Below are 72,089 nucleotides of genomic sequence, written 5' to 3' on the forward strand. Positions count from 1 at the left end.
AGAAAATGACATGAGAATGAGAAGATAAGCCACAGAGTAGGAGAAAATATTAGCAAGGATACATCTGATAAAGGAATATTATCCAAAATATGCAAAGAACTCTCTAAACTCAACAATAAGAAGACAAATAACTTGACTTAAAAAATAGGCCAAAGATATGAACAGAAACCTCACCAAAGAAGATATACAAATGGCAGATAAGCATATGAAAAGATAATTCATATCACATGTCATCAGGAAAATACAAATTAAATCAACAGTGAGATACCACTATACACCTATTAGAACATCAAAATCTGGAACATTGACAACAACAAATCCTGGGAAACATGTGGAGCAAGGAGAGCTTTCATTCTTTGCTGGTGGGAATGCAAGGTGGTATAGATACTTCGGAGACAGTTTGATGTTTTCTTACAAAACTAAAATATTCTTACCATGTGATTCTGCAAACACTTTCCTTGGCATTTATCCAAGAGAGTTAAAAACTTATGTCCACGCAAAACCTGCACAGATGTTTATTGCAGCTTTATTCATAATTACCAAAACTTGAAAGCAGCCAAGGTGTTTTTCAGTATGTAAACGGATAAATGAACTCTGGTACATACATATGATGGAATATTATTCAGTGTTAAAAAGAAATGAGCTGTCGAGTTATGAAAAGACATGGGGAAACCTTAAATGCATATTACTAAGTGAAAGAAGCCAATCTGAAAAGGCTACATAGTGTATGATTCCAAATACATGACCTTCTAGAAAAGGTTAGTAGGTGCAGTAGGGTGAATAGGTGGATAACACAGGATTTTTAGGGCAGTGAAAAAACTCTGTATGATATCATAATTGTACATTCATTTAACTCATAGAATGCACAACACCAAGAATGAATCCTAAGATAAACTATGCACTTTGGATGATTATGATGTGTCAATGTAGGTTCTTCTATTATAATAAATGTACTACTCTGATGGAGGATTTTGATAATGGGAAAGGCTATTCATGTGCGGGAATAGGGGAAAGGTGGGAAATCTCTGTATCTTAATCTCAATTTTCTTGTGAACCCAAACTGCTCTCAAAAAATAAATTCTATAAAAAAATCAATTAAAATTAGAATATCTGGATAGTCTAACAAATATATGCCAAACAGCTATTAATAAATTCCCACCAAAATGTACAGTACAGATAACTAAAGAAAATAATTTAACTTTTGAATAATGTGCACTGTAGATAGCATAATAATTTCCAAGCAATATAAGAATTTACATATTAATTTTCCCAATCTGTTTGAAGAAGATAACATAGCTCTAATAATAAAATACACAGAGAACCATTTACAGAGCATAAGGTGTTTTTCCCAAGGCTTTGCTCCTCTTTTAGGGAGTGAACTTCTTTATTTGGTTCCATTTTCACTGCATCATCATGGAATTCCTTAAAAGTTCTATTTTGACTGCTCCATGCCTTAGGTTTTAGTATTCATGGTTACTTTTCCTTATTTTTATATTTCTCAGCTTATCTTAGAATTTTGGTAGGAAATAAAAGAATGCCGTTAAGCTTCCATTATTTGTTTATAGACACTTCCTCGTTAAATGATAGAATTAGGGAAAACTGATTAAGTCATTGAGATTATAAAGAAGGTAGGAAGCAGTAATCACTTTCTTTCTCTGGCATCTGCTTAGTTCCCATTTCAATATTTGGTATTGCTGTGTCCTAATTTAGCTTCAAATTTTCTACTTAGAGGACCTTACTAACTTTTTGGATGAACTATTTTATTTTGAAGTGGCCCCAATCATAAGAGAGAAAGGAAAGAAAAAATGTGTGCATATTGGGCAATTAGCCTTTATATTTACAGGGTTATTTTATTTATTTTGGGGTAGAAGTGAGTATGATTGGGGTGTTGGGGTTTGGGCCTGAGTTTGCAGCCTGTTAAAAACCATACATTGCTATCAGACTATATTTTTTCATGATGTGCTTTTACACGTATTAATTTGAAGGCAGGGCACTGTGCCAGAAGGGAAGTGTGCTTTTGGCTCCACGTCAAAGCAGATCTGAAGAAATCTAAGGAGAAGGCAAAGAAATGAATATGACCTGAGTATATCAGCTGGCTATAAAGAAATGCTATTAAAGACTTTTTTTTAAAAAAAACTAACTACATAATTATATTGATGTAGCAAAATTCTTATTTCTGACTTTGATTCAGTTGATGGCAGAGAGGTCACCTTAGAAATGTTATTCGTATATTCTCACTGTAATGAGAGAATGTTAACATTATTTGTGACAGTATTAGTAAAGAATATTAATGTTATTAATGTTCTGTATCTTGTTAAATTGTAAGAAATTTCTACTTAAAATAAAAAATTGAAGACAAGCTATTCATTATGCAAATTAGCAGTAACAATAATGCTTCATATATATTCATGAATAGTAACCACTCAATTGTGGTCCAATTTTCCTCTCAGTCAGCTTTTCATCCCGACATTTTGTTTTAAAATGGTGCAACGTGGTTTTCTTTTAATTTTCACTTGCATGAACAAGTTCAAAGCAACCGGTCTATAATTATCCATTCACAAACAATAGCTAATTGATTTTTGTAATTTTCTACTCTATCATCTACCTGCATAGAAAATTAAGCACACATCAAGAAGTTATGTACTCACTTTTGGTGTAGTGTACGCTTCATTTTATCTTTGGAAATGTTGATTACAATGTTCATTTAAGAGTTGGACTCTAAGAGTTTGTTTGCATCTAAACTAAGGTGCTTATAAAGAAGAAATAAATTAATGATATATAGCCCCATATCTTGAGGTAAAGAAAAATGTTTGTCACTGTAAATACTAAATTGTTAAAATATATAGTGTTGTTAAAGGACAAAATATTACATGTTGATTTTTATAGAGCATATCTGTCAATTCTTAGTTTACAATATTTAAAAATAAAGAGATCAAGTAAGCATTTCCCTGGAATAATTGACAAAGCTACAAAAAAAGTGCTATTGAGGCTGGAAAGGGAAGAGTTTCCAAATAATTGAGATATTAATTCTTGGCAATTGAAATATGATAGGGTTTTGTGCTCTCAGGTGCACCGAGGTTGTTTAATATAGCAGCCACTAGCCACATGTGGTTATTTAAACCTTAATTAAATTAAAATAAAATAAATAAATACGGTCCCTCAGTTACTCTAGCCACATTTTAAGGGTTCAATAGCCTCATGTGGCTAGTGGGTATGCTACTAGTAAGTATAGGAAACATTCCAGCATCTTAGAAGTTCTACTGGACAGACCTGAGGTAGACCACAAATAGAGATGTCCAATGGTTGGGAATGTAGATTTGAAAGTGAGGAGTGGGATTCTGTATAGAATTCTTGATATTATGGTCACTATAGAAAAGTGAGATTTGGAGCTGTTGAGTTTAAACAAATGGACAGCCAGTTATTTCTCCCGCAAAAATGGGTTTATTTGGGATCAACAAAGAATTGCAATTCAGGATATGCAACCATGGAGAGCCACGTGCAAGTCCTGAGCAACAAGGGAAGGAGAAACTATTTATAGTGGGGAAGAGGAAGTTTGGAGGGCTATTTTAAGCAAAGAGTCCATTGAAGGAGACTGAGAGTTGTAAGATAGCGGCTTTCCATTGGCCGAATTGCGACAGTCTCTCATTGACTGAGCCGTTGCTCGTCAAGAAGAGGAAATCTTTCTTCTGTTGGGTTCTGCAATTATCACGGGGTGTGAGAGCTCCTCATTCTTGCCACCCAACTCCATTTTAAATGAGGTTTCTCGTTATTAATTTTCACAAAGCCATGAAATAGATAAGATTGCTAAGAAAGCTAAGGTGCAACCCTTTCAGAATATCAACTGCTAAGGGAAGAGGCAGGAAGATTGGACAATCAAACAGAGAATGTTTACTTAGAGAGGAAGATTCAACCTTGATGATGTCATCAGGGTCTTGACTAACTCAACCAGCACTTTCAGTATCATTCTGGAATTACGCATCTCCAAAAATTTGTGCACTGTGCAATCTCACACTGTAGAGCAGAGATATTCCTCAAAGTAGCCAAGTTTAAAAATATTGTCCTTTCAAAGACTATCACTACTCATAATTTTAGAAAATTTGCCTCTCTCTTTTGCCTTTATGATCTGCAGCAAGCTGAGTTCCAAGTATACCAGAGTGTCTTCCTTTTGACATAAATGAGAAACGTGTGGCAAATCTTTCTTTTGGGCAATTTTGAGCAAGTTTTCTATCTCTGAAAGAGGGAGTTTTAATTAAAAATGCAAATCAGTATTTTAAAATGAAATCTACTTCATAGTATCATTTGCTATTCCAAAGGTCCTATAAACTGAGTTAACATCTGTACCAGTGGATCATTCTGTTCTGCAGTTTGTCTCAAGATATTTACGCCTTTTCTCACCTCCCCCAGGCTGTGGGACAGTCATCTCCTCACATTGCTTGAGGATGCCGCATTAGAAGTCCCTGTCTCAGTGATTCTGGATATTGTCAGACTTTTAAAATTGTATATATCTTAGAGATGTGAAGTGAGATCTTATTTTAATTTGCATTTCTCTGAATATTAGAAAGTTTGAGCATCTTTTCACATGATTTTGGCCATTTGACAGTGGCTCAACATGAGGTTGACATAGGGGAAGCCATATTGTAGAAAAGAAGCCATAGTGCAGCCTAGGTGGATTTGCTCCAGGTTGCACGTAGTCTAGATAACTAATAGCCACGCTTTAGGAAACATGCATGCTTTATAGATTTATAGCCCCTGCTTGCGTATATACCTCCCAGCTGTGATAAGATGATAATCTGTTAAGTTCCCTAAGAATGTAATGACCCCCTCATGGAGATTCTATGCTGGTATCCATCGTCAACAATAGCCGAAACATCCTGTGTGGTGAATCCCAGTCTCTAACACCAGATGGTCAACATCCCTAACTCCTTCTCCTGTAACCCACTGGCCTATATAATTGCTTCAAGATTCTGCACCCCTCCTTAAAATGGTTCTTCGGGACACTAGCTTGCCATCTTCTGATCAGCTAGTTCATTGCTTAATAAAAGAGCTTTCTCTACCACCATCTTGCCTCTTAATGGATTGGCTTTTGTCTTGCAGCAAGCAGATTGTGCCTTTGGGCAGTAACACATTCAGTTTATTTTTCTGTGAATTGGCTTGTTTCTCTTGTTTTCTTCTCCTTATTTTCAATAAAACTGCATATATTTATTTATTTAACTTCTTAATATGCTCCCTTGATTGTTTATTCATATTTTTAAAAGATTCTTTTTCCATGGCTTGTCTTTTAGCTTTCCTCATGGTGTATTTCTATGAACAGAAATTTTGCATTTTAATGTAGTCAATTTTATTAAACTTTAATTTCATGGTTTATGTGTTTTGTACCTGTATCCTACCCTACCTAAGGCTAAGGACATGTTCTCTGACATTTTCTCCTAAAAGATGTAAACCATTGTTTTTACTTATATATTTGTGCTAAATTGAGTTTATATTTTTTTTAGGAGCTAATTTTTTTACAGTATGAACAACTAGTTTCTCAAAACCAATTATGGAAGAGTTCGTCATTTTAGTATTATTCTGTAGAGCCACATGTGTCATATATCAAGTTTTCATATGGGTGATTCTGTGTGGGTCTTCTTGCTTTGTTTCCTTAGTTTCTTTATCCCTGTGCCAATACCACATTGTCTTAATTACTGGTGCTTGATATTAGATCTTGATATTTGATGGGAAAAATACTTCTGTTATTCTTCTTCAAAATTTTGATTTTTTACCAACCCAGGAAGCTGGTTAACTTATTTCTCAGCTCGACGACCTCTGTTACTTACTATCACTTTCAATACTTTAGCTATCTTTGTAGTAGGTATTATGCATCAAACCATGAATTTTACTATGCAGACTTTCCCTTGTGAAGAGTTTGAGTGCCTCCGTTTTGGTCTTGTTCCTGTGTTTCGTCCATTCAACTATGGTGATAGGAGTGGTTATATTGAACAAATATGGTGCTTCCACTGTTTGCTTAGAAATAGAAAAGTGAAGAAGGTTGGTAATTATCAGAAAGGAATGAATCACTGAAAGCTGTGCAGACATCCCAAATGTGTCTTCAACACATCTCTACTTCTGATATCATTGCAACTATAGTTTCAATAGTTTCTTCTTGATAGTTAGGGTCAATCAGTCCAGTCAACACCATGATCCACTTTCCAGAACCAGGTGGCAATATAAGTTTCCAAGACTTTAAAAACATTATTATGTTCCCTGATTTAAGTTTCCTATCCCTAAACATTCACATACTACGTTACCATAGTTCAGAATCATAGGGATCAGAACTAACCATTTTAAAAGTCGATCGTTTGTTGCAACTGTAGGAGGCATCAGCTCTAGCTCCACTTCTTGATTTGTTGGCTTATTTTAATGTGTTAACAAGAGGAGGAACAGTCTTCTTTGTCATGGACCATACTGTGTCTTTTAATTCAGTTCTTATCTTCATATATTGGTATCTCCCAGCTCTTACGGCAGGCATTCTGCTTTAATGTAAAGTCTTCACTCTCAGTGGATAGAGTGCATGATAGTGAGTCCTATGGCTCCTTCTAAGCTTTCCTTTTTTTTTTTTTTCAGTCTAAGATGTATTCCTGTGTCAGAAACAATGATGTGAGAAATACTCTGATGTAGTATAAAACATTTAGTTAGTACATTCTTATAGATTGAATGTTTGTGTTCCCCTAAATTTCATATGTTGAAATCTAATTCCCAATGTGATTGTATTTGGAGGTGGGCCCCTTGCGAGTTGATTAGGTCATGAGAGCAGAGCCCCCATGAATGGAATTAGTGCCCTGATAAAAGAGACCCCAGAGATTTCCTTGCCCCTTCTATCATGAGAAGACACAACAAGAAGATGACCATCTATGAACCAGGACTGAATCTGCCAGCCCCTTGATCTCGGATTTTCCAGCCTCCAAAACTGTGAGAAATAAATTTTTGTTGTTTACAAGCCATTCAATCTATGGAACTTTGTTATAGCAGCCTGAACAGACTAAGACACACATGAGTAGCATGCCTCTATGATCAGCTCCTACATGACAAGCTGGCTTGAAAGAAATATGGAAGAATATTAATGACTGTCGGTTGCATTTGTTACTAAACAGAACATTTGGTTGATGTGGTAACCAAGTTGCATTTGGCTGTAATATTGTATCCATATACAGTCTCTCTTCATGCTTCTTTGTTTATTGCACAAGTAAATGGCAGACTTTCTGAGGATAGAGGAAAAACAAAACTTTACATTGACTAGTTATAAAGGACAACACTTTCCTTAGTTTATATAAAACAAACTAGTGTCTACTTCTCTTTATCAACCACTTTGTTGTCATATTTTCCCTAAAATATATTTTAAATACAGGGGTTCTTCAAGGCTTAGTTAGAGCCCATCTTCTTTTTTTATCAATTTTTATGACATTTTCTACGTCTACTGGATTCATAAGTGTACTTAAGTCCAATCTCTCCACTCAGTTTCAAAGGATGAACATAGATCTTGATTTGGCTAGGAAAGTTCTATCCTCTCCGATTTAGCATTCATTTTTTTGCCTTATTTTGGAGAGTAGTCCATTTATTACAATGCATTATTAATTATAGTGCAATTAGAGTAAGCTACATTTATTTCATAGGGCTTTGCAATTTCAGTTTCTTGCCTTGTCTCATCTATGAGTGTGCAATAGCTGCCCAAGGAAAGAGTTTAGGACAATTGCCCCTGAGCTAAGATCTGTGCCAATTGTCCTCTACTTTTTCATACATGAGATACCTCCATAGCATGGTTTGATGAGCAGTGTGTAGGTCCATGCACAGGGTCCAAAACTGTGAACCCCAGGCCATGGAAGTGGAGCACCCGCACTTAACCGCTACACCACTGTGCCAGCCCCCTTAGTTTCCAATTTTATGCTGACATCCTCCATCAGTTCATAGATTATATTTATATCCTGAAAATATTTTAATAGTTGTTTTAAAGTCAGTGTCTTATAATTCCAATGTCTTTCATATCTGACTCTGTTTCAGTTGACTAATTTTTATCATAGTTGCATGTCATATTTTTCTGCTTTTAATTTGGGTATTGAGGTGCTATATTGTTCAGTTTCTGGATTTTGCTTTCTTTCTTTAAAGAGTGGTGAAGTTTGTTCTTGGAGGCACATACATTTCTGGCAGATCAGCTTGATTGCTGAGGCTTAGCTGCTTCATGTTAGGCATTGTGATGGGGATATCAGCTAGATCTTAATTTAAGGCTAAAGATGAACTACTCCTCAGATCACACATTTCTGGAATCTCAACTTAAAGCCCAGGTATTCATTAAGATATTCATTTCTGGAGGTTGGACCTCCAAAACCTCCTAACATTGTGTGGTCCCCAGAATCTTCATTAATTTCTCACCTCTTTATAGCCATACAAAGTTTTGCACAGTATTGCCAAGCACAAGTTTTAGCTTATTATTTGCCAAATACTCAAGAGGATGAATATACAAATTTGGGAGGTCTTTCTCTGAGTAGTTAGCTGTTATTCTCCTTTTAAAATTCCATCTGTCTCAACAATTCTGAACTCTGATCTGTCCAGTGAGGTTGTTCCCCTTTCGCCCCTACTTCCTTATTCCACAATTTGAAAAATGCCCCAGGACAGAAGGATTAGATGAATACGAAGCTCACTTCACATGTTTTCCTTCTGTCAAGGATCAAAGCTCCATGTGTTTCTTGTGCAGTGCCTGAAAGAGTGGCTTAGTATATTTTTTCCGGTTTAATACTGCTTATAGTGAATGCGTAAGGTACCTCTTTCTTAATCATGGCCAACAACAGAAATAATCTGATGAATATTTGGTTTCAGACTTTTTTTCAGTTTTTCATCTCCTTCTTATTTAAAGTTTCCATATCTTTTCTAAAGTTCTCATTTTCTTACCCACTGAATCCATCTTTGCCTGGAGACCTTTAACATACTTGTTATCATTTTTTTACAGTCCTTCTCTAATGTTTACAATTTTTGTGTCATCTCTGAATTGCTCCTAATGATTAAGTTTTTTTCTTGATTATAGGCCACATTTTTATTCTTAATTGCATGTCTAATATTTTTGTTTTTAATCTTATACTGGCCATTTTATATACTACCTTGTAAAGCTTCTGGATTCTGTTTTCTTTTTTTTTAAGAATGTCAAGTTTCTCTCTAGCAAGCCAATCACCTCAATCCTGTGGAAGCTGGTTTTAGGTTTTGTTAGGGCACATTTAATTGTGTTTCTTCTTTAATTCTAAGACGTGAACTTTAGTCCTGAACTTCGTCCTTATTACTAAAAAAGTGGCTTGTCTGGGGATTTATTGTAAAGCCCTATTGCAAATCTCCTCTAGATTGATATGATATAAATTTTAAACATTTTATCCCTGGCACTAGATATTTATTAGAATATTTTGGTCTTCCATATGTTGCTTTCTGCTGGGCTTCTTGTAGTCTCATCTCACGGATGCAGAGCTGAAAAGTGAGCTAAGGCAGTCAGCATTCGAAAGCAGAATTAAACCTTCTCCTTTTGCGGCTTTGTTTTTCCCCTGATTTCATCCCTCTGGCAGCGCTGAATTCTGACCACAGCTCTGCATCCCAGTCAGACTGCTGCTTGCCTTCCTTTTCTGGTATGCTGCACAGACTATGTATGGGGTGCTTTCAGAGGAGGTAATGTTTAAACGTAGATATCACACAGTGCACATCCCTGCTCTCAGTATCCTATCAAGAACTTTAATATAATATCTACTCTTGAAAAAAGTGTGTTTGTTATTTTTCAATTATTTTAAAATTGCAGGGTTTGGAACGTGCACTATTCTGTTTTATATCCTCAGTGTCTAGTATAGAGCTTGGCTAGAGAAGACAAGTGATATTTATTGAATGGTTTAACTAATGAAATATTTATGCCACATAACAACAATAACAAAACACTGTGTTACCATGGGCTAGCCTTCTATATCTGAAGGAGTCCATTTTTTACTGAGACTAAAATATTCATAATCACAATCCAGGGGAGACTTCACTGTTTTAAGTAATTAGTAGTAAGAATCTTGGTTAAAGTTTGAATATGAGAAAAGGAAGACAAAATACAATATCTTTAATAGATATTTTATTTGGATAATTCATGCAAGTATGTGCTAAGATGTACCAGATACTATTGTAATTATTGCTTGTGGTAAAATTTTGGTAAAATACAACTGTTAGCTCCATTTCCATAGAGCTGGTCCTGTGCCTATTTCCCTAAAAAGAGATGAATAAGTAAAGAAATTCCTCACTGAGTTTCCTGTTTTACATTTCAAGAAGCTCAACCTAACTCTACGCGTGCAGTTTTTCTTAGGACGATGCATGATGTCATTGATTAGGATCAAAATTTCTTACTACAGTCATTTTTCACTCCTACTGCCTTCAGATTTTACTTAAATCACTTTGTTTAGAATTTGGGTGTTTACTCAAAATTCACAGTCTATCCCATTGTGTAATGTCATACACAGATATAATTAGAAATGTTATTATGTATATATACATGCATACATGTACATAAACATATATACATACATATATGGAAATATATGCTATGCTAATTGTGGATGTACACTATGTGTCAGTTACACATGCCTATATACGTGCAAACACACATATTCCCAAAAGGTCATCTTATTTTTCTTATTTTCAAGTTCTCACAATATTAGAGTGAACAAATGACACTGTTAATCTTTCTTTAAGAAAATATTCTACTAATAAATTAGTCAAGTGAATTAAGAGGGAACACAACATATTTAAAGAAATAGGTGTTGAGAATATAGTTGTAAAATTGTGATGATGGTCACTCATTCATTTGTTCACACATTATTGGTGGTAAAGTATTAAGTATCAGGTACTGCATTGCTTGGCAGAATTCTCATGAAATTTTTTTCAGACACTACATTCCTTGATTTAGTATTAAAATTTTAAAATGATAATTCAGTATTTAATTTTATGGATGCCAGTTTTTATATTTTCACTTACAGGAGGTAAATTGTTGTCCTTTGAAATTCTGTGCAATGCATAGCATGGTTTTGGAATAATATGTATAAGCTCTAGTTATATATATTCAAATATTTTCTTATTCTCTCTTCCCTCTCCTTGATTAGATCTTATGTCTAGAAAATATTTCGGCCTCCATTAGTAGAGAGGGAGAATGTCAAGTACACAGATTATGAGTCTAATATTCAGGAAAGAGTTTTAGCTAAAGATATAAAATTGGGAGTCCTCAGCTCTAGGGGATATTCAAAGTCATGCGGTTGAATTAAATGTCCAAGAGAGTCAGTTAGATAAAGAAGAGCTTATGATCAGTGACTGGGTCTATGGCCTCTTCTACATTAAGTATTTGGAAAAACAGAAGATAGATCAGGAGCAGCCAGTGAAACAAGAGAAAAGAACCACAAGGATTAAATAAAGATAGTATATGGAAATCTGATGATAGGTCATGCAAAAGGAGAGTCAAATGTCGATCATTGCAATTTGAAACATGGATATCATCAGTGCTCTTAGTAAATTTGGAAAAGTCATGGAAGAAAAAGCCTCATTGGAATAGGTTTAAGGGAAAATGAGAAACTAGCCCCAGTGAATACAGACAGCTCTTCTGGTTTCACTGCCAAGTGGAGAAAAGAAATTAGATGAAAGCTGTTGGGAAAGTGAGGTTAAACAAAGGCTTCTTTTTTTAAGAAGATAGAAATAATGGCCAGCTGTTGGGAATGATCCATTAGTGAGATAATAAATGTTAATAAGCACTACAACTTTGCTATGGGAATTGAATAAGAGTACAAATGAGTGTAGATGTATATCAGGAGTGATTATGATATGAATATATTATTGGAAGAGCATGTAACTACCACAATAATATATGATAATTACAGGATTATAGAAAATACATAATGGCGTATGATATTGTCTTAGTCTGTTTGGGTGGCTATATTAAAATATCATAGACTAAGTGGTTTATAAACTGCAGAAACTTATTTCTCATGGTTCTAGAGGCTGGAAAGTCCAATATCAAGGCATCAAGGTGCTGACAGATTCCGTTTCTGGTGAGAACATGATTCTTGCTTCACAGACTGCAGTCTTTTCTCTGTAATCTCACGTAGAAAAAGCTGGTGAGGGATCTCTGTGGAGTCTCTTTCTTAAAAAAAATTATTTTATTAAGGTCATGTTGGTTTGTGACATTGTGAAATTTCAGGTGTACATTATTGTATATCAGTTTCTGTATAGACTGCATTATGATCAGCACAGTCTAGTTTTTATCTGTCACCATACATATGTGCATCTTTACCCCTTTTGCCAACCCTCCTACCCCCTTCCCCTGTGGTAACCACTAATTTGTTCTCTTTATCCACGTGTTTACTTATCTTTGACATATGAGTGAAATCATACTGTTCATCTTTCTCTGTCTGGCTTATTTCACTTAACATGTGGAGTCTCTTTTATAAGGGCACTAATCCTATTCATGAACTCTGCCTGCAAACATCATCATTCTGGGGATTAGGTTTCAAAATATGAATTTTGGGGGACACAAGCATTCAGTCTCTAGCAGATATATAATGGTAATATACAATTTAATGGTACATAATACATTATACAATGCCATAAAATTATAATGATGATAATAATAAGATGATGCTCTGGAAGTGATCAGTCAGTGTGCTGTTGACTAGCTGAATTTTTTTTCTTTGCTTCTGTCCCTTTACAGTGATGATATCACATGGTGGATTGTGAGGTTCTGTTGCTCTCCCACTTGACTGAAACAAGGATGCTGACAACCTACAGAGTAGCGCCATTAAAAGTGGTACAAGGCTGCTCCTTTGTCATAATTTTACAATCCTTTTCAGGAACTCTACTAATACATGGAGCTATAGATACACTGGATTTTATTTAAGAAAGCAAATAGCCACAACATAGAAAAAATATTTCCTGTAATTCTAGCTTCCCTTTCTCCCATTGTGGTTGATCTTTGTCAAAAATACCAAATTTAGAAACACCTTTTTTCAGTACCAAATACATTAAGACCTTCAAATTGTTCTATCTCCTCCCCCTCCTCCACCAAATTATTTTAACGCCAAAATTCAAAATCATCAGAGATGTATCTGAAGATTTTATGGTTCCTGTTTATCTGTATGTATATTACAGAATTACTTTTTTTAAAGAAAAATCATACTGTTTTCAAATTTGTTCTTAGCCAAAGTTTTGAAATAAAATTTGGAAAGCTAAAGTCTAGTTCAAAATATATGCTAATTAATTGAATGTATATACAAGTAATCATATGAATCTATTATTGAACCATATATTTTGTAGCATATTGAAGGCTCTTAACAATCTCATGCTTATTTAGTAAATATACTGGAAACTGGTGGTTTTAGAAAGGAATCTAAAAATCGCTTTTCTAGTATGTTACGCTAGTATGAAAATGGCATTTTCTGGCACCATAAAGTTACGTTATAATTTTATTATCTTGTCTGTAAGTTGAACAAGTTTGTACTATCAAGCTAAATGTTAAGAGATGAAATAAAAGAAAAATATCTATGGGTTTTGAAGAAGATTGTAGTGGTTGAAACTCCTATTTTTCAATTTTTTTAGTTTTTGTTTTTACAATCATGGTGACAGAAGGTCAAAAAAGTGGCTAGGCATGTGGGGCAAATTTCAAATTAATTCGTATAAACTCCACTTGGATCAATTAGTAGAATGCTTGTATTTATACACTTAGATTGAAGATTGAACTTTTACACTGACCCAGAGGCAGTCAGCCACTATTTTCAATCAAAGCAATTGCACTTCACTAAGTAGAACAGGCCACTTTCATAGCAAAATCTATTTAACTCTGATGGTTTTAGCATAGTTTAAGGTTATGCATCAAATATAATAATATTTTAAAAGAATCATTATGTAAAATAACTTTATAAGTCTGAAATTATTCAGTATTGCACACATGTTCTGGGTAATTCCATTATCCTCCTAATTAACATCTAGTCTTAATTTAATTGGTGTGTTTTCTTCTTGTTACACTTCATTTGTTATTTTTAAAAATATATATTTACTGGGAACACACAATATGCCAGACTGTACTAAGCACTCATGGAAATTAGCATTCAGTAAGACAATAAAAAATAATAAAGTATGCAAGAAATGAATACATAATTGCCAATTGTGAACAGTACTAGAAAAGAAAACCATAAACAGTCTCTTCAAGAACAAAGAGCTTATCCTGATTACAAAACTTAAAGAGGGCAGGTTAAAAGTTGGGGAAGGTAGAAGACAGAAAAATCTGGGACTTCTAGGCCATGGCAAGTTTGTGAATTTTATCCTGAGTGATTGGATATAATTGAAGGGTTTGAAGTTTGAGGCAGCACTGCATTGGTGAAATCTGAAGGCACTGAATATGACTACAGAATCCACTAAACCCAAATCCAGCTCAACTGCTTACGAGTTTCATTAAATGTATAGTAATATCGTACTGGGACAGGAAGAGGTGTGCTCATTTCAGGGCAAGAAATCATTTCAAGGCAAGAGAACAATCTCAGTTTCCAGTGACCAGAAATCATTAGAAAATTATGAGACACTAAAGAAGCAGCAAAACCAATGGATTGATGAAAGAAGAAAGAGTCCCCTGAGGCAAGTCCAGATACAGTCCAGATAGATGAAAACTATCCAAAAAGGACTGTAAACTATGAGCAATATCTTCAAGGTTCTGAAGGAAAAGGTGGGCAACATGGGACAATAAAAGAAAGAGATTTAACTCACAAGCAAGTAGTGGAGATAAAATGAAATAAAAGAAATATTCAAAATAATCCAAAGGAGGGCAAGTAAAGAAGAAAAATCAAAGAACACATGGGAGAAATAGAAAATACCAAGATGTTTATACCCAACCATATCCGTCATTGCACTAAGCATAAGTGGTCTATATACTCCACTTAAAAAGCAGAAATTGTTAGATTGAATTAAAAAATAACACCAAATTGGGAGCTGACCCAGTGGTGCAGTAGTTAAGTTCACATGCTCTGCTTCGGTGGCCCAGGGTTCACTGGTTCAGATCCTGGGTGTGGACCTATGTACCACTTATCAAGCCATGCTGTGGCAGGTGTACCAGATATAAAGTAGAAGACGTGGATGTTAGTTCAGCGCCAATCTTCCTCAGCAAAATAAAGAGGAGGTTTGGTGGCAGATGTTAGCTCAGGGCTAATCTTCCTAAAAAACAAAAAAGACCAAACTGACAAAACACAGATAAGTTGGAGGTAAAGAAATAGACAAACAAGAAAAGAAGGCTTTTCTTGTTTTTCTTAAGAAAAGAAGGCTGGAGTGCCTATATTAATTTCAGATAAAGGGACTTCAGAGCTATGAGTCAATTCAGCAGGAAGACATGACAACCTTAAATGAGTACACATCTAACAACAGAGCTTCAAGATTCATGAAGCAAAACCTGACTGAACTGAAATGATAAATAAAACAAAAAACCCAAAACTTTAGTTGGAAATCTCAACACTCTTCTCTGAGTAAGTGATAGAAGAAGTGGAGAAAAAATTAGCAAGGTTATAGAAGAACAACATTAGCTGTCAATTTGACCCAATTGAAATTCATAGAGTACTCTACTCATAAAGGGCAGAATCAATCATTTTTTTTGTCTTAGGATATTCCTTATTTCAATTTAGAGGACCTCTTTTTCTGATTATGAAATTAATATATGCTTATTGTAGGAAATTGGGGAAATACAAGAAATATATAAAGAAAAACACTTTTAAACCCTTAGTTCATTTCTTAGGAATAACTACCACTTTTATTTTGATATAAATTCTGTTAGAGAAATAAATATTCAATCACACTTGTTAAAGATGGTAAGGCAGACTTTATTTAGGACCATTGTGATAGGTTAAGAACCACTGCAATGGATTTTAGAATCGGGGAGAGAGGTTCGGGTCAACTCTGAATATAGCACAGGCCCTTGGGAATTTACAGCCAAGGAGCAGGGTGGGGTCCGTAGGTGGAAAATTACTAAGAGAAAACATCAGGGGTAAAAGGGATTTTGGCTAAATTGGCTTAACAAGATTCTTGGCTGAACACAGGCCAGGGTTATCAGAAATCCCCTGGAGATGGTGGAGGATAAGGAACCTGATTAGATATCTATGGTGATCAGATATTGATGGTAGGCAGTTCTGGTTAAATTTACTTAGCAGGATTCTTGCTAAAACCAGATTTACTAGGAAGTGCACAGATGGGTCTACGAGAAGTTTCGAGAACCCAACTACAATTTGGTCAAATAATTTTTGTTAATACTTTTAGATAAGATATTAATAAGTACACATATATCTGTCGTTAATAAAAAATTAAAATTTTATAGCATATATAATATTTACCCACTTAAGTGTTTTTTACACTATGCAAATATATAGATGTATGTATTCAGTGTGAGCAACATAATTTATTTTGCTAGCTCTCTCCATTTGGACTTATAAGTAGTTTTCTTTTTGTTGTTGCTATAAGTTACTGATGAATTTATGCACAAAAACCTCATTAACTGTTTTTTTAAATAATGAAAACTTTAAGCATCATAATGTGGTTATATCTGTGTCAAATTCCTAGAAACAGATGATTGAGTAAAAGAGTAAGAAGACTCTAAAAATAATCTTGCTATACAACGTCAAATTGTCTCATAAAATTTGTTTTACTATATACTGACATTATCAGTTTGGGAAGACCTTTTTCCAGAACATTAATAATTTTTTAAATTAAACTTTAAAAAAAGTTTATGGCCATGGGTGAGCACCACCGGGACCACCTCCAGATGCCATCCCACATCTTGTCCTCATAAGCATGACCTCCTGGTGTCAGGCGGAGAAAGCCAGGTTACAGGAGAGTGACATCAGCATCATGGCAGAGTGAGTTTTCCTAGTAATCTCTCCCCTCCACCATACAATGCATTCATACTCCAACAGAGGACATCCAAACATGACACAAAAGACATCTAAGAGACCCACACAACCATATGATGGAGGGAAGAGAGGCTGGAGGAGGTGGAATGGGGTAAGAGGAAAGACTTGACTCTCTCCCCCAAAAGACTGTGATATGGGACCCCAGGTGGCCTCCAAGAGAGAAGGAAAGGGGGAGGGGATGTTTGTTCATCAGAATGTCAAAGATCCCCACAAGCCCTCGCAGTCTAGAGGGAAGGCCTCTACTAGGATGAAAGCTATCGCCGGGGGGGGGGGGGGGAACCTCATCAAGCCAACATCCCAGGAGAACGGATAGTGACAGTGGAGCAAGAAATCCCCAGGGCCACACAGAAAAAAGCACCCCTCCCTGACACTAGCCCAGTGCTGTCTCTAGTGGCTAGGATCTTGGCAGAATGCAGAGGACCTTTATCCCCATCCAGTGGTGATAGGTGGTAACTGTGACCAAATAATACCACAATACACAAAAACAGAGCCATACCCTCTAGCAGTATCAAAAATTATATTAAATCTCCAGACCAGAGAGAAAATGACAAGTACCCAGAAATCAGGCCTGAGGACACAGAAATACGTAAGCTAAATGACAGAGAGTTCAAAATAGCTATCATCAAAAACTCAATGAGTTACAAGAGAATGTAGAAAAACAATTCAGCCAGTTGAGGAGCTACTTCACAAAAGATATTGAAATTATAAAGAAGTATCAATCAGAAATATTGGCTGTGAAAGACACAATGGAATAAGTAAAACAAAATATGGATTCCCTGAACACTCAATCAGACATCTTAGAGGAATGAACCAGCATAATTGAGGACAGACATGTTGAAATGCTCCAGATAAAAGAGGAGCGAATTAAGACTGAAAAGAAATGAAGAAAGTCTTAAGAAACATCCAAGTCAATTAGGAAATGCAATGTAGGAGTTACAAGTATTCCAGAGGGAGAAGAGAAGGAGAATGGAGCAGAAAGCTTTTCCAAAGAAATAATAGCAGAAAACTTCCCAAACCTAGGTAAAGAGATGGAAATCCATATGAAAGAAGACATCAGATCTCCTAAATATGTCGATGTAAAAAGACCTATTGCAAGCCATGTGGTAGTGAAACTGGCAAAAGTGAATGACAAAGAAAAAGTACTAAGGGCAGCAAGACAGAAGAAAATAACTACAAAGGAACCCCTATCAGGCTTTTAGTGGGTTTCTCCACATAAATTTTACAGGCTAGGAGAGACTGGAATGATGTATTCAAATCTTTGAAGGACAAAAATCTTCCAGCCAAGAATACTCTATCCAATGAAAATATCCTTCAGATATGATGGAGAAATAAAAACTTTCCCAGATAAACAAAAGCTAAGGGAGTTCATAATCATGAGACCCTCCCATAAGAAATCCAAAAGGAGACCCTTATACCTGAAAAAAAAAAAAAAAAAGAGAAAGGGGTTACAAAGCACAGAATAAAAAGATGAGCATGAAGACAAAATCAGAAAATTGTAGCTATACATCAGAACAGGTTAGCAAATAGTCAAGTATAGCATTAAAGATAAAAGGAAGGAAAACACCCAAAACAAAAATAATCTTGTCATTTTAACCACAAACTCACAACACAAGATGCAATAAGATGTGAGAAAAACAACTTAGCAGGGAAAGAGAAAAGGGACTGAATCAGTTTCGTCTAAGGAAATAAGAGGCCATCAGAAAATGGACTATCTTATCTACAGGGTTTTGAATACAAAACTCATGGTAACCACCAAACAAAAAAGCAGAACAGAGACACAAATATTAAATAAGGAGAAAACAAAGAAACACAACATTAAAAACTACATAACTCAATTGGTAGACCAAAATACACAGAACAAGAAACAAAGGAAATGCAGGACAACCAGAAAATGAATGATAAAATGGCAGCATTAAGCCCTCATATATCGATAATAACCCTCAATGTAAATGGTTTGAATTCGCCAATAAAAGGATATAGAGTAGCCAGATGGATTAAAGAAAAAGAACCAGCAATATGCTGCCCCAGGAAACACATCTCAGCTCCAAAGACAAACACAGCCTCAGAGTGGAGGGATAGAAGATGATACGCCAAGCTAATGGATAACAAAAGAAAGCAGGTGTCACAATACTTATCCCAGACAAAGTAGACTTCAACATAAGACAGATAAAGACAGGCAAAGAGGGGCAGTATATAATGATCAAAGGAACACTCCACCAAGAAGACATAACACTTATAAATATGCACCCAACACAGGAGCACCAAGATACATAAAGCAACTATTAACAAACCTAAAATAACACATTAATAATAACACAATAATAGTAGGGGATCTCAACACTCCACTCACATCAATGGATAGATCATCCAGACAGAAAATCAACAAGAAAACAGTGGAATTAAATGAAAAGCTAGACCAGTCAGACTTAACAGACATATATAGAACACTCTATCCAAAAACAGCAGAATACGCATTCTCCTCAAGTTCACAGAGAACATTCTCAAGGATGGGCCATATGTTGGGAAACAAGGCAAGCCTCAATAAATTTAAGAAGATTGAAATAATAATAAGCATACGTTCTGATCACAATGCTATGAAGCTAGAAATTAATTTGAAGAAGAAAGCTGAGAAAAGGACAAAGATGTGGAGACTAAACAACATGCTATTGAACAATCAATGGATCATTGAAGAAATTAAAGGAGAAATCAAAAAAAAATCTGGAGACAAATGAAAATGAGAACATACCATACTAATTCACATGGGATGCAGCAAAAGCCACATTAAGAGGAAAATTCATCGGGCTCATCTTAATAAACAAGAAAAATCTCAAATAAACAACCTCAAACTACAACTAGCTGAATTAGAAAAAGAACAAACAAAGCCCAAAGTCAACAGGAGAGAAATAATAAAAATCAGAGCAGAAATAAATGCTATTGAAAAAAAAGGCAGTAGAAAGGATCAATGAAACAAAGAGCTGATTCTTTGAGAAGACATACAAAATTGACAAACCTCTAGTGAGACTTACAAAGAAAAAAACGGAAAACTCAGATAAATAAAATTAAAAAGAAAGAGGAGAAATAACAACAAATACCACAGAAACAGAATTGTAAGAGAATACTGTGAAAAGCTATATGCCAACAAAATGGACAATCTAGAAGAAATGGATAAATTCTTCGACTCTCACAACCTCCCAAAGCTGAATCAAGAAGATATAGAGAATCTGAATAGACCAATCACAAGTAAAGAGATTGAAACTATAATCAAAAGCATCCCAAAGAATAAAAGCCCAGGACCAGACACCTTCCCAGGAGAATTCTACCAAGCTTTCAGAGAGGATTTAATATCTATCCTTCTCAAGCTATTCCAAAAAATTAGGGAAGATGGAACACTTCCTAACACATTCCATGAGACCATGAGACTCTGACATCAAAGTCTGACCAGGACAACACAAAAAAGGAAAACTATAGGCTAATATCACTGATGAACATAGATGCAAAAATCCTCAACAAAATAATGGCAGCCACAATACAGCAATACATCAAAAAGATCATACATCATGATCAAGTGGGATTTATACCAGGGACAGAGGGGTGGTTCAATATCTGCAAATCAAACAATGTGATACACCACATTAACAAAATGAGGAGTAAAAACCGCATGATCATCTCAATAGATGCAGAGAAAACATTTGACAAGATCCAACAGCCATTTATGATTTAAAAAACTCTTAACAAAATGGAGATAGAAGGAGAGTACTCTCAACATAATAAAGGCCATATATGACAAACTCACAGCCAACATCATACTCAATGGGGAAAAACTGAAAGCCACCCCTCTGACAACAGAAACAAGACAAAGATGTGCACTAAGACTACTCTTATTCAACATAGTACTGGAGGTTTTGGCCAGAGCAATTAGGCAAGAGAAAGAAATAAAAGGAATTCAAATAGGGAGTGAAGGAGTGAAACTCTTGCTGTTTGAAGATGACATGATCTTATATATAGAAAACCTTAAAGAATTCATCGGAAAACCATTAGAAATAATTAACAACTACAGTAAAGCTGAAGGGCACAAAATCAACTTACAAAAATCAGTTGCATTTCTCTAGTCTAATAACGAACTTACAGAAAGAGAACTCAAGAATATAATTCCATTTACAATCACAACTAAAAGAATAAAGTATCTAGGAATAAATTTAACCAAGGAGGTGAAGGACTTATACAGTGAAAACTATAAGACATTACTGAAAGAAAAAGAGATGGAAAGAGATTCCATGAACATAGATCGGAAGAATAAACATAGTTAAAATGTCTGTACTACCCAAAGCAATCGACAGATTCAATGCAATCCCAATCAGAATCCCAATGACATTCTTCGTGAAAATAGAACAAAGAATCCTAAAATTCATATGGGACAACCAAAGACCCTGAATTGCTGTAGCAATACTGAGAAAAAAGAACAAAGCTGGAGGCATCACAATCCCTGCTTTCACAATGTACTACAAAACCATAGCGATCAAAACAGCATGGTACTGGTACAAAAACAGGGACATGGATCAATGGATCAGAACTGAAAGCCCAGAAAGAAAACCGAACATCTACAGACAGCTAATCTTTGACAAAGCTGCCAAGAATATACAGTGGAGAAAAGATAGTCTCTTGAACAAATGGCCTTGGGAAAACTGAACAGCCACATTCAAAAGAATGAAAGTAGGCCACCATCTCACACCATACACAAAAAAACTCAAAGTGAAGCAAAGACTCGAAGATAAATCCTGGAACAATAAAACTCCTGGAAGATAATATGGGTAGTACACTCTTTCACATGGAACTTAAAAGGATCTTTTTGAATATCATGCCTTCTCAGATAAGGAAAACAAAAGAAAAAATAAACAAGTGGGACTTCATCAGACTAAAGAGCTTCTGCAAGACAAAAGGAACTAGGATTAAGACATCCCACCAATTGGGAGAAAATATTTGCAAATCGTATATCTGACAAGGGGTTAATCTCCATAATATATAAGGAACTCACACAACTGAACAACAAGAAAACAAACAGCCTAATCAAAAAATGGGCAGAGGATATGAACAGACATTTTCCCCAAGAAGATATACAGATGGCCAATAAACACATGAAAAGATGCTCAACATCACTAATCATCAGGGAAGTCAAAACTACGCTAAGATACCACCTTACACCTGCTAAAATGGCTATGATCACTAAGACTAAAAATAACAAATGTTGGAGAGGGTATGAAGAAAAGTGAACCCTCATAAGCTACTGGTGAGAATGCAAACTGCTGCAACCATTATGGAAAACACTATGGAGATTCCTGTAAATACTAAAAGTAGAAACACCATATGACTTAGCTATCCCACTACTGGGTGTTTACCCAAACAACTTGAAATCAACAATCCAAAGTAACATAATTACCCTTATGTTCATTGCAGCACTATTCACAATAGCCAATACATGGAAACTATCCAAGTGCCCATCGACCAATGACTGGATAAAGAAGAGGTGGTATACATATACAATGGAATACTACTCAGCCATAAAAAAGACAAAATCATCCCATTTGCAACAACATGGATGGACCTTGAGGGTATTATGTTAAGGAAAATCTGCCAGACTGAGAAAGGCAAACACCATATGATTTCACTTATGTGTGGAATATGAAAAAACATGTGGACAGAGAAAACACTTCAGTGGTGACCAGGGGAAGGGGGGTGAGGGGTGGGTACAGGGGGGTGAAGAGGAGCACTTGTGTGGTGACAGACAAGAAATAATGTACAAGTGAAATTTCACAATGATGTAAACTATTATGAACTCAATTTATAAAAGCTTATTAGATAATTGTAGATTCACATATAGTTGTATGATACAACACTTTCCCCAGTATTACCCAATGGTAACGTCTTCTACACCTAGAGTAAGAGATCACTAGCAGCATATTTCATTCATACAGTCAAGAGACAGAACATTGCATTCACCATAGTTTACCTCATTATTAATATCATTCCTTTTTATAGTTACAGCCTACCTGTCCTCTCTTATCCCCGGCAACAACTAATTTCGATTTCTAAAATTTTGTCATGCAAGGATGTCACCGTACAATATTTAAACTTTCTGGATTGGCATTTTTTCACACAGCATAATTCTCTGGAGAGCCATCCAGTTTGCTGTAAGTATTAATAGTATCTTTTCTGGTTTTTTTTTTTTTTTTTTTTTTTGCTGAGTAAAATTTCATAGTATGGATGTACCACAATTTATTTAACCACTAAACCATTGAAAGACATCTGGGTTGTTTCCAGTTTTTGCCTATTACAAGTAAAGATGCTGTACCAACTGTGCAGAGATTTTTATGTGGACGTTAAGATTTCATTATTCTGGGATAAGTGCCCAGAGCACAGTTGCTGGGTTTTATAGTAAGAGCAGGTCCCGTTTGTTTAAGGGACTACCAAACTGTTTTCCAGAGTGGCTGTATCATTTTACATTCCCACAAGTAATGGATGAGTGATCCAGTTTCTCTATATCTTTGCCAGTATTTGACGGCAGTGCTGTTTTTTTTTTTTTATTTTTGCCATTCTGATAGGCATGTAGCGATATCTCGTTGTGATTTTAATTTGTGTTTCCTAATGGCCTTTCATGTGCTTACTTGTCACCTGTACATCCTCTGTGGTGAAATGTCTGTTCATTGCTTTTATCCATTTTCTAATTGGAGTGTTTTTTTTTTAACTATTGAGTGTTGAGAGCTTTGAAAAAATGTTTTATTCTAGATAGTAGCCCTTTGTCAGATATGTGGTAGATTGTGGTTTGCAAATATATTCTCTCAATATGTAGATTTTTTATATTCTCTTTCCAGGGTTCTTTCACAAAGAAAACCTTTTTAATTTTGATGATATCCAATTCATTAATTTTTCATTAATGCATCCCATTTTGCTTTCAAGTCTAAGAAGTCTTTGCCTCTTCCTAGATCCTAAAGATTTTCTCCTATTTCTACCTGAAAGTTTTGTAGTCTCACATTTAAGTCTGTGACGTATTTTGAGTTAATTTTTATGTAAGATGCGAAATAAGATTGAGGTTCAATATTTTTCCTATGGATGTGCAATTGATCCAGTACAATTTGTTGAAAGGCTATCTTTCCTCCACTGAATTGGTTTTGTACTTTTGTTAAAAATCAATTGAGCATATTTGTGTGGGTCTATTTCTGGGTTCTCAATTCTGCTGTATTGATCTATGTGTCTATATTTCCAGGAGTATCACAAAATATTAATTACTGTGGCTCCATAATAAATCTTGAATCAGGTGGACTTTTCCATCCCTCTTCCTATTTTTTCTCAGTTGTTTTAACTATGCTAGTTCCTTTGCCTTTCCATATAAATTTTTGAATAAGCTTGTCTATCTCTACAAAAAAGCTTTCTGGGAATTTTTTAGGAGCTGCATTAAAACTTCATATTAATATGCAAAGAATTGGCATCTTTATTATGTAGAATCACCCAACAATGAACACAGTATGTCTCCCCATTTATTTAGGTCTCCTTTGATTTCTTTCATCAACATTTTATAGATTTCAACATATAGGTCTTATAAATGTTTTGTTAGATTTGCACCTACATATTTCCCTTTTTTTTCTTTTTTGAGTGATTTTAAATGGTATTTATATTTGTCCTGGTTCTCCAGAGAAGCACAACCAATAGGATGTATAGGTATAGATGTATATGAGGAGATTTATTACAGGAAGGGGCTCATGCAGTTATGGATGCTGAGAAGTCCAACATCTGATATCTACTCCCTGCAAAATGGAAAACCAGGAATTCTGGTGGTGTAATTCATTCTGAGGCCAAAGGCTGGAAAAATAGGGACTCTGATGTCTGAGGACAAGAAAAGATGGATGTTTCAACTCAAGAAGAGAGAGAGAATCTGCCCTTCCTCTTCCTTTTTGTTCTATTCAGGCCCTCAATGGGTTGGATGATGCCCACTCACATTGGTAAGGGTGACTATTCTTTACTCAGTCTGCTGATTCAAACGACAATCTCTTCTAGAAACACCTTCCTAGACATACTCAGAAATATTGATTTACCAACTATCTGGTCATTCCCTAGACCAGTCAAGTTGACACAGACAATTAACTGTCATGGTATTCCCATTTTAATTTTGTTATATGTGTGTTTGTTGCTGGAATGTAGAAATGCAACTGATTTTTGTATGCTTACCTTGTATTCTGTGATTTTCCTGGTCACAGAAGGAAGGTATTTTTTAATGCCTTCTTTAGGCTTTCATATGTAAGTAATCATGTCACCTGCTGATATGGATAATTTTGTTTCTTCTTTTCTAATATGTATGCCTTTTATGTGTCTTATTGCACTGGCTAGATCTTCCAGTGTTACGTTGAATAAGAGCGCTAAGAGCAGACATTCTTACCTTGTTCTAAATCTTAGAGGGAAAGTACTCCAACATTCATCATTCAGTAAGACGTCAGCTGTAGGTTTTACATAGATTCTATTTTTCTAGTTGAGGAAGTTCTTCTCTATTGCTTTTTATCTGGAAGGATTTTTTGGTTTGTTTGTAGTGAGGAAGATTGGCCCTGAGCTAACATCTGTGTCAATCTTCCTCTATTTTGTATGTGGGATGCCTCCACAACACGGCTTGATGAGTGGTGTGTAGGTTCCTTTCCTGGGATCCAAACCAGTGAACCCCAGACTGCTGAATTGGAGCATGTGAGCTTAATGACTACACCACTGGATTGGTCCTATCTGGGAGTTTTTAATCATGAGTATTAAATTTTGTCAAATCTTTTTTCTCCATCAATTGCTATGATCATGTGTTTTTTCCTGGTTAGCCTGTTGCTATGGTGGATTGCACTGACTGATTTTCAAATATTGAAACAGCATGGCCTCGCTGAAATAAATTCCACTTGGTCAAAACTTACAATTCTTTTTATATATTTTCATATTCTATTTGATAATACTTTTCCAAGGATTTTGCATCTATATCACAAGGGATAATTTTCTTAACTTTCTTTCTTTTTTTTTTACTGTCTTTGGAATCAATGTAATATTAGCTTTGTAAAATGAATTGGGAAGTATTCCCTCCTTTTTCTATCTTCTGGAAGAGATTGTGTAGAGTTGGTGTTAATTCTTCTTTAATGGTTTAATAAGACTCCAGTGAAACTAGCAGGGCCCGAAGATGACTTTTTGAGTTTTTAAATTATGAATAAATTTTTCTGAATAGTTATACGGCTATGCAAATTATCTATTTCATATTGAGTGAGTTGTGACAGTTTGTGTTTTTAAGGAATTGGTCTATTTTATGTAAGTTGTCAAATTTCTGTGTGTAAGATTGTTCTTAGTATTGTCTTATTATCTTTTAGGTGTTTGCAGGGTCTTTGATGATATCCTGTTTCATTCCTGATATCGATAATTTGTGTCTTCTCTCCTTATTTCTTTGTCAGTATTGCTACAAGTTTGACAAATTTCTTAACATTTTCAAAGAACCAGAATACATATTCTTTTAAATTGCATCTGGAAAATTCACCAAAATAGGTCATATCATGGATTAGAACAAGAAAATCAAGAACTTGAAAGTGTTTAAAATCAAACAAAGTGTGTTTTCTGACCACAACAGAATCAATAACAGATATTTGGAAAATGTCCACATATTTGGAAATTAAACACTATGCCTCAAAGTAGCTAATGGATCAGAGAAGAGAAGCCTAGAGAAACTAGAAAATATTTTGAAGTAAATGAAAAATGAAAATTGATCACGTAAAACTTTGTGGAGTGCAGCTACAGAAGTGCTTAGGTGAAGTTTTAAGAAGTGATGCTTATATTAGAAACTATTAGAAGAAAAGTTTCAACTGAATGATTTTAACTTGTACCTTAAGAAGACAGAAACAACAGCAAATTAAATCCAAAACAAGCAGGACAAAAAACAACAAAGAGGAAAAGTCAAGGAAATCAAGACTGGAGCTGTGGTATTGAGGCTGGGGGCCTTGCAGCTCTGAAAAGTTCTGCTCGCCTACATGGTGCTGAGCTCCCAAAGACATGACACCCTCGGAGCCAAGATCCTAGCTGGTGGAGTCAGCATCAGCTAGTCCCTGGTGGGTGCTGCCTTAATGTCAAGTCCTAGGGCCACTGCCTGTACCTGTTTGGCAGACACTGGATCCTTTCAGACTTCCTGAGCTCAGTGCCCAAGAAGGATTTCAAATTGCAAAAGAAAAAGCCTAGAGAAAGAATTCCTGGTAGGGCATCCGTTTTCTACACCACCTGGGCCCCACACTGTGATTCTCTTGGATGTGCTCTCAGATTCCTTGTGCAGAGTGGTGATTTTGTGAAAATTCCTCACCCAAAGCAGAAGAACCTTGTAAATATATTGGCACCGTGGTAGAAAAGTTGAACACAAATGTGGAATTATATCAACATTTGCGAAAATTATGAGCTGATTTAAAAAACTGTGGATTGCTTTGATCCAGAAACCAGGTAAGTGGCTGAATTGTTTACATTTGACTTTAAAACCAGTAGACTCCATCTAGAAAAAGAAAAGCACAAAAAGAGCAGTGGATCTTAATGTTAAAATCTTGAATTTGAGTAGTACATTTTTTATGAGAAAGTTTTTCCAAGAATAATAAGTATTTTTATCAGAACACATTTGTCTATAACTTTATACTTAATGGAGGCCATCTAGTAACTGATGGCCTACATGCAGAAACAGCAAATGCCTTGTGCAAGAAGCTGCTTATAAAATTTTTCATTATCCCAATGATGGCCATTTGAAGTATTTAGAAGAGTTGCTCAGCAGCAGAGATCTTATGGCAAAGTTAGTAGGATATTTTACATTTTCTCACAGGGCTCTCTAATGGACAATAGCTAAAAATCCAGAGACTGTCATGCAATCTCTTGAGAAACTATCTGACAAGCTTTCTGATAGAACTATAAAAGATTTTTAGATGATATAAGAGATAAAAATGAAACTAAAGGGGCCGGCCCCGTGGTGCAGCCGTTAAGTGCACACGCTCTGCTTTGGCAGCCCGGGGTTCAGCGGGTTGGATCCCGGGTGTGGACGTGGCACCGCTTGGCAAGCCATGCTGTGGTAGGTGTCCCACATATAAAGTAGAGGAAGATGGGCATGGATGTTAGCTCAGGGCCAGTCTCCCTCAGCAAAACGAGGAGGATGGCAGCAGTTAGCTCAGGGCTAATCTTCCTAAAGAAAAGAAAAATGAGACTAAATCCTCAGGATTCTGAATGAATGCTTTTGCACCCTCATACTACAGTGGTGTGGTTCATGCAGAGAGGTATAATATTAAGCCCAGTTTATATTGTCCATTTTTGTCCCTTGAAGCATGACTGGAGGGTCTGAATATTTTGTTTAACAAACTGCCAAGGATTTCCTTACCTACAAAACTGCCTGAAAAAAGACAGATGTAATGTGAAAATGTTCAAAAACGAGCTGTGGTTCAAGAATCTGAAGGATTGTTGGGGTACGTTGACAGTGATATTTTTTAGCAAACAGACAAACCACATCAGGATTGTTTTACAATATATGAAGGCAGATTAAAGGAAGATAGAGACTATCAACTCCCTGTCGTAGTTCTTAAGCTGAATCTTACCCATTCCTCAAGAAATTCACCCGCTTAATTAACTCCTGGAATGATAGAAAATCTTTCCCATGAAATAAGACATACCATGCATTCTGTGCTATGATGTACTCATTAGCAACATGTCAATAAGGCCAGATGTTCCATGATTTTGCTGAGGTTCTTTCTATACTGATGGAGTATTTTGCAAATGATTATCAACCAGTTTGTCAGACATTATCACACTGGGAAGCTTCTGTCAAAAAATATGATGTCTCATCTTGTGAATTTGAAAAGTTCTGTGCTGCAACTGGTAGGCAACTTCAGGTCTCTTATGGCACTCTGGATTCAACCTACCACGGGAGGCATCCCCTGCCTAGGCCAAGCACAGACATCCTCACAGAAACAAAGGGTAAACTTTATGGCTTACCATAAATTTCAAATCGTTCCTGACAGCTGCAATTCAGACACCTCGTGCGATATGGTGCCAAACATTATTCTAACCTGTTGTCAAGGGCCGTAGCTTCTAGGGTTTGGAAGGAATGTTTTCTACAAGATCCTTTTATCAGGTAAGTGCTATCACAGGGAGATGCTGGAACTTAGTAGTGGCACAGAGCCCATACTCATGTTTCCACGAAGTCAAAAAGGCTCTGTTGTTAAGTTTGTTTGGGAAATGAGACATAAATTTTGAAAGTTTACTGTGCACATTAGAAGACCTACAATCGCAAAACATATTTAGCATTGAATGTGTAACTCAGTGTTCCCAAAAATGTTTGACTATATGAAGTATCCCCTTTTTTGGAGCATAGGTGACAATTTACAGAACATCATTCAGGTAGAAACAAAAGGCTTACATATAAAAGGTAAAAAACCAATGTGATCACAGAAAGCAATTGTTCATCAGCATCAAAATCCAAAGGACAATGAAAAAAATTTTGATTGGTAAAGGTTGAGATGCAAAATGACGTTCCCAGATATAAAAGGCTCAGCAAACATCTCAATTTGGTACTTTTCTTTAAAAGTGGCTTAAAGAATAAGTAATTTTATTCAAGAGTTAAAGCAAAGGAAATCTTTAAGGAACTTCTGAGAGTGTGGAGAAGTCACTGCCTCTTTTCACAATAACATCTGGATAAATCATAACAGTAAATTATTTAATTATGATTTTTTTTCCTAATCATGAGAATAGACACATAAGCAAAGAAGCAATTCACCTGAGAAAATTTCTCTGCTGTGGTTATGGTTTATCATCAACTTCCAAAAATCCACTTTAAAGTACGTAGGATTGTATAAACACTAAAAAACAATTTAGAGAAAGAACTGGAGGAAAATGATGAAAATGCTACTGTATCTTCCCCCAAAATCAAGGAAATCAAGAACAGAGAAATCAATAAAACCAAAAACTAATTCTTTGAAAAGATCGATAGAATTGATAAAGTTTTAGCCAGACTGATGGGAAAAAACAGAAAAGATAAAAATTACTACATAAAGAACAAGAGAAGGAGAGGGAAACCTCACAGCAGATCCTATACACATTACAAGTATAACAAAAAATATTATGCAGAACTTTATGCCAATAAATTGGACAAGTGAAATGGTCAAATTTCTTAAAATACCCAAACTAACAGATCACAAAGATCAATTTTGAAGAAACACGTTACCTGAAGCAAAGCCTACATTTAATATACATATATATGTATATTCACAAAGAAAATCCCAGGGTCAGATTTAGATGGCTTCACTGGGAAAGCTTTCACCAATATTTAAGGAAGAGATAAGACCAATTCAAACAGAAATATGAGGAAAAGGCAAATTTCCTATCTCATTCTACAAGCCCAGCATTATTCCAATACCCAAACCAGACAAAGACATTATGTCGAAAGAAAACTACAAACCAATATCTCCCATGAATACACAAACACAAATTCCTAAGAAGTTATTAGCAAATCAAACCTAGCAGTATTCTCAAAGAATGCTAAATTGTCACCAAGTGGAATTTTTCCTAGAAATCAATATTTCAACATTTGAAAATCAATCAATGCAATTCACTATATCTACCGACAAGCTTATTCCAAAATGTATATGCAAATTCAAAGAACCTAGAATGGCCAAAATAATTTTGAAAAATAATTAGTTATATAACATATATACTTAATGTGCTTAATTATGTACTTAGATTAAAGCTATAATAATCAAAATAATGTTGTGTTGGGGAAAGGGTAGCTGTAAAGTCAATGGAACAGAATAGTCCAGATATATATCCCATATGTGTATGGCCCATTCATTGTTTCATAGACAAAGGCAAATCAATTGAGTAAGGACAATTCTTTTCAACAATTGATGCTGGATTATTGGAGGTCCATTATGTAAATAATAATTATTATTATCATATAATTCCTATTATTATTTAGGTTATTACAGAAACCATATTAAAATTAACTTGAAATGGGTAAGAAACATAAATGTCAGTGCTAAAACTACAACTCTTATAGAAGAAAACATAACAGAATATTTCAGTGATCTTGGCATCAGCAAATATGTCTTAATTAGGACACACAAAAAAACAAGTCATAAAAGAAAAAAATGATAAATTGGGCTTCATCAAAATTAAAATCTTCTGTTTTCTGAAAGATTTCTTCTTACTACAATAAATAGGCAGACTACAAACTGAGAGAAAATATTTGTGAAACATATAGTTATAACATACTTGTATCTGAAATACATAAAGAACCCTTACAACTCAGTAATGAGACAAACAACCCATTTTAAAAAATGAGGAAAAGATTTGACCAGACACTTCATTAAAGCAGAAGTGCAAATGGGCACTAAGTATAGGAAAAGACTCTTAAGGTTATTAGTCATCAGGGAAATGCTAATTAAAATCACAATATTATGACAATACATACTCAGTAGAATGGCAAAAATGTAAAAGGCTAAGAAGGCCAAGTCTTGGAAAGAATATGGAGCAACATGATGCATCAGATATTGCTGGTGGGAATGCAAAATTCCACAGACACTTTGTAAAATTCTTTAGCAATTTCTTAGAAAGTTAGATATGCATTTATTGTAATATGTAGCAAGCACATTTCTAGGTATACAGTGAGTTACCACTTGCAATAAAAAACGAATGAACTACTGATAAATGCAACAACATGAATGAATCTCAAATGACTAAGAAACCAGAAGCAAAATACTACATTATGTATGATTCCATTTATATGATTTTCTGGAATAAATTATAATAATAGAAAACAAATTAGTGGTTGCCAGTGGCTGGCTTTTGGAGAAGGAGATTAATTGTCAATTGCCAAGAGAGATTTTAAGGGGCTTATGAAAATATTCTGTATCTTGATTATTTTGGCAGTTACACAGCTGCATATAATTATCCAAATTTGTGGAACTGTAGACTTTAAAATAGTGAATTTCCTTGTGTATAAATTAAACCTCAATATAACTCACTTAAAAATCTATCCTTTTATTCCACCGGGTGGTCTACCGACAAAACTAGCCATCAAAACTGGAAGCCACTGTAATTACTGCTGCCTTCAGTCTATTTGGTGGCGATGTTGAGGGTAGAGCTAGAGAAACAGTGGGAACTCTGTTGAATAGTTGTGGCTTTGGGAGCTTTTAATTAGAGTTACAGGCCAAGAGTCTCTGTACTGTACTAGTAAACTTGATTAAGAGAACTGTCTGTTTCATTATTGTTTTTGGAGTCTTTTGGCCCTTTTTTGTATTGCTGTGGACTAACAGAGTAACAGGTGCTTCATAAGTGTTTATTAAATGGATGAAGGAATGCAAATGAATGCATTCAAGAATTACAATTACAGAATAATCACGACCGTTAGAAATGAATGTTTCAAAAGACTGGTATGGCCTACAAGAAAACTTTCATTTGGATGCTTTAGGGATTGCATTTCAGTAGTTTTCGGTTGCTGGGATAGAGGGAGATGGCAGTTCCACACTCCATAGCAGATATTTTGCAAATATCTGAGGGCATGTTAAATTATAACAATGATTAAGGAGCGCTCCTGATGTTCAGTGGATGTGGGCCACATCTGACATTTTCTGACAGTGCCTGTGACAGTTCCATGCAATTAAGCATCATCCTGTGTCTTACTTTATTTTAGAATGTCATGTAGGTAAAACATCTCTTTATAATTGTCTTAGCTTAGAAATAACTCCATTTTACACATAAATAGAGAACCTTTGTGCATAGTTTAAAGCTCTCTGAACTTTCCAAGAATGCAAACACTGAGTAAACTGAAAGACAAGTGTAAGTTATTTCATTAGAACTTTATTGAGAAATATTCACCAGTTAGAAAAATAATTTAGAGCCATGAATGTTGTTTGAGTTGCCAATAAAAAGTATCTACATAAGGATGCATTTATACTTAGTGCACTTACGGTGATACTTTCTATAAGTGCGAACATCTGTGATCTTCATTATAATTTCTGGTGTAGTCTTTTCCAGCATTTACATGTTGAAAACAAATCCTTTTTTTTTTAAGATTGGCCCTGAACTAACATCTGAGCCAATTTTATCTTTCCTTCTTCTTCTCCCCAACGCTCCCCAGTACATAGTTGTATGTTCTAGCTGTAGGTCCTTCTGGCTCTGCTATATGGAACACGGCCTAAGCATGACCAGATGAGCATTGTTAGGTCTCACCCAGGATCTGACCAGGCAAAACCCTGGGCCACCAAAGTGGAGCGTGTGACCTTAACCATTCGACCACAGGGCCAACCCAACAAATCATTTTATAAATTATTTTTATTCTTTTCTCCTTTGTACTGCAATTTGGGCATTACATTGATTTTTCTAAAATTACATATATAGGTAAATTTTATTCTGTATACATTTTCTTTTGTCCTAAAGAGCATCAAATCTGATAGAATTGAAAACAGCTTATATGTGATCACTGAGTTACTTAATATTGCTCTTCAGTGTATACCTATGGCACAGTGTCAATCATCCCACATTTTATTTCCTTATTTTACATTTTTATTACGCTTTTAAAAATTTTTACCAGCTTTATTGAGGTATAATTGACAAATACAATTTAAGGTATTTGAAATCATCAGATGATGAGTATGTATATATGTATATGCTGTGAAAAAATTTCCCCAATCAAGTTATTAACACATCCATCACCTCACATATTTACCACTTTGGCAGGGTGGTGAGAACATTTAAATTCTACTATCCTCACAAATTTCAATTATACAGAATAATATTACCAATTATAGTCTCCACGTTATACATTAGATGTTCAGACCTTATTTATCTTATGACTGAAAGTTTGTACCCTTTTATCTCCTATTGTAGTTTTAATTTGAAATAGTCTCCTTCCACATCAAACACTTTATTTGTTATGTTTAACTATAAAAATGGTAAATAGCAAGAAGAGCACAACCTTTCCAAAAGAATTAAGCCATACATTTCAAATAAGTATGACTTATAATTCGTGTGACCTAAAATATATCAGAATATTTCATAACTTGAATTCAACAGTAGAAGTGACATCAACATCGTGGCAGAGTGAGTTGTTCCCTTTGTCTCTCCCTTCTAAGTTATAACCAAATAGACATCCATTGACAAACAGAAGATTCTCTACACAGCACAACAGGCCTAAGAGATCCATGCATCTATACAACAAAAGGTGGATGGATTGGACACTCAAGAGGCAATGCAACTAGGGGAGCAGCACCTTCCCCTGACAAAAGCAATCCAGGGCATGGGTCCTCACACAGTGGCTCCCATGACTGTGAGAGGAGGTGGCAGGCAGCCAGCTCCTGAGACTGCCAGCGCAGCAGAGGTGCAGGCAGTTGCCCCAGCCTGCATGACTGCAATGTGGTAGGGCAGCCCAGGGTTCACCAGTTTTGATCCCTGGTGTGGACCTACCCACCACTCATCAAGCAATGTTGTGGCAGGCATTCCACATACAAAATAGAGGAAGATTGGTATGGATGTTAGTTCAGTGACAATCTTCCTCAAGCAAAAAGAGGAAGATCAGCTATAGCTGTTAGCTCAGGGCCAATCTTCCTCACGAAAAAAAAAAAAAGACAGAAGAAAATAACCTGCAAAGTAACATCCATCAGCCTTTCAGCAGATTTCTCAGTAGAAACCCTACATACTAGGCAAGAGTGGAATGATATATTCAAAATACTGAAAGGCAAAAATTATCAGCCAAGAATACTCTATCCAGTGGAATTATCCTTCAGATATATTGGAGAAATACAACTTTCCCAGAAAAACAAAATCTGAGGTAATTCATCACCACCAAACCTGCATTATTATAGGAAATGCTGAAAGGAGTCCTCCTACTTGAGACAAAAATGCAAAAGTTTACAAAGCTTTGAGCAAGGAGATAAATAGACAGAATCAGGAAATTGCAGTTCTACATTAGAATAGGTCACTATACAATTATAACATAAAGGGAAAGAAAGAACAAAAATAGCCATAACCACTTCAATTTGGTCACAAACTCACAACACAAAAAAGAATGATTTGTTACAAGAAAAACAGAGAAGAGGAAGAGGATAGGGATGAAACCTGTTATGGACTGGATTTTGTCCCCCCAGAATTGATATGTTGAAGTCCTAACCCCCAAGGTGAATATATTTGATGATAGGACCTTCAGGGAGGCAGTTAAGTTTAAATGAGATCATAAGGGAGGGGTGCTAATCCTAAAGGAGTGATGTCATTATAAGAGGAAAAGACTCCAAAGAGCTCTCTCTCTCCCTCTCCAGAAAAACCCATGTGAGGGCACAGCCAAAAGACAGCTGTCTGCAAGCCAAGAAGAGAGTTCTTACTGGAAAAATGAGTTCCCATCACCTTGATCTTGGACTTCTAGCCTCCAGAACTGTGATAAAATAAATTTCTGTTGCTTAAGCCACGCAGTCAGTGGTATTTGTTATGGCACCCCAGTAGAGTAATGCACTACCTATTGTCCCCACTAGCCATTTTTAACTCCCAGAAAAGATTATATTGCCCCTTTAACATAGTCATATATTCCCAAACATATTCTGTATGTTGGCTATTGTTTCAGTTGCTAGGAATATAGCAGTGTGCAAAGCATATAAAAATCCCCACCTCATGGAACTTACATTCTAGTAGGAAAGAGAAAAGTAAATAGATCAAAAATTTCAAGATATAAAATCTGTTAAATGCTAGGACAGTGACAATAAAGAATAAGGAGGAGAATAATGGTGCTCATTGCTACTACAAAGAGTCAGCAAGTTCTCTCTGAGGAGATGGCAGCTGGACAGAAACGTGAATGAAGGGAGTGAGGCAGCTTTATGAATGTGGAGTGCAGAGGGATAAGCAGCAAGTTTAACAGCCTTGAGACAGTAATGTGCATGGATGGTGCTTTTGAAGAATCACCCAAAGGCTGGAGTCTTGAGCTCTGTGAGCAAGTGAAAGAAATAAGGACAACTGGCAGAGTATCAGGCTTTGGCAAGAACTTTGGTGAGAGTATTGGGAAGAGGAGTGACCAAGATCTGACATAGTTTTAAAGGGCTATTTGGGTAACAGTCTGAATAAATGAATTTAAGGGGGCTAAAAGGGAAATGAAGGAAAACAACCAGGGTATTATTAACAAGAAATGATCGTCCTTTATTTTCTCATTTTTAATTCTTCAACAATGGCCAGTGGGATCTAGCCCCTCAAAGGTAGCAGTTGAAGAATAAGAAGAAATAAGAAGAAAATAAGGCAGTATGAATTAATTCCCAAGTTAATATAAACTGTTTTCAGGGAGTCAGATAAAGTGAATTGTCCCATAAACAAATTTACTCCAATCTCTGAAAGATTTAGTGAGGCCAGCATTAAAGGTTTGAGGATATTAAATCCTTGTTGTGTTAAGAAATTGTGATTCTGAAATCAGTAGTTGTGCATGTACATTTTAAAAATACAGATGCTTGGGGTTGGTCCTTTGGCATAGCAGTTAAGTTTTGCGCACTCTCCTTTGGTGGCCCCAGTTCGAGGGTTGGGATCCCAGGCACAGACCTATGCCACTAGTCAGCCAGGCTATGACAGTGTCCCAATATAAAGTGGAGGAAGACTGGCACAGATGTTAGCTCAGGGTTAATCTTCCTCAGCAAAAAAATAAAATAAAATAAATACAAATGCTTATTTTAACAGGCTTTGCTTGCTTGTGCAAAAACTAATTATATGAGATTATTAGCAATTTTTAGAGTCATGTAAAGTACAATCAGTTGAATTATGCCTAACCTCAAATAAGAAATTCCATCTTGAAAAAGAAATAAAATGAAGTCTTATTTTTCAAACAACTAGGAAGAAACGTTATCTTTGGTAAAACATAAGTAAACACTGAGCAAGTTTTTATGTATATGTGCAGTGTGTTTGTCGGGTGTGGTGCCTGAGTTTAGGAGAATTTTATTCATATATTGAAAAGAAACTTTTGCATTCGCGTTACCTAGAATACACACCTCAAATAACTGTTCGGCAATGAAATTTCATGAATCGCAGTCATTTTTATGGCTATATTGTACTGTGATTAAACAATTGTGTCTACATGAGACAATTATACCAATATTGCCAAAACTAAGTTTGTTGCCTTTCCTTAAAAAATTGTCTCACTAATTGTCCTTTATAGTTCATATTTCCCCAAGCCGAAAATCATGAGATACACTATTTTATCAATAATAATAGTCAATATTCTCTCCGGCTTTGCTTGAATCTGCCAAATTTCCTGAATTATTTTCAAGCTGAAAATAATCCTCTAAGAATTTTTTCACACATACTGCCATATGTAATGCATTTCTTTCTTTTTTCCTATCAGCAATGATCACGTGGATCTCTGTTGTTTCTGATGCAAAACTATTCCTTCATTATCTAGTAGATTTCAACAGCATCTGCATTGCAAAATCCTGCCCATCAGACCCCCACAAGACTTTAATTCACAATCTCTCAATGTTGTCAGTGCCCAGTCAGGATCATAAAGACACTAGCGACTGGACCCTTTTCTTCCAGAGGCTTCCTCTGTTGGGGAAAACTAGACTAGTAGATTCTCCAAATCATGTGCACTGTGCTGTATCCCAATGCAAACTACCCCCTCGGAGGTTTAAACATGGACATTCTACCAGGCTTGCGTGCATCAGTTCTTTATTAGAATGAATTTCTTACCATGAAAATCCTAGCCTTCATATATCGGAATTAGTCAGAATGATTGAAATTTAACTCCGAATGAGTCAAAATTATTAAACCTCAAACACCCGCATCATCCCAAATTATAAACCTAAGAATCCATGTCACTGAGGTAAACCCAGGCCCTATGAGTGAGTGGCTTAGGGATGCGGATATGACAAAATCCCGACCAATGAGACTTGAAGATAAATCTAAGGAGGAGCTTCTGGAAAGGTTTACTTGTTTCTAAAATGAAACAACATAACAGCTTCTCTTCTCTGGGGTTTTCATATGTTAATAAAGTTCCTAGAACTGCTACAGTTGTCTGTGATCACAAGGGAGACCCCTCCCCACCATCTGCAGATGGCAGAGAGGGGAAACGGGAAGTACCTGTGACTGTTAGGAGCAAACTGGATATTGAAATTCAGAGCTAGTATTACTCTTAGCTCTTCCGATGCTATCATGAAATGGGAATATAATTGCAAAAAATTAATGACAAGCAGGCAATTTATCCAAGAAGAGCCATTTTCATTTATCACTGTTTATTGAAGAATCAACTGACCATAAATTCCGTGATACAACAGCTAGTCTCAAAGAACTTTGTGTATAGTAGAATGAGTTAATAATATGTGTCTTCAAGAAACTCAACAGCTAGAAACCAAGGATTTGGGCAAATCTAATGAAGATCACTTGTTTAAAGATATACCTAATCAAGATTGAAGAAAATCCTAATACTTTAAACATAATTTTTCCACAGATGGAAAGAGTTTAATATTTGGATGTAGTTTATTGACTTTTCTGTCTTCCATGTTGGTTTCTGAAAACTCCCAGAGCTGGAATCTGTTTTATTATTCTTTGTATTTCTAATAATCCCTAATACCTGATCTGTAGTAGGCACTAATAAATACATGCTGAATGAGAAGTGAGTAGATTCCCAAGCATGAATTAGGAAAAATAAAAATAAACTGAAGCATAACTACTACAACTTAATTCAACACTTTAATTGGACATAAAATGGATTATTTCTATTTATTTATTACTATGAGTTTTAATGGGATCTAGATGAAGTACAAATTATATTGTTTTTGAACTTTTAAAAAAGACATTTTAATTTTATGATCAATTTTTTGTAGAAATCCATCTAAAAATGAAATAGCAGCTTTCTTGTCTGCAACAAATCAGCAGATTTGTTGATTTCATCTCTATTCTTATATTGCCCTAGTGCTATACTTATTTAAACTCATATTCAGTTGATAAAATTAGTCATCCTATGCTTTTATTTCCTAAAAAGAGCTTACTGCAAACTTACTGATACATACATTAATATCAATATTTTGTCTTTTCAAGTCAATATATTGTTGAGATTTTTTTAAAAAATTTGCAGATGATGGTGATTTTCAAATCTCAATAGAAAAAGCATTAGGAAGCTCAGAGTCAGATGTCCCTCGACAGTTAAATCAGATTTCAGTGGTAATATCCTACCTGGCATCTATACAGAGATTCTTGGCTTTGATGTAAAAATCTGCCATGGCAATCTAGACATTTTTCCTTTGTGTTCTCTGAGAATTGGCTCTGTTCTTATTTTCTGCCATCGTCCCAGTGAGAAATTCAGAAAAACTGCCAGATGGCTCATCCTATGAAGAACTCTGTGTAATCAGGAAGAATTTTGAAATAAAGCAACCTTGGCAAAAATTGATTAGCAGAACTCATCATTATTGCTGTTGTTTGAAGACCCGTTGTCCTCTCCTCAAGGAGAAAATACAGTAGCTGGAAACCCAGACTTCCACAGAGTTAGATACCATAAATTCATTTTATTTTATGGGAAACTTTACTAATTATCCTGTCCTAAGACAAGATCAATCCTTAGCACATGCATGGCAGAAATGTCCAGTTCAAACCAAAGAAGAAAAGCTTTCAAATTATCTCCATGTTCAATACATGATTAATTTATGAAGAAAATCAGAGGAAAATCTGATAATCGAATATTCAGTACCATTTTTGGATTTAAGACTCCTGAAATAGAGACTAAGTCTTTTATATATAATGATGTACACTGATAAGTTAACAATATCTTTTTTGTCAAAAAACATAAGGAGAAAAGCATGAACTAACAGTGCTGTTGAAACTGAAACCATGTATATCTTAAAGAAATCATTCTACCCATGTATTTATTACACCTGTCAAATTAATCTGAATAATAAATATTAATTTTCATTGTATCATTATACTATGTAGGGACCTATATTTCACCTAATTATTTACTAAGTCAAATACAAACTCTGGAACTTGGAACAATTCCTGTTTCATATGCATCCTTGTTTCCCATAACTCATAACACACCCTTGTGTCTACTGTCAATTCAGTAATAGCATCTTTATCCCCACCACTGTGCTATTTCCCTGACCTGGAATATGTTCTCTCCATTATGCTCAAATGCTATCCTTACTTCATAATCATTTTCCCATCAAATCTTTCAAATCCATAGCCACCAAAAATGACTGTTTCTTTACTCTGAATTCCTTACATAACTATGGTTATGTTGCACATTTGCTAATCTTCTACCTTAAAACAATCTTTAATAATTCTTAAACACAGCAAAAGACTCGAAGACTTCCCCATTACCAGTATCTCCTGCGTTTCCATTTATTCTCTTACTCAGACATCCACATTATTAACAATTCTGACAATTTAGATTGTGGCTCTTCCTTATTCTAAATCATTTCTCACTTGTTAATGCCAATAGAAAAAATCCACAGTTCCTGGTTTAGGAGTTCTAGGTCTGCTTTTAAAAAATCACCCATTTGTACCATTCATACATGAATAATACGGAAAAGAAATGAGGAAAAAGTAAAAGTTCAATAAACAAGCAATTTTCTTGGAAAGAGAGAGTGGTAACTAGAATGTGTAAAGTTGAGGGAAGATGTCTTTTGATGAATTTTGAGTTTGTTTTTTCAATACCTCGATGTTTGTAAAATACTCCATGATCTCTCCCGGTGGTGAGCGAGAGAGGAATATGGCTGCATTGCAAGTCAAATCTGAGTGTATGAGGCAGGTGAAAAGCCAGGAAAAGAGAATAATGCATAGAGGCTCAAAATTTGGAACTGTATGGTAGTAACTGAGTTCAAGAACAGAGGAAAATGCAAGAGGGAATATTGCTGTCCTAGAAACACCCATTTCCTTTGGCATGTGACACTATACTCATGTTTTATTCCTCTTACCCCAAATTCCATATGCTAGCCCCCTGCCTAGAACACACTCTCTCTTCTATGTCAACTCCAATTTTATGTTAATTTCAAGCCCTGGTTTCCATCCCACGCTTTTTCCTAGTCATTCTTGTTACTTTTCTTATCCTCTCTTTTAGCATCTTTAAATATTGGTGTTCCTTGGAGCCTTGTCCTCTACTTTCCTCTATTTTTTATTCTAAAGACTTTTTTAGGGTCATTGAAATCATTGCCATATCTTCTTGTGTTTGTGTTTTTAATCTCCACTTATATTATGGTTAATCCCAAATCAAATGTCCAACCAAGACCCCTCTTGCAAGTAAGCTACTGACCTGTTTATCCACCTGTCTATTCCACATCTTCACTTAGATGTCTTCCGGAGGCCTCAAATCTTGGAATACCCTAAATAGATCTCATCATCTCTTGAACCTTTGCCCCGAAACTTGTACTTCTATCACTGTTGCTTTTACCAGAACTTGGAAGTTGTTGTTGATTCTCACTCATCCTTTGTCTAGCTCTTCAACATATCATAGAAGCTACATATAATTTAATGTAGCTCCTATATATAAGAGTTCCAAATCTTAAATATTTGCTGTTACATTCCTACTTACACTGGCATGATTCATGCACAAGTTAATGCCCACTCTTACCTGATTTACTGAAACAACCTGCTAATCGAACACCCCACAGCTCTATCTTTCCCCCAACCGTAACTATTTTCCCTGGCCACTTCATTTGACTGTATCTATTGCTCTTTTAGTTCTCAAACAGAGGAGGTACACTTACTTAGTTTTCTATGGCTCCTCACATTATAGTAGGCCCTTCTAATTTATACCTCCAAATAAACTGTTATTTATCTTTCCTAGCACGCTTGTTCCTTAGAATTACTGTTCAATGTCTGTTTTCCCACCTGAATTGTGAGATCCTTGAGTGAAGAAACATGGTAGGCAGAATAATGGCCTCGTAAAAATTACTCATTCACATCTGATTTCAGTGGTTTATATGTTAAGAATTCTGGAATTTGAATTGATGAGTTTCAGATGAGATTTCAGATGGGGTGAATGTATTTTGCATGTGGGATGGATGTGGAACTTTAAGGGCTTGAGGGAACGCTGTGGTAGGCAGAATAACGGCCCCCCAAAGAGGTCCAGATGTCCATCCCCTGAGCCTGTGAATACATTACATTACATGGCCGAAGGGATTTTGCCAATGTGATTAAAGTCATGGACCTTAAAAGAAGAAGATTATCCTGAATTATCCAAGTGAGCCCAATCTAATCCCCTGAGCAGTCAAAAGCAGGGAACTCCCTCAGGTTTGAAAGCGAAAGATCTGTGTCAGAAATAGAAGACAGAGATTCCAGGCTCGAGAAGGTTTTGACACAGTGTTGATGGTTTTGAGATGTAGAGGACACGTGCAAGTACCAAAGAGAGGCCTCTGGGAGCTGAGGACAATTCCAAACTGACAGCCAGCAAGGAAACGAGGTGTCCATTTCTACAAAGTCAAGAAAAAGAGTTCAGCTAACAACCTGAAAGACTCTAAAAACGGACTCTTTTCCCAGACACTCCCCACAGACAGCCTGTGAACACACTGGTTTCTGGTTTGTGAGAACTAGAGCAGAGAAACTTCTCAAGCCCACTTGGACTTCTGCCCTACAGAGCTATAAGATAATAAATTTGTGCTACTTTAGGCCACTAAGTTTCTGTAAATTCATTATAGCAGCAATAGAAAAATAATGTTTTTTGTGTTTGTTTGTTCAGAAATACAGTATTGATCAATACATATATTTCGAATAGTTAAAATAATAAAGAAATCCAAAGTTGCAAAGCTAGTTTGCACTCATGATTGACCAAATTTGTCTAGGTACTGAAAAATGTTAGAGAATACATATTCAATAGTTATTGTAAGTAGATATTTCCTGCAAATAATTTAATAAGCACAGGATGTAAGAATATGCAGATTGTAATCAATTAAGAAGTGACTGGATGATGACTGCAAGTATAAAATATTTTTTTGAGCATTTTGAATGAGACAGGAAAAATATGGACTAAAACTGGAAAGGGGCATACACTTTAGATATATTAAAGTCGAAAAAAATGAATGAAGCAATACAAGTCATCAAATATCTATAGTTTTCTCATTTTATGATGCTGTATACACAGTGTTGTAAAACTCCTGAAAAAGTGATGCTGAAAGCTACGCCACTGGTATTTCAAATACCAGCAAGGTCACCCATGGTGGACAGATTTCAGCATCAGACACAGTGCTCAAACAAGAATGTTGTTATGAAGGCAAGAAATTAGACATTTTAATATACAAGTGACGAGCTTTGAGTCCTTTTCGATCATTGATGTATGCCAAAGGAAAGCTAATATGGTCATTTGTAAAGAACATATTAGATTTATTTAGTCGAGAAACTCGATTGTTTCATATTCACATTGATAACTGTAGAATAATGGTAAGAAATTTCTTCATCCTTTTGTCCATCAAAAATGAATATCACATTTTTCTTAGTGGTTTTTAAGCATCTCAGAAGCTAATTATGTAATTTTCTCTTCCTTTCTCTCAATGTTATGAAATGCACCTTCTTTCGTGTGCCTACATGTAAGTATATGCGTGTGTATGTATGTACTATATTCTGGCATGGTATTTTTTAGATGAAAGTTTATATTTTAGAGTAATTTTAGATTGACAGCAAAACTGAGGGGGAAGTACAGAGATTTTCCATATGGCCCTGACCCCACATTGTGTATAGCCTCCACTATTATCAGCACCTCCCACCAACCTAGTGTCTTTGTTACAATTAATGAACCTGCATTGGCATATCATAATCACCAGAGTCCATAGTTTACATTAGGGTCCACTCTTGGTGGTATACTCTTTATGAGTTTGGGCAAATGCATAATACATGGTACCATCATCATGGTACCAGAGAGAGTATTTTCAATGCCCTAAAATCCATTTGGCTCTGGCTACTCATTACTCCCCACCACTACCCCCAGAAACCACTGGCCTTTATACTGTCTCCATAGTTTTGCCTTTTTCAGAATGTCATATATGTGAAAGCATATAGTGTGTAACCTTCTCAGATTGGCTTATCTCACTTAGTAATATGTGTTTAAGGTTACTCCATGTCTTTTCATGACTTGATAGCTCATTTCTTTTTGGTATTTATAATATTCCATTGTCTGGATGTGCCACAGTTTATTGATCCATTCACCTGCTGAAGGTCGTCTTGGTCACTTCCAAGTTTTGGCAATTATGAATAAAGTTGCTATAAACATCTGTGTGCATGTTTTTATGTGGACATAAGTTTTCGATTACTTTGGGTAAACACCTGGAAGTGTGACTGCTGGGTCATATGGCAGGAGTATGTTTTTTAGTTTGTAAGAAACTGATCAAACTGTCTTCCCAAATGACTGTAACTTTTTGCGTTCCCACAAGCAATGAATGAGAGTCCCTGTTGCTCCACATCCTCCACAGCATTTGGTCTCTTCAGTGTCCTAGATTTTGTCCATTCTAGTACATATGCAGTGATATCTCATCATTGTTTAACTGGCATATTATTTTTTAATAAGAGAGTATTTAAACGTTGTAAATTTGCTTAGAGAGTCATTACCTTTTCAACTTCTTTTTTCCAACTCGACTTGAGTAGTTGTATAACAGAGTACAGGATTTTTCTTTAGAACTTAATAACATATTGCTTCATTTCCTTTTTCTAGGACCATGTGATACTGATGAGAAATATGATGAAAATTCTTTCTCTTTCTTTTACAGTTAAATTAAAAGTGCTGGAATTTTCTTTTAGCCTTGGAATTCAAAATTACTGCAGGATGTCACTAGCTGTTTAATTATTATTATTAATTATTATCATTATTTTATTTTCATTCATTCTCCTTAGCACTGTGTGGGTCTGTAATAGTCTGAAGACTCATTTGAATTCTGCCTTTAAGAATGCTCTATTTCTTCTTCCCTCCATTTCTGTCTCCCTCCCTCCATCCCTTCCTTTCTTCCCTCCATTCTTCCTTTGTTTTCTCCATTCTCTTTTCTCACACTGTAGAACTCCTAGTAGAAGATATTTGACACTTTAGATCTATTTTTTGTGTCATAATTTTTATCTCATACTTTTTAATCCTATTTCTTTAATGTTAATCCCTTGTTTCTAGCTTCCAGTTTATTTATTCACTTTTCTTGTGTATCTCCCTTGCTATTTACTGAGATTTGGGGTTTTTCTGTTTATTGCAAATTGATTTGGGATTTCTAAAATCTCCAATTGGTTTTATCATATAATATACAATTCCTTTTTATGTAAGTTTATCATGTACTTATATAAAATTCCATTCAGCATAGTATAATTGTACTTAAAGTTTTCCCTTAGCTGTATTAATTATTTTCTCAGACTTTAAGTTTTGTTTGAAGAACTTTGTATGATTGTCTTTGTACGTGAAATATCTTGTTTGAGTGTCTGCTGAAGCCTTATCCCTGAGCCCTATCCCGCAATGGTCTCAAGGTCCTGTAGGAAGGGAGCTAGATATGTTTCTGTGTATGATATGTTTCCTGGGCATAGTATTTCCCTCTCTTCCTGGAATTTGTAATTACCTGGGAAACTGATCAGACTCTCTGGTCCCAGTGCCCAAATTTATAGTCTTTGGGGAGAAGAGAGGGAAAGGGACAGACAGCCTAGATCTCCTGGGATGTAGCTGCTGGGGAGGGCCACAGATAACACTTCCTCTGGCCTCTTCTCCCTTTTTGCAGCCCTCTCTTGCCTACATTTATGCCTAGGCTTTCCTTCAGCTTGGCTTCTGTACTGATCTCATCCTATCTCCTTCAGTACTCCCAAGAATTTCTCAAATATCAGATATGTTTATGGTTCCATTTCAAATGAATGCTGTTCTGATGGATTTATATATTTTTTAATTTTGTAAATATAGTCTGTAATTTTTTACAAATCTGTGTTGGGGATAGTAGACACATATATTAAATACATGTAAACATGTATTTAGTAAACACATATACACATTTTCTCGTCAACAAATGATACTGGATCAATTGGGTATCCACAAAATAAAAATACAAGGTACCTTGACTCCTATCTCCTATAAAAAAAATCCTTTCAAGATGAACCATAGACATAATCATCTATAGACATATAAAACAACAAAGCGTGTACAAGGTAACATAGCAGATTTCTTTATTGCTTTAGAAAATAAAAATTTTCTAAAATAGGATACAATAATGTGTTGATCATAAAGAAAAAGACTGATAAATTGGGCTACATCAAAATTAAAAACTTTTGTTAATGTGAAAACATGATTAAGAGAGTGAGAGATTAGTCACAGAGTGAAAGATATTTGCAGTTCTTCTATCCGACAAGAAATTCATGTCAGAATACAGAATTATGACACTAAATCATTTTTTAATAATAATTCTTACTTCTTATTATATTCATATGAGATAAAATTACTAGAGCATGAAATATACTGAATAGCTGAACAATGGAGTAAATTTCCCAAGGTGAACTTCCAAGTCAAGTGAGGAGTCAGGCTGAAAATTTACTCTAACGAAATAATCCAAACATGGAAAACTGCTCAGATTTCTTAATTTGATCCAAAACGATCCTAGAAAGACTAATACTTAGAAAGATTGCAAAGAAATAAAGCAAGCCCTTTAATTAAATGTTTAATTTTTGCAATAAAATTACAAAATGAAGCATATTCAAATATATGTGATGGCTTCCACTTTTTAAAATACCTTAAGAAGATATGGGAGAGAAATATACCAAAATAATATAGTGTGAGCTAAATTAATCGTGATCACTTTTTCTCTATTTTTTTCTAACTTCCCTCTAAGTGATTATTATTTTATAGTTAATTGATAATGTATACTGAGGTCTTTTCATTGGAAAAGATATTATCTGGAAATCATCTGATTAAGTATAACAATTGTGTTTTCATCTGCTTGTGTTTCCATCTGTTGTCATGTCATTTTGATTTGCCAGAAGATTGAAGACAAAGGTCCAATATTGCAAAGCTTGTACAAATTGCATGTTTTCCGTATGAAATACAACACTCATGCAAAACTTGGTAGTTTCGGTGACCTTTTAAGCTGCAAACAGATAAATAAAAATAAATTGCTTCATATTCCAAATGTTTTTTAAAAATTGGTTTGAAAAACCCTGGATAAATTATTTTAGAAGATTTTCTTATTTGGACGCTTATAGAATTTTTCTAACTAAAATTGGTGGATCAAATTAAAAATGCTGACAATATCCCAGTTTGGAAATAAAATTCCCCCTCATTTCCTTTTCACATAAAATGGTTTTAAGACAGGACTCTTCCTGCATTGATTTCAGCTGACGTGTCAATATGGCAATTATTCATTTCCACATTGAGTTTGAGATAGTTTGCTGTATGCAGAAATTACAAGGCAAAATTTTAAGAACTAATTCCATAACTTTAGACTCTTCAGTATGATAAAGGATTTAAGAATAGGTTTGAGTGGAAAGAGGTGGAGGGGGTTTTGGAAAGGTTTTTTTTTGGAACATATATTTGACAGATGAAGTCAGCCCACAAGAAAGAATGGTGCGATTACTACCTCCTTCCCCTCAAGCCTGCAAGCGCATGGCTCCAAGATCGTCAAATTTACGTAGCTTTAAAGACACGAGGAGCAGTGATTGACTCACCCCAATGAAGCTAAAACAGCACGTTGTGGAAGGTCAGAAGTGGCTGCATTTGGAGTCACCTCCAGATTCAGAGTTTATTGAGGCAAGGAAATTGTGCTGTTTTTGAGTAGTTACAGGCTACATGGGGGAGAAAAACAACAAGGGATCATAATGGGCCTTGTCTTTTAAGATCTCCAAGAGAGACAGACAGAATTCATCAGCAAAGAGCCAGAGAAGAATGTGGTGTCCCTAGTAATTACATGAGACATTACAAATGAGCATCCTGAAGAGAAACGCATCCACCCAGCCCCATGCAGGAGAGAGGTCTCCAGGGATGGGATTCACTGAAGAATCTAAAAAGTGCTGCACGGGAAAGTGAACCCAAACATTGGCCTGGCCTTTTAGGAAAATACTGCTTCAAGTAAGACTTCTCTTCTTCTCTTACCACTTGCAATCCCCACGGCTGAACTTAACCACACTCAAAAGGGATCAGAAACTGTGTGGCCAGTTGAGGGTGGATGGGATATTTAAATTGACTATAGGACTGTCTTGCAGTGAAGAGGAAGATTTAGTTTTGGATGTTCAATTATATTCTAGCTACAGTGGCTTGTTTGTGAAACAGAACCGAGAGCTATTTTTATTCCACGATATTTGCATAATGCTACTAATTAAGGAACATGTTACATACTCAGGCTTGGAATTTGAAGAAACCGACAAAGCCCCTTCAAGCTCAAGAAGCAACCTAGACTTGGCAGACGCTGACTGAATATTTCCTCTTTCACCTGGCCTACCAGAGCATTCCTGATGTCCTCTCTTAGACCCTTTGGGCTGGAGCCCTGATTAAATGGTAGCAGTACCTTGCTAATCTCCTTTGACACTTGCCTTAAATAAAAAGAATTAGCACTTCTGGTGAAAATAACTTATTAAAAGTATTGTTTTACTTTGTCTCAACCTATATTTATGAGTCATAAAACCACAAAATGTTCTGCTAACATGTTTAATATATTCATTGCCTTCTCACACAATTAAAAGTAATAGGTAATTGGGCAACATAGAATCAGAACAACAAATGTGAATTATATTTTAGGTAACATTTCTTGCCTATGGAGTATGTTTCTTTCCATAATGCACAATTATATGTAAACTGTCAGATTACACTAATTATGATTAAAATCTCAGAAATTTTACTTTTAGGATTATTTTGATTGTTTAGGTATCTTTTCATGTAAAACATAAATTTATGTATTTTTTTCTATTCATAATTGATGAAATTTTAAAACTTTGCATTGTCATAGGAGGTGAGAGATTTTAATAAAAATGTTGCAAAAGGATACAATTCAAATACAGATAATTTGAGGGAAAAAGGATGGAAATTGTGAAACAGTGGTATAGCACATTCCACTGACTATGACACATACTTTCTAAGTTATAAACAGAGTGCCTTCCCAGAAGAATATTTAAGAGAAATTATGTTACTTAAGAAAAATTAACGCATGTAAAGTAACAGTTGAATATACTGATTATGATTAACATGGTCACTTAGAGAAAAATTATAAAATATCAGAATAATACATATATTTAGATGAATATTGACCTCAGAAATTTGCTGCTGTGAAGGGAAAATATAATCTAGTGATTTGAAATCTCACTAAAAATATTTTATTTGCAAAAGGTAAATACACCTTTCCTGAGTGGCAAAAGTCCGGGTGGTCCCATGTATTAGTTTCCAGGGGCTGTGTTAACAGAGTACTATAAACTGAGTGGCTTAAACAACGAAAAGCTATCATCTCACAGTTATGGAGGCTGGAAGTCTGAGATCTAAGTGTCAGCAGGCCCATGCTCCCTCTGAGGGCTGTGGGGAAGAATCTGGTCCAGGCCTCTCTCCTAGCTTCCGGTAGTTCCTTGCCTTATGTCAACATTCCTCTAACCTTCATATGGTGTTTTCTTTATGTAAGTGCATGTCCTTGTCCAAATTTCCCCGTTTTATAAGGACATCAGTCATATTTGATTAGGAATCCCCCATACTCAGTATGACTTCGTCTTAACTAATTACATCTGCAACAACCCTATTTCCAGCCCTACTCCTGGGTTAGGATTTCAACATACGAATTTTGGGGGAATAATATTCAAGCCATTACAACTTGATAGGAAACAAAGACATGGAAATCCTCTTGGGGTTAATGACAGAATGCTATGACTTTTACTCATTCAAAATCTAGAAGATCTAAAATAAATTAAAGATCTCTTTTAGAGAAAACAGTTTCACATAGGGAAGACAGCATCAAATTTAAATATATGAAGAACGTAATCTACTTGTAGCTGACTGAGTTATTTCCAATTGGAAAAGATTGTTCTCCTTGTCAGAGAGCAGCAAGGTACAGTTTAATAAAATAGGAGCAGACAGATCTGCAAAGATTACTTCTTCCAAGCTTGCACTCGTATAGAACAATCTACTTGAGAGCAAGCAGGCAGTGAAATTTGGACCTCAAAATTACCAATTATCTTTGTTGTTATTGTTACCTCAGAAATAATTAGAAGTTGAAAATAGCCGAGTTTCTCAACATATCCCTGAGGGAAACAGAGAAAGTGATACTAACTCCAAAATTTGATCTGGCCACAGGACTACTCTCCATTACTAGATGGAAAGGAGTTTCAGTACTGCACACACGGCTGACGCTCTATGTTCACAGGGGGCTGGATTAGTGTTTCCATCAGTCTCAGTGATTGACAACATTGATTTCTTGTTCACATTAGATATACATGGTGGTGCGTCAGCTGCCATTGCACGGTCCTTCCAATGCGGGTCCCAAGATGCAGGAAGAGACCTTATTTGGGTCATGCTTTTGTCAGGGCAGAGGGAAAAAGTAAGCCATAGTGGAGACAACAGATGTCTCTTAAACTTTCTGCTCTGAATTCGCATACTTTATCTTCCAGGCACATTTCTATTGGCCCAAACAAGTCACATGAGAAGACAATGGCTCAAAACATTCTCTTCCTTCAGGGAGGTAACACAAGCAGCAGGGAAACAGGCAGTGATGTCTAAGCTTCCTATAGAAAGAGAACAATAATGTGACTTACCAAGGAAGCCTTTATTATTGTCCAAAATGCTTCTGAACTAATTTTCCTGAAATAATCTTTGAATTTGATATTGAAGAAGCCTCCTGTTTCACTTTAGAGGATGCAAAAATTTGAATTAGAATAAAGTCTAATCTGGGAGTAGCAAATATATCAAGAAAAGTTAGAATTATATTTGACTTGAACAAATCAGAGTTTATTAAAGTTAGCAAAATATACATTGCATTATAGAGCAATTAATAGTATAGGTGAGACAGTATGATAGTATCTTTGTTAATGGTCTCTTTGGTACACATAACTTTGAAATTTCTCTCAAATATTTCTTGATGTAACTGGTTTTTTAAAAAAAATCACTTATACCTAAAGTGTAGTAACATGTACAATATTTTCTGGAGCACAAGATCATTACTGATAAAAAGGCATCTAGCTTTGGTATACTACATCGCAAATTTGAAGAAATATAAATTAAATCACTTTTGCTACAATTTGTACTATTAAGTAGTAAGTCATTGTGAAGTGACTCTGTGCCGCTTAGGGCTTATATTCAGTAATTTAAAATGAAGGAGGAAATCATTTGTCTAGTGTGCTAGACGCTACATCATTTTCTTCTCCAGATGCCTCATTTAATCCTCTTGTCAACACTTCAAAGGAGCCATGCCCTTCATTTGACGAATGAGGAAACTGAGGCACAGAGGGATTAAGTGGCCACAAGGCATGTCTAATTTTATTGCCACTTGCTTTATATCAGTTATCCTAAATTGTAGAGTATAGGATACATAAAAGAACTTAACTCTTACAACTAAAGAGAATAGCAGAATAAGCTTGCTCACTGGTACAAGGATGAATGTTCAATGATGTTAGAAGCACACGTTGGAGATATTGCAGATTTGGCTCAAGAATGCCACAATAAAATGAGTATTGCAATAAAGCAAGTCACATGATCTTTTGGTTTCCCAGTGCATAAAAAAGTTATGGTTAGGGGCTGGCCCAGTGGTGCAGTGGTTAAGTTTGCATGCTGCACTTTGGTGGCCGGGGGTTCACTGGTTTGGATCCCTGGCATGGACCTATCCACTGCTTATAAAGCCATGCTGAGGCAGGTGTCCCACATATGAAATAGAGGAAGATGGGCAAAGATGTTAGCTCAGGGCCAATCTTCCTCAGCAAAAAGAGGAGGATTGGCAGCAGATGTTAGCTCAGGGCTAATCTTCCTCAAAAAGAAAAAAAATAAAAAGTTATGTTTACATTATACTATAGTCTACTAAGTGTGCAAAAGCATTATGTCTAAAAACATGATGTACATACTTTAATTAAAAAATACTTTATTGCTAAGAGATGCCTTCAGTGCCTTCAATGAGTGTTAATCTTTTTGCCAGTGGAAGGTCTTGCAAAAATCATAATATCTTTGAAGCACCATCAAGCAAAGGGCAATGAAATGAGGTATGCCTTATTTAAAACTGACAAATCAAGTAGTAAGCATAATTAAGAGTAAAAAGCTAAACCTTGAAGATAAAGTACTGTTTTTCTAAACCAGGTGGTGAAGTAAAAGGATTGAAAGGGGAGAAAAAAGGGATATATGCTGATGAGATACAGATGTAAGCTAAACAAAGAGAAATAATGAAATAAATGTAAAACATATGTGCATAAATTATCACTAAATCTAGAGTTTATAAAAGAGAGACTAAATGGTGGAAGATTTTGTTTTGATGCATTCCACATACATGCATGTATACATATACGCTTACAAACAGAATATAAACTGAAAAAATAATATAAAATAGTATGAAAGAACTAACAGCAAACATATCTGTCATATCAGTAAATGTAATAAAAATAAATAGTGCTAATTTACCATCTTAGTCAGCTCAAATTGCTAGAAAAATATACTATAGACTAAGTGGTTTAAACAAGATATTTATTTCTCACATTTCTAGAGGCTGGAAAGTCCAAGATCCAGATCCTGGCTGATTCGGTTCTTGATGAGGGCTCTCTTCTTGGCATGCAGATGGCCACCTTCTGGCTGACTCTTTACATGGAGGAGAGAGAAGGCTCTGGTGTCCATGTAAGAAAAGGAAGGCACTGTGAGGGGGCTCCACCCTCATGACTTCATCTAAACTTAGTTACCTCCCAAAGGCTTAACCTCCTAACACCGTCTCATTGGGGATTAGGGCTTCAATATATGAATAGGGAGGGGCACAAACATTCATTCCATAACATTTACCAGTTAAGATATAAAGATTCTCAAATTAGAGCCAAAAGCAAAATGCAAGTCTTTGCTAGACACACCTAAAACAAAGTGATCAAAAAAGGTAAAAATCATACATCAGGCAAAGGTCAATGAGGCAATACAGGCTTCCCCTGCTAGCCGAAAGTTCACTTTACGCCACTTTGCTTTTATGAAAGACCTACATTAGTACCTGTTTTCGCTAATGAAAAGAAATCTGAAGAGGATTTTTGCTTTTAGAAAAAAAGTTAAAAGCAAAAATAACGTTCAGCTTTTGTTTTGCAGCCAGCTGTTATAAAGGCTAAGCAGTCAAACATACTGTTGTATTTCAAGACTTCCATTATCAGCCGCATCAGCTGCAACAGAGAATGGAACCTTGACCTTCAACATGGAGGCAAGCAGACATAGAGGAAGGTGTAGACCTCCCACCACCCCGACCTCCCACCTCCCCAACCTCCCACGATTCAGCCTAACACACCCTCATCAACGCCACCTCTTCTGAGCCTTCCAGCAGCTCAGTTGTCTTTCTGATCTGGTACGTGAAACTACACTGTACATACATTGTATCTACTTCATACAGCCTGTGTGTTTATCACATCATTTCCTTCTTTTGCTATATGTTAGTGTTATTTTAGGTTTTATGTGTTATTTGATATGATTTGGTGGATTATTTTTTAAGTCTGGGAATGCTCAGACATTTGATAGTACTAAAGGATTTGATTCATGAACAGGATATTACTATTAGAAATATCTATGCAACAAATTAACAGCAGTGTTTATGAAACAGAAATTACAGGCGACACAAGGAGAAATGGTAGAAACAACACAAATTTTGCATTTCCTTAAACCCTCTCAGGTCAAGTTAAATCGAGCAGAGAAAAAAATATTACAGCAAAGATCCAAAGTGAAAATCAATGCAGTATAATGGATTTATATAGAACATCCTAGTCTGACAATTGAAAGTAAGACTTTGCTTCAAGATTCCAAGGAAGATTCATGTAAACTAGTAATACATTGGGTCACAAACAAAGCTTAATACATCCCAAAGTATAAATAATGTAACAACATTCTCTGACCACAAGTGAGTAAAAATAAATAGAAAACAGAAAAGTTCTTCAACTTGGAAAATTAAAATATAGATCTATATTTCCTTCAAAAAATTCTTCAAATATTGGGGCTGGCACAGTGGCACAGCAGTTAAGTTCTCACGTTCCATTTCTTGGTGGCCTGGGGTTCTCCGGTTCAGAAACGGGGTGTGGACATGGCACCGCTTGGCAAACAAAAGCCATGCTGTGGCAGGCATCCCACGTATAAAGTGGAGGAAGATGGGCGTAGATGTTAGCTCAGGGCCAGGCTTCCTTGGCAAAAAGAGGAGGATTGGCAGTAGTTAGCTCAGGGATAATCTTCCTCAAAAAAAAAAAAATTCTTCAAATCAAAAAGGAATTTTAAGGAAACAATGACAATGAAAACACTACATAAAAAACCCTGTGGGGCTCAGCCATGACAGTACGTCTATTAAAGGCTAGTATGAAATAGTAGTTAATAAGAAAAAAAGAAAACTAATAAAATAAGAAGCTAACTCAAAAAGTGAAGAAAAATACAAAAATAAAACTAATGATGTCAAAAGGAAGAAATTAATAAAAAGGAAAGCAAAATTTAGTGACCTTAAAAACAGAAAAATTGTGGAATGACTAAGTGCTTGCTTTGATCCTTAAAAAATTAGTAAAATTAATAAACCACTAGCAAAATCATCAATTAAGAAGTTAAAAAATGCAACATAAGAAATTTCAAGATGAAAACAATCACAAAGTTAGAAGAAATTTTAAGACTAAAAGGGGATTAATTTACACAATTCTGTCAAAATACATTTTCTGTGAAATTATAACTTACCTAAGGTGACCATGAAAGAGAGAGCTAATTTGAATATAGCAACTTCCATTAGAAAACAGAAAAAATAAAATTTAAAGACTACCTTTCAAAGCAATCACCAGACAGTTCCTCACACTTCACAGGTGCATATAATAAAATCTTTTTTTTAATTTTTTTGATTTTTAATAAAAGCAATACATACATGTACTTTTTTATTAAGACAATTTTTTCAGAGTGGTTTAAGGTTCGGAGAAAAAATTGACGGAAGGTACAGAAATTTCCCATATGCCTTCCCCAGATGCATCACCTCCCCCATTATCAACATCCCCACCAGAGTGGTACACATTTTACAATTGGTGAACCTACACTGGCACATCACAGTCACTCAAAATTCAAAGTCCGTAGTTTACATTACTGTTTTCTCTAGGTGTTGTACGCTCTATGAGTTTGGGCAAATGTATAATGACATGTATCCATCATTATGGTGTCATACGGAGTATTTTCATTCCCTAAAAATCCTCCGTTCTCTGCATACTCCTCTCTCCCTCCTTCCTCCTCTCCCAGCAACCACTGACCTTTTTGTCTCCATAATCTTGCCTTTTCCAGAACGTCATACAGTTCCAATCATAGAGTATGTAGCCAACAAGGTATAAAGTACAATGTTACTTAAATGGTTTCAGACTATAGAAAAAGAAGGAACACATCCACAATATTTTTGTCAAGCAATTATGACAAACATACTGAAACTTAACAAATATTACACATATACAAAAACTAGAGCTCCGTGTCATTTGTGAATATTGAAATAAAAACATATAAACGTATAAGATATTAAGGATTTCAGCAGCATATAAAACAAAAAAACTTCATGATTAATTTCTGCTATTCCAACAATAAAAGGATATTTTGATGTATCTATCAAAGTATATCCAGTAATATATTTCATATTAGAAGGAGAAAATGTATAATCTCATCTTAATAAATGCTGCAAAAGTACTTGTTAAAATTAAACAGTAATTTGGGGCCAGCCTGGTGGCACAGCAGTTAAGTTCACACATTCCACTTTGGCAGGCGGCCTGGGGTTTGCCGGTTTGGATCCCAGGTGCGGACCTACGTACACTTGTCAAGCCATGCTGTGGCAGGTATCCCACATATAAAGTAGAGGAAGATGGGCATGAATGTCAGCTCAGGGCCAATCTTCCTCAAAAAAAAAAAAAATTAACAGTAATTCTTGATTTTAAAAAATATTTTGTCAGGGGGTCGGCCCAGTTGTGCAGCGGTTAAGTTCGCACGTTCTGCTTCAGTGGCCCGGGGTTCACTGGTTTGGATCCTGGGTGCAGAGTTGTCACCGTTTGGCAAGCCATGCTGTGGCAGGCGTCCTACATATAAAGTAGAGGAAGATGGGCACAGATGTTAGCTCAGGGCCAGTCTTCCGCAGCAAAAAGAGGAGGATTGGCAGCAGATGTTAGCTCAGGGCTAATCTTCCTCAAAAAAAAAGAAAAAAGAAAAAATATTTTGTCAAATGGAAATCAAGACATATTTTCATATATATCACAAAACTTGGCACATCTGTCTATATATGTATGTATTTATGTGTATGTGAGTGTGTGTTTATTCTAAAACCCAGCATCATACGTAATTGGGAAAAAAGTACTGGAAAAAGTCCAACTAAAGTTCTACTAAACTCAGGAACAAAACAAACATGCCCTTAACAGTTTATAAGACACATTAGATGATGAGATTACAATGCAATTATGCAAGAGAAAGGAATAATCAGAATCAAAATATAAAAAGTGAAGGAAAAATATTTGACTTACAGAAGATATGATTTTATATACAGAAAATTCTAAAAGGGCGAACTACACAAAATCAATGTGCAGAAATTGATAGACTTCATATATACAAGGAAAAACCAATGAGAAGATATAATGCAAGCTATTACTCCATTTAAAATAGCAACACCAACAAAACCCCTCAGGAATAAAATTTAAAAGACTGGTATCAAACTGATATAAAGAAAACAATAAGGCACTCTTAAAAGACACAGAATAAGACTTGAATAAATAGAAAGACATCCTTTGTTTTTTGGATAGGAAGATTCAAAACAATAAAGAGATCAATTCTTAAATTAATTTAAAATGGTCTCCACAATAATACTTTGAAATCTTTTATTCTAGAATTTTAAAAGTCATTCTAAAGTAAACAAGTAAGGCTATGAAGGAAAACTCTTAAAAGGTATAATATTGAAGCATATCCTAACACCATACAAATTAAAACAAGGGGGTACTAGTTAATGAATACACAACCAGATTAAATTTGCAAAATGGGCAGTCCTGATAGAGTGCTAAATGCATATGTCATTTTAGAATGTAGAGTCAGCACCTTGTATTTGTGGAATAAAGATAAACTTTGTAATAAACGGTGTGGCAAACAGAAATATAAATGGCTCATAAATACATGGTGAGTCTACTCATAATAAGAGAAATGCAAATTAAAGCCAAATTGAAATATTTCTCACTGGACCCCCCCCCAAAAAATTGGTAAAACACCAAAGGTGTGAGAACACACTATGTTGGTGAGACTGTTAACAATGATTAAAATATCAAAGTAAAATATTTTCCTTACGTGTCTGAATAGCTTTTACATATTTTTGCATACTTATGTCATTAAGCCACAGTTCATTTAATTTCTAAAAATAAATATACGGAAAATTTCTATAAGAGGGAAGGAAGGAGCGAGATCCTGGCGGATGAGACGCAGATAGGAGCAAGACTTTATAATCTATATTTTCACATCATTTTGATCTATACAGTTCTTCCCCGCTATCTGAAAGTTCTCTTTAAGCCACTTTGCTTTTAGGAAAGACATACTTAGTACTTGTTTTCTCTAACCGAAATCCGGAGAGGATTTTCCCTTTTACAAAATAAAAAGGCAGAAAGCGAAGATAGCTTTCAGCGATTGCTGTGCAGTGTGCCCTTTTAGAGGCAGCGCGGCCTCCAGGCTCCTTCCCCAGAGCCCCGCTCAGCATCTAGCCCCCACAGCCTTGACTTGTCTGTGAGCATCTGGGCTTTCTCTCCACTTATTCTAGTAGGTAATTTTTTGGGTGTAGGAATCCTCAAAAATTTTTCCCATATAAATGAATGGCAATCGCTTCTTCATTTTAGTCCATTTCGGCTTACCAGTTTCATAGGAACGCTCTACTTTCGGATAGTGGAGCTAACCTGTATGCATAAAATAAGTATATCCACGGGCCATACCCATCTCTTTTTAGCCAGCTGTTTATGATGTCTCTGTGTATGTGTCCATTTTTCTAGCAAACTGACCTGGTCAGGATTCAAATGAAACGTTGAAGGAGGTAAGAGGAGCCTTTGTTATTGCAGGCCTGCTAAAAAATGTGACTTTAAAGTAAAAACACATTTTTTTACTTACATTGTTACTTTCCACTTTTATTCATGAAAAATCTTTAAGTCCTTGAACTAATTGATTTCAATTTCAGGGAGTAGATCATTGCAAGAGAAAACTTTGAAAATCCCAAATCTCCACATAGCGATATGAAAAAAGATAAAAAATATGATGACTTCTTTGGTAAGTTATTAATTTAGAGACTATATTAAACAGTTTATGTACAAAAGAAGCATGCAGCTTTGCCAGGTATGAAACTATTTCTTTCAAATCCTGTTCAACATATCTTTATTTTCAAATACGTGAACAGCGTTTTAGATTTGTTAGATCTCTGACATTCCTTTTAATAAATTCCTTGCCAGATCAGAGATCTTTAGCAAGGTCATCCATAAAACAATTAGCAATAGCAACAACTACATGTACAATTCCTGAAGTGAAATTCAGAAAAATATACTGGCATCATAAGCTATTTTTTTATTTTTAATATTTTATTTGATCTCATCTAGGCATCTTCAGTTCAGTTTTTTTCTGCAATAATTAATTTTATCTTGTCAAAGATTTTGCAAATGGTTTGTGTAAAGTTAACCATTTTTATGTATCTTGTTATCTAATTTGGGTAAAACAATTTACAGTAAACGTAATCTATCAAAGTGATATTTGTATTTTCTTTCCTATAAATGTACATCCTTTTGAAAAATGTATTCTCAGATAAAAAATAAATCAGGCACATTTTTATTTCTAATTGCTGATTTTTACTTTATCATATGTAGAAAGAAGAAAGGATTCTTTCCAATACTAATCACATAAATGGATAAGCATCATGTTAAAATAGGATTGAACATGTTTTTATCTGGATTGTTTTAAATTGTTTCAAAATATCTATGAATGGTAGATGTAGAATTTATTTCACATCTGAGTTTTTGAACAACGTGCCAGCTTATTTAATTTAGTATTCTTTAGCTAAGATGTCCATTATACTTAATTTTCTCATTCTTTTCCAGGCTGGATACAAATTTGTTGAACCGCAATATTGGGGGAGGTGCAGGTCACGTTGTGTTGGAATACATTGCAACAGGTTATTAGGTATTGTTATGATATAAGAGGTCTAAAATATAGACTATTTCTTCAAATTACTATCCACAATTTATACATTTATTAGCCAAGTCAATATGTGTTAATAACTTTGTATAGGCATAGGATTCCACAGTGTGCCTCCAAGTAATTTACAATATATTTGGAGTGAATAAAAGTGATGTAGTCAGTAATTTTGACTATTCAAGTGTTATTATTCTTATTTGGTATATAAACCCAAATGAAATTGTGACTAAAACTGAGTCATGGAAACTAAGCATAAATTATGTACTGAAGATTATAAGTGTTCCAAGAGTTCAAAGAATAGATTTATCAGTTAGCCTATTTGTAGTTAATAGCTCCATTTTAATGTAAGTAAGAATGAGCTGAGCTTTGAAGGATAAAAAACTTATCCGAAAACATTCTTTCTGCAGTCTCCTTTCTTTCTATCTACGTCTCTTGCCTGCCATTTCTCAGACTGCCCACCATTTCTCCTCCTCTTCTTGGGCTCCCTCACTCAACAAAAGTCAACCCAACCGGATTCACCTGAAAACCATCCTTCAGCCCAAACAGATCCTTAGTAGGGTTTTCTAAACATTTTTATACCAACAGTTTTCATGGATATTTAATTGTGTAAGTTGAGATTAAGTCTTTGATATGCTCCATAATTAGCTAATGATATTGCCTGTCTTAAGTCCTATTCTTTGTTGGGCTGATCTTTAAATTCATTCATAGTCATTTGTTACCTACTAATTATGCATTTCCAGCCTTTCCCAAGCTATACGCCACAGTCCTTATGCTGTCCGTTATAACAGTCCTTGAAATGGCCAACCGTACAACTCCCCCTCTTTTATATTTTAGCACAGACGGCTAACTTTTCATCAAAACCCATTTCTGATTCTTCATACTCATACAGCTGAACCACACCTCCCAATCTTGCTGTTAGATGTGGCCACATCAGTGGTTTCTAACCAATACTTAGTGAGCAAAACTGAGCTCTGCCACTCCCAAGTGTGTTCCATGAATCTTTCCAACACACTCTTCTCCATCTCTCTCTCTTCAGTCGGGCTGCAATGGAAGCAACACATGAGTGACTATAGGACACACAGGTGAAAAATAGCAGAGTTCCTGTAAATCTGGAACTACCTTGATTTGTTGTATAATAAAGAAAAAAGTTACTATTATATTGAGCTATCTTATCAACAACGTGTTTAGATCTATACCAGAACTAAAGTACACATAGTCCTTAATATTTGTTGCAAATTTAGCTTTCTATGCCTGTTACTCAATGTAAAAATAAACTTCCATTTTGTGGAACTACTACATATCTTAGTTTATGTGTTAATGTTATCAGCCCTAACCCAACAAATATACAAACAGATCCTAATATTGTTTCAAAATTAACTTATATTGCTGAAATCCTTGGTGATGTCCGCAGGGTCTTTCAATTGCTTCATTAAACATTGAGTTCAAGCACTGTCTAGAATTTCTCACTCAGTTCCATGACAAATTCCAAAAGCTAAAAACTGCAATTAAGATTTCTAATGATTCTCTTGCAGTCAGGGTCTCATATTTGTTTTGGGATGCACAAACCCACGGCTATAATTTGAAATTGAACTACTTAGAAGGAGGCCACAGCATGTGGCCTCCACTTTTTTGATGTGGATCATGCTGGTGGGGGCAGCATTGTTTTAGGTTCAGTAGGTGGCTTCCAAAGTCAGCGCCTTCCTGATCATGGCAGGGGCACTGCAGTTGTGCGGCTAAAGCTTATTTATCTACAACCTCGTAAGTGAGGTAGAAAAATCAGCTTCTTTGGAATTCGCGTTGTGGGGTGAATTTTAACAATCATTCCCTGAAGTTTAGCTTAGAATCTGTTTTTCAGCCCACTATCTCTTTATGTCCCAATTAATCTCTTTCTGTTCAGTAAAGTGGATTCCCTGTCTACAAATAAGAGCTCTCACTAATGCAGTGACCTCTATTTCCTAGATCCTCTCTCTTCCATAATCTCCAGTACCATCTAGATCATCTCTGCTTATTCTATTCCCAAGATACTGTCATTGAAAATCACAATAGACGGTGTGGGAAATGAAGCAGAGTTGGCTGTGAGGGGAATAATCAGTGTAGATGTTGGTAATTAAGCCAGTATTTATTGAATCCATTTTTTGCTTTATTTCGTCCAGAATGTAATCGTACCTCAAAACTTTGCATCTCTTTCTTATGCATTAGCTTCTATTTATGGAGGTCGTAGTCGTCAAGAACCAGTCAAATATGCTCTGGTCTTTAATTTTTCATCTTGTAACAGAGCCATTTGCTTTTACAAGATAGATGCAGTTCAAACTTAGAGAAAATATTTTCAAATACAACAATTTCTTTTGAAATATAATCCAACTGCTGCTGCTTCTTTATTAATGTTTAGAAATTCAGAACTACATTTCTTATGGAGAAAGAAACATCCCAAACTCAAATATATATACATAAAATCTTGAAGATAGGCAGTACTGTTTTGTTGCTTTTGTCTTGTTTGCCTTTGTTAAGAAAATGACACTTGGTTTCTAACAATAGCACCAGAGCATTTTTATAACTGAAAGTAAAAGAGGAGCACAGAATTTCTATTCCAGATATATGTCTGGGTAATGTCTGGAGAGCAGAATGGCTAAAATGACTCTGAGATATTCGTTCATTGAAGTTTTGGGAAATGTCTCAATTTTTTTTTAGAATATTAGTTTGTTTTTCTGTACACGCACGTAAGACAGTTTTAGTGGAACACAACCACATCCATTTATTTACATCGTGTCTGTGTAATTATCTAAGGCTGCTTCTGTGTTACAGTATGAGAGGTGAGTAGCTGAGACAGAGAATGGATAACCTGCAAGCCTGAAATATTTAATATCATTAAAGGCAGGTTTGCAGACTCCTCCTATGTGAGATTTTCAATACCCATCTTTCGTTTATCATAGTCTACCTTTATGTAAGAGCACACCAATTCAAGCTTAACCTAACAGGCTTACACTTCCTATTCTATTCTTTGCACTGTTTTTCGCCTATATTTTCTTTCTATGTATGTTACAAAATTCAAAAATCATTTTTATTGATATTATTTTTTGTTTAAGTGGTCAATATTTCTTTATGGAAGTATTAAGGACATCCATAAAAGGACTCATTAAAAAATGAGTCCGTTTAATTTATCCAAATATTTAGTCTTTTCTTCTCAAATGTTTCTCTAGAGCAAAATGAAATCTTTACTGCTTCACGTGCATATCTTATTCTTTTTTGCATTAGCACCTGAGATGAGATTTTGTGCTTATGTTTAGAGTGGAGCTCTCCAATAAAATTTTCTACAATGATAGAAATGTTCTGTAATCTGAACTGTTGAATATAGTAGCTGCAGTCAAATATTGTAGCTATAAAGAACTTTAAATGTGACTAATGTGACCAAAGAATTAAAATGTTGATTATATCCCCTACAGTTATATTTAATATAAATAGCCAACTGTGCCTGTGGCTACTATAATCAACGACATACATTATAAAACCATTATGCTTCTGATTTCCAAGTTCTACTCATCCTTCCTGTTTCGAAAAAGTCATCTCATACTTTAATCTTTTCCAATTACCCTATTTAGAAAAGATCTCTCACACCTTGAAATTTCCTATTCCTTATACTATTTTACTGAACATTTATTTTACTTTGTCCATTTCATTTATTATAAATAAATAAGTTTATATAATTGTAATTATTTACTTATTTTATTTAACTACGAGCTTCTTGAAGGCAAAATTTGGTTTCTGTATCTAGATACATAGCTTTAGAAATAGAATATAGTCACTAAAATAACTAAACTGTTAAAGGATAATTAAATAAAAGAACCTAATTTGAAAGCTGGGATGCCGTTTGCTAAATATTCAGTGTCTTGTGTTATTGAAATTAAATGTTAATATGTTAATACCTTTCAATATGAAAATTGAGGGTTTTTTCCTTAAAGCATAAATGAAACGTACAATTTTAAAGAATAAAAACCAGTTATATTGCAATTTATTTGACATATCAAGTGGTGCAAGAAAAAAATTTTTGAATATTAAGTTCTATTTCTATATGGCATTCTTATTTAGCAAATATTCACATGTTATATAGTTGCCAAATGTGTAAAGTTTGTTCATTAGATAATCCAGAAATTTGAAAGTGCACAATTGTTACACAAAGAAGGAAAATAATTTTACCTGGACATTTGAATTTATATTTTGATTTTAAAATCAATAAACTTTACTGAGACAATTAACAATAAAAAGTGCAAATATTTTAAGTGTATATTTTCATGAATCTGTTTTTAGAATTCATCCATATAACCACCATTGCAATCAAGATACACAACATTTTCGTCACCTAAGAATGAATTCCACTCATCCACTGGCCAAAACAAAAAAGATCAGCTTTCTGACATCAGTTATTAGATATGGCCTTATTAGAGTTTCCTACAAATTTAATCATTTTCCCTGTTGTTTGCTGATTTTCTATTTATTTCAGAGTTCTTCTCTGGTCTCTATTTTTTTCTTATACTTATTCTAGATTTAATTTTCTCTCCTATTTCTAGTTTCTTAAAGTGAAAACTTAGTTCATTGATTTAAGATCTTTATTCTTTTCTAGTAGAAGAATATGAATGAATCTTTAGTATCATTTACTCAATGTCTCTCCTGTCAAAGAAAATATATACTGATGTTAAAGTAGCTGCTCATTATGACATAAACACCAGTACTCAGCTGCAAAATTCAAAGCACATTAAATTGCCTTTAAGTGATAAGTAAGTAGTTTTCAGTGAATTTAAAGGAGAATTGGATTCAAAGATTGCCTTATAAAACAATGGTCCTGAAAGGCCAATGTGCTCAGGACAAATCAATTTGCCACAGATCAGTCTGATCGTTTAGGCCTTATGGAACGCCTCATGCGGTTTCTAAATGCCGTGTAGAACTACTGTGTTACACAACCAGTAAACATTTTAAATTAATTTCACAATTTTTCAGAAATTTTTAAATTTATTTTTCAGATCCACTGTTTAACACAATAAGTGTCTTCTCAATTCACTAGGGATGTGAATTGCTCCTATGAACTTTTCCCAATGTGTTCTAGTTATCAACTGCTGGGTACTAAACTACCCCAAACTTAGTAGCTTAAAGTAAAGACAATTATTGTTTTGATAATGAATCTGCAATTTGGATAAACTCAGCATGGACATCTTTTCTCTTTGCTACATTCTGTGATCCAGGGGCAAATTGGAAGCTGGCACAACATGACAGCTGGGGGCTGGAATCGGCTGAACGTTTTTTCACTTTGCATGTCTGATGATAATGACTGGCCATCAGAGGGGACCTCTCTGGGGAAGTCTGGCAAAACACGTGTAAGATATTTCCATATAGCTGTTCAGCTTTCTCACAACATGTTGGCTGGGTCCCAAGAGTGAAGATCCCAAGAAAAGAAGGAGTGCATGGCATTTTTATGGCCTAGTTTAAATATTTAAAATCATATAGCATCACATATGACATACTCTGTGGATCAAGGCAGTCATAAAGGTGAAATGCTTCAAGATGAAGTGCCTTATACAGCACTGCTTAGGGAGTAGTGTCAATGCCATATTTTAAGAAGTTCCTGTGGATGTATGTGGAGAATATTGTGATGGACAACTTTGGAAAATAAATAGTTTGCTCTCTAACCACAACAATTCACATCTCTCCCACATGCAAAAAACACTGAAAGCTCCTAGTCTCATCCTATCATGTATGGCAATATAGAAAAGTTGAGGCCCCTGTCATCTGCGTCAGATCCGTGTGCAAATAAGGTTCCTTGGATGTGATTCATCAGACAGACTTTGGAGTATAAGCCCTCCCTATTTAAAACTTGGGAACTAAATGTAGAAGTTATCCAACATAAAATTGTGGGGCAGGCATAGAAAAACTACCAGAGACACTTCTGGTCATAGGTAGTGTGGGAGGAGTGGATAGCAAACAACAGTCACTGGTCCACACACTTCTGAAATTCAGCCAAGCACACATTGCCCATTTCTTGATTAAGGCTAAAGCCTGGGCATGATTCTTTATGGCCTTGAGCTCTGATATCTGGGCTGTTAGTCTGTCTTCTGAGTCATTCTCTCTTTTCCGTAAGAAGTAGCACACGTTTGCAGGTGAGTACTTTGAGGGTCCAAAGGCATCTTTTCATTTTGAACTGACATTCTTGCTTTCAGTCCAAGCTGGCATAATTAATTTAAAAACCTTAAGAGCATTATGGAAATCAATGAAAATGTACTTCATCAGACAAAAGGCATACCCCAAATCTCACTGAAGTAAGCGTTTCACTACCTTGGGATCCCTGAAAATCTGCTTTGGGATAATAGTTTTAAGGTTATTTGAAGCCCTATTGTTTAGCAGAGAGGATCTATGGGGCTCATCATTCAGATTTTTAGAAGACCTTTTGTCCATTTCTAAAGGGACAGTTCTTGCAAACATTTTATTAAATTTATTCCTGAATATTTAATTTTAAGATTTAATTATAAATGTTATTGTTTTAATAATTTACTTTTTGAACTGCTCATATCGAGCATACAGAAATACAACTGCTTTTTGTCTAATCATTTTAAATCTTGCAACCTTGCTCAATACACTTATAAGTTCCAGCAGTTGTTTTTAGACTTTTTAATGATACTATCATGTCTTCTACAACTAGGAGTGGCATGTGTAGTCATACTTGTTCTGTAAGTGTTCTTAGAGGTAGTTTTCAATGTTTCATCATTAAACATAATATTGATTGTAGTATATTATAAAAGTCCTTATAAAGTTGAAAGAATTTCCTTCTATTCCTAATTTTCTGATAGTTTTCACCTGGAAAGAACTTTGAATTGGTTAATTTTTTTCTCCATATATTTATTGATGTTGTTTTCTCTCCAATTTTGTCAATATGGTGAATGCCAGTGAATCTGGTTGCCCAAGGTTAAACTTTCATTTCTGGGAATAACCCAACTTGATCACAATATGCTATCCTCTGTCTAAATTACTGATTTCAGTTTGCTAAAATATTTTAAGATGTTTTCCATATTCATAGCTGATATGGTCTGTAATTGTAATGTCCTTATTTTTGGTAGCAGGGTAATGTTGACATCATAAAATGATTTGCATTTAAACATTTCCTTCTCCTCTGTTTTCTGAAAGAATTTGTTTATATTTGGTATTATGTCTTATTTAAATATTTAAAAGAATTCACAAGTGAAGCCATCTGGTCCTTTTGTTTTCTTTTGGGAATGATTTAATTAATAATCAAAAGTCTTTAATTAATATAAAGTTATTCATAGTCTTTATTTCTATTTTATCTTAATCAGTTTTGGTGATTTCTGTCTTCAATAAATTAGTCCATTTCATCTAGTTTATAAAAAGTATTGCCATTAAAATGTTTACAATATTTTCTCAGTACCCATTTAATATCTGTAACCTCTACAGACCTATGGCTCTTCTGTTTCTGATATTGAGCAGTTTGTGACTTCCTTCTCTGTTCATGATCAGGAGTTTATCAATTTGACTAATCTATAGGAAAAAAAGCTTTGGGTTTCATTCATTTTCTCTATTTATGCCCATATCCTATTTGACTAAATTCTACTCTCATCTTTATTATTTTCTTTCTTCTACTTATTTTGGGTTGATGTACACTACTTTTTCTACTCCGTACGGTGGAAACTTAGATTATTGACTTTAGACCTTTTCATTCTAGTCAAATATAAACATTTAAAGTTCCCAAATTTCTTACCCACTCTGCTTTAGCTGTATCTCAGGAATTTTGATATGTGTGTCATTTCAATTTTAGTTCAGATTATTTTTGAATTACACTTGTGACTTGTTCTTTGGTTATGGACTATTTAGAAGTACATTCCTTTTTTTTTTTTCAGGGAAGGATTCACCCTGATCTAACATCTGTTGTCAGTCTTCATCACTTTTTTTCCTTCTCCCCAAAGCCCCAAACATGATTGTATATCCTAGTTGTAAGTCCTCCTAGTTCTTCTATGTGAGCTGCAGCCACAGCATGGCAACTGACAGACGGGTGATGTGATTCCCCGACCAGAAAACGGACTCAGGCTGCCAAAGCAGTGAGAACACTGACCTTTAACTCCTAGACCCTCAGGGCTAGCTCTAGAAGTGAGTGCATTCTTTAGTCTCCAAATATGGGAGGATTTTCAGATTCTTTGCTCATGGATTTTAACTTAACTATATCTTAATTGGAGAACATACTGCTTGATTTAAATTTTCTTATATTCATGGGGACTTGTGTTATTGCCCAGTGTGTGGTCTTTTGTGTGTATGAATGTCTTATATGCATCTGAAAAGAATGTGTATTCTGATGTTATTGAGTGGAGTGTCATATACATGTCAATTGTTAGCAGTAGTGTTCAAATCTTCTATAAGCTTGGTAAGTTTCAGTTTAGTTATACTATCAAATACTAGGAAAAGAGTATTAAAATTTCCAAATCTAATTTTAGATATCAGTTTCTTCCTTCAGTTCTTGTTTCAAGAGTCTTCAAGTTTGGTTCTTAGGTACATATATACGTATTTAGAATTGTTTTGTCTTCAGGATTAATTGGCCCCTTCATCATTAGGAAATATCCTTTTTTGTCCATGGTAATATTACTTGTTTAAAGACCATTTAGTCTGAAATTAATATGGGCTAGAATTTTTGTGATTTTCTACATGTGATTTCTTATTCCATCATTTTATTTTTAACCTCTCTCTATCCTTATATTTAAAGTGTTTCTTATAGACAGCATATGTTTGGGTCTGGTGTCTTCATCCAGCCTGATGTTCTCTACCTTTTTCTTTGTGAGTGTTTAAGACATTTGCATGTAATAAAATGATCAATCTTATAGTCATTAAAGCTACCAACTTGCTATTTGGTTTTTTTTGGTCCCCTTTTATCTGTTTTTCCTGTTTCGTTGAATTTTTAATTGAATTGAGTTTATAATTTTATTTTTATCTCTTCTATTCGTTTATTGCCTATAAGTTTTATTTGAAAGTTTTAGTCATTAGCCTACAGCAGGGTTTGGCAGCTATCGCCTTGAGATGGTGTGGTTCGCAAATTGAGTTTTAATGCAACACAGAAAAATCCATTCATTTAAGTATCATCTAAGGATGCTTTTGCACTACAAGATCAGAGCTGAGCAGATGAGACTGAGAATGAATGGCCTGCAAGCCTAGAATATTTGCTATCTAGACCTTTAAGGGAAGTTTGCAGACTCCTATGTAAGGTTTTCAGCATGCATCTTTAATTTATCATCCTCTGCCTCCATGTAACATTGTATCAATTCAAATGTAGCATAACAACCTTTCACCTGTACGCTTTCTGTCTTGTTCTTTGTACTGTTTTGACAAATATTTCATTTCTATATGTGTTAAAACCTCACAATGTATCTTCATTGACTTTATGTTTCTTTAAACACTAAATACTTCTTTATGGAATTTCAGAAAATGAGAAAAAATTCTTTTAGTTTATCCCAATATTTGTTATTTCCAACCTTCTTCATTCATTTTTCTGGATCCAAGTTTCCATTTGGTATTATTTCCTTTCTCGTAAAGAAATTTCTATTTCGTTTCTTATAGTTCAGGTCTACTACTGACTCCTCTAAATTTTTGTTTGAATAAAAGTATCTTTACTTCACCTTTATTTTTGAAGGATGTGTTCTGTCAATATAGAATGCTGAGGTAGCATCTTTTTTTTTAGCACTTTAAAAATATTGTTGCATAATATTCTGGCTTGCCTTGCTCTTTGTAAGAAGATTTGTTATTCTTATATTTATTTCTCTATGTATTGTGTTTCTTTTTTCTCTGGCTGCTTTTTCAGTTGTTTTTGCACAATTTCATTATGATGTAGCTTAGTCTGTTTTTCTTTTTGTTTAACCTGTCTAGTGGTCATTGAATTGTGGATTTCTAGTTTTCATCAAATTTGGTAAAAATTGTCTCTATTTCTTTGTCTATATTTTTTCTAACACACCCATTGTGACTCAGATTTCACATATATTTAACTGCCTGAGATGAAATCATTTGTAACTGTTAATTTTTTCAGTCTTCTTACTCTTTGAGATTCAATGTGGATATTTTCCATTTATATATTATCAAGCTCAGATATCTTTTTCTCTTATGCAATGTCTAATCTGCTATTAATTTAATCAAGTACATTTTTCATTGGCGAGATTATATTTTTCTTTTATTATAGGATTTTTAAAAATGTTCTATTTGCCTCTCCTATATATTCTTTTCATTCCTTTAAATCCTCATACATGTTTATACTAGTTCTTTCAGAGTCATTGTTTGCCGATTCCATCAACTCTGCCCTCTCTGCACCTGTTTCTATTGGCTGACTTTTCTCTGGGCTATGAGTCACATAGTCTTACTTCCGTTCATGCCTGGTAATTTTGATCAGATGCTGAACATTGTGACTACAAGTTTGTCAAGTGCTTGGATTTTGTTGTCTTCTTTTAAAGAGTAGTGAATTTGTTTTGGCAGGAAGTTAGTTATCTTATGAATCAATTCACTTATTGTAACTTTTGTTTTTAAGATTTGTTAGGACAGGTTTAACGTGGCCTTTCTCCAGGGTTAGTCTAGCCTTCCTACTGAGGAATGAGCTACCTGGAGCCCATATTGAACGGCCTGGGTATTTCACCAGGTCTGTCTCCTCAGGTTTATTGGAACTCAGTCGCCTCTCAGGCCTGGAAAGCTCTTGGAATTGTTCACCTTACAGCTCATCAGAAGTACTTTGCCTGGCCTGCTGGATTTCATATAATTTATGTGCAGGTAAGTCTTTAGTAACAAATTCAAATGAACTCATACAGATTTCTGGAGATGTTTCTCAGAATAGTTCCCTCCTTTCTCATATTCTTCCCTGTAAATCCCAGCTGACTCACCATCCTTAAGTTCCAATCTGTTCTACTGAATTGTGAAGTACCAAAATGCTCTACTTGGTGCCATCACCCCATTCTACTGTCCTGAATGTACTTCCAGAAAAGAAAAGCCAAGTGCATCAATCGATTCCATTGTATTTTGGAATCACATGCTGCATGTAACCTAATGACTGAAAACTATTGTTTCCTATATTTTGTCCAGTTTTCCAGTTCTTTATGATGAAAAGGCAGTAACATGGCCAGCAGTAGAAATTATGCTTCATTGATTTCTATTCATATGTTTATTATTTTCTTCTTTCCAGACTTTTAAAAACATTTTGCTATTGTTTTTCTAACTTCTGAAGTTAAAACTAGGTTGACTTTAAATTTTCTGTTTTTCTAATATATACATTTGTAGGTATAAATTTTCCTTTCACTGACCCTTCTAGCTTATATCAAAATTCTATTCTGTCATATTTTCATTATCATTTAAATTCAAAATATTTTCTAACATCTTTTCTGCTTCTTAGACTCAGGTTATTTTATGTTTTTTGCTTAATTTCCACATGTTTGGGCATTTTCTAGTTAACTTTTCATTATTGATTTCTACTTATTTCCTATGAAGTCAGAGGAAATACTTGAATGATTTCAATCTTTTCTAATTATTTACACTTGCTTTGGAGCCCAAGATGTGGTCTATTTTTGTGAATGTTCCACATGCACTTGAAAAAAATATGTATTCTGCAGTGTTTGATGTGCATTCTAAAAATGTCAATTGTGTCAAGTTCTTGTAATATTCATTGCAAATCTCTAATATTCTAACAATTTTTTTGTCTACTTGTTATCTCAGTAATGAAAACAGGTCTTCTAAAAGCTTCAGACATGAAGTGGATTTGCCTATTCCTCCTTTCATTTTGTAAATTATTGCCTCAAGTAATCTATTTTTTATTTATTTATTTTTATTTTTATTTTTTTGAGGAAGATTAGCCCTGAGCTAACATCTGCTGCCAAGCCTCCTCTTTTGCTGAGGAAGATTCACCCTGGCTTAACATCCAGGCCCATCTTCCTCTACTTATATGTGGGATGCCACCTCAGCATGGCTTGCCAAGCAGTGTCATGTCTGCACCTGGGATCCAACCCGCTGAACCCCGGACTGCCGAAGCAGAACATGCGAACTTAACCACTACGCCACTGGGCCGGCCCTTCAAGTATTTTAAAAATATGTTATTGAGTGTATACAATTTAGGATTGCTATTTTATTATACTGATTCATCTATTTAAAAGAATTTGTATTGTATCTTTTTATCTCCACAAAATTATACTGAGTGAAAAAAGCCAAAGCTAAATGTTATGTATAGTATAATTCCATTTTTATAACTTTCTTGAAATGGCAAAAGTTTAGAAATGGAGGACAGATAAATGGTTGCTAGGAAAAGAGAGGAAAGGGTAGGGAAGGATGGAGGTGGGTATGGCTATAAAAGTGCACCATGAGGGATCCTGGTTGTGGTATTATATTATAATTTTACAAGATATTACCATTAGGGTAACTGGATAAAGAATATTTGAATATGTCTCCATATTATTTCTTACAATTGCATGTTAACCTACAATTATCTCAAAATAAAACCTTTAATTAAAACAATGCCTCCTAAAATTTTAAATTAAATAGCAGTGACCTCTATTTTTAAACCATTCTACATTTATATATTTTATTTGCCTTTCTTTCATTAATAAGACTTTTTTTAATGTTACGTAATAGTCTTTATGCTTTTGTTGATTTTTTGGGGATAGCAATTCATAATTCTTCCTTTTTGTGACTTTTTATATTTAAGGATAGGAATCATGCCATAAAAAAGGGGAATCACGTATTTTCTCTTCCATTTACTAATTTTAAGTCTGTTGCTGATTTAGAATTTAGCCTGGTATGAATCAAAAGTAATATATATGATTACTAGAGATTGACATAGGGAGCACAGCAATTGATTGATGTTTAACTACTAG

The 72,089-nt window shown here is 35.1% G+C and overlaps 1 pseudogene; it reads left to right on the forward strand.

Annotated features, from left to right (window-relative positions):
* The first annotated feature begins 16,839 nt into the window (after positions 1-16,839).
* Positions 16,840-29,225, forward strand: LOC106843891 (mitochondrial intermediate peptidase pseudogene; annotated as a pseudogene).
* Positions 29,226-72,089: the final 42,864 nt, after the last annotated feature.

Source organism: Equus asinus, chromosome 2 (genome assembly GCF_041296235.1).
Source record: "Equus asinus isolate D_3611 breed Donkey chromosome 2, EquAss-T2T_v2, whole genome shotgun sequence".
NCBI classification, from domain to species: Eukaryota; Metazoa; Chordata; class Mammalia; order Perissodactyla; family Equidae; genus Equus; species Equus asinus.